Genomic DNA, 72,089 nt, shown 5'->3' on the forward strand with positions numbered 1-72,089 from the left:
AGGGGGTCCCAAATATATAATTTCTCTCTCAGTCAACATTTTACATTTGATATTCACATGGATGGGTTGGTGGAGAAGACACGGGTAGAACGCTTTGTGCTAAACATCCCTGGTGGCATAAGTTGTATACTTACCAGGAAACTAAGAATGGAAATCTCACCTCAACTTACCTCACCTCGACACAGTTATTAAAATTATCTTTATATTTTTTTAAGTAATCAGATGGGAAGCATTTTAGTGTTTCAGAATAATTATGAGTTCACTTAAATTCGACTTGTCAGTATCACCTGCAAACCCTTCCTCTCACATCAGGGACTGATCAACTATTATAGGGGAGTGGAGTGCTCATATTGGGGACTCAACGATCACACGGGAGTGGAGTTCTCACATTGGGGACGGGGTAGATGGGGGTCGGCAGAATTGATCACAATGATATCGGGGATGGGGGGTGGGGGATGTGAGGGTGTGTGCGTCAGCAAAATAGGTCACAGTCCACCACCACCACCCTTACTCACACATTTTACCCGTACCCACGACTTGAACATAATTTTTAAAAAGATTGACCGGTCAAGTTTCCCCGAGTATACGACACATTATTGTACTTGTACGTGCGCCTCATACAGTCTTCTTACGAGATGAGGTATTTTAGTGACGCTTCGTCATTCTGATCGTTTTGTCTTGTTTTACGGGACTAACATGGTATTACTATATTTATTAATTAGGCTGGAAACTCGAGATTGGTCATCCCTAATGGGTCTTATGAGAAAGTATGTATTATTCGTGAACATTTTATTATATAAAATTAATCATGCTTAAGGCTAAAGACCACTTTCGAGAAGTTCTGTTAATAACGATTAACTAGTGAGTGAGTGAGTGAGTGAGTGAGTTGGGTTTAACGCAGCATTTAACAGTATTCCAGTTATATCGTGGCGTGTCAGCTTAATGTACCCCTCCTGTTAAATGCGGCATTAAACCTCACTCGCTCACAATATTTTAAAGTACCAATTTGTCGAAATTATTAATTAGCGTATCCATAACTTTAGTTAACCGTTGGGGGGCACGCCAGAAACCTATGGTTGTGGGTTCGAATCCTGGTTCGCCCCGATTATGTTTCCAGGTTTGTAAGCACCATACACGTGTTCGTATGAGACCTAGGGGCACGGGTGGCCCAGTCGTCTAAGGCGCCGAGATTCGCTGTGCAGAGTTGCGTCCCTTGGGCACACCAGAAACCTATGGTCGTGGGTTCGAATCCCGGTTCGCCCCGATTATGTTTCTAGGTTTGTCAGCACCATACCCGTGCTCGTGGGATTCACCGAAGTTGTAATCGTCTAAGACCTGCATCACCTGGGGCTTTCCTCCCACATTAAGCTGTCACGCCGTGATATAACTAGAATAATGTTACACCTTTTTGCAATACCACAGGCATGAAGGTAAACTTGAAGAAAACTAAAGTTATGGTATTCAGAAATGGCGGACCCCTTTGACATTATGAAAAATGGAAATTTAATAGTGTATATATTGAAACCTTGTCGTTTTATAGATATTTGGGTATTGTGTTCACGCCCAAACTTGTTTGGACTAAGGCACTAAATACTCTTGCTGCACAGAGTAACAAGGCCATTATGACATTATATAGTGAGTGAGTGAGTGAGTGAGTGAGTGAGGTTTTACGCCGCTTTTAGCAATATTCCAGCAATATCAAGGCGGGGGACACCAGAAATGAGCTTCACACATTGTACCCATGTCGGGAATCGAACCCGGGTCTTCGGCGTGACGAGAGAACGCTTTAACCACTAGGCTCCCCGACCGCCCCTGACATTATATAGATATCCAAAGAAAGTTGGTAATATACCCTGTCAAGATTTATTTAAGATATTTGATGCTATGATTGTGCCTAATGTCTGTCACGGCGCAGAAATATGGGGCATCTCATATTGTAAAATTATTGAAGATGTACAGAATAAAATGTGTAAATGTTTTCTAAATACAGGTAAAACAACAAACAATGCAATGGTTTTAGGAGAGTGCGGAAGAGCCCCTCTCCAACTTGTGTATACCACAAGGGCCATCAAGTATTGGTGCAGGCTACTGCGTTTGGACGAGCGCAGACTGCCTCGCCAATGTTGTTTAATGCTCAAATCACTGGCCCATTCTGGTCGCACCACATGGGCTACTCCTATTAAGAATATTTTGTTTAAATTAGGTTTTGGATATGTATGGTTAACACAAGATGTCGGCAATGTAAAGGTATTTATTCATATTTTTAAGCAAAGATTATTTGATAACCTTCAACAATCATGGTGCAGTTCTATCAATAGTATATCTGATACCTTTTATTATAAACATTTTAAATCCCTGTTAAATGTAGAAAAATATCTTACACTCCCCATACCAGTACATCTGAGAATATGTATGACTCGTTTCAGATGTAGCAAGTTTAAACTTGCAACTGACTTGGGGAGATACACAAATGTCCCATACACTGAACGATTATGTAAATATTGTATAGAAAATGGTATATCTTTTATTGAAGATGAATTTCATGTTTATTCAGCCCTAAGAAATATGTATCTTAAACAGTATATCAAGTTTCAAACTGTAACATCTTTTACTGAAATTATTTCATCAGAAAACTTTGATGTTGTATATAACACATGTTTATATCTATATAAAGTCCAACGGCTAAGAGAAACTTAAATCGACTACTTCCTTGGCATGCGTAGTTCATGCAATCAACCATTGTCTGTATTATGGGCCTATGGCCTTCTTACTGAATAAACTGTCTGTCTGTCTGTCTGTCTGTTGAAAGCGGCGTTAACACAACTCACTCCCTCAATCTTTTGCTGAAGCAGTGTATATACAAATGTATAGTCGTCTGTGTCCCAAAGACGGTCGCATAAGTTTCACAATTTTTACCTTTTGTATCCTAAGTGCGTCTATCTATTTTTCCCGGAATATGCTTAATAAGTCCGAAGTATGACATAAAAGTCGCTTTCAATGCAAATTGTCTATGTAACTCTTTAAATGCTTTGAGGACCCTGTTTGGTTTAAAAAAGGTGCCTCATTGTTTGAATGCCTTGTTCATAGTAGCTTACAAAGTACTTCGTATCTTTCAACGGTACGTTGTTTGTGAAATAAAGTTTTACAAATTTATTAGTATCCTCAATGTTTTATCTTCGCTATCATAACCAAGCAAAAATTTAGATCGGTCTTCCCAAAATTTATTATCAATGTGTTTAGCGATTTTATGAAGGTAACGTACTCTAATCTCGATTACATTGTTAGGTACACATTATGAAATTGATCTTTAAAATGTCATCACCGTGGAAAAGACAACATACCTATCAGTCTCTTTTCAAGTATTTAAATACAACAAAAGACATATTTTCTATTTTTCTGTTTACTAGAATAAAAACATACAATTCCACAACAAAATGACATTCACGGGCCAAAGAAGGAGAACACACCTACCAGTCATTTTATGTGTTAAATTAGAACTTCAAACATGTTTTTAGTTTGTAAGAAACAAAGTGACTGAGTGAATTGGTTTTAAGACCGCTTTGAACAGTATTCCAGTTATAGCTTACTGTAGGAGAAAAGCCCGAAGTGATGCAGGTCTCATACGAGTGAGTGAGACGGGTTTAACGCCGCTTATTACATTATTCCAGTTATATCACGGCATGTCAGCTTAATGTGGGAGGAAAGCCCCAAGTGATGCAGGTCTCAGACGTTTACCACTTCGGTGAAACCCAGGAGCACGGGTAAGGTGCTGACAAACCTAGAAACATAATCGGGGCGAACCGGGATTCGAACCCACAATCATATGTTGTTCGCGTGCCCAAGGGACGCAACTCTGCACAGCGAATCGCGGCGCCTTAGACGACTGGGCCACCCGTGCCCTCAGGTCTCATACGAACACGTGTATGGTGCTTACAAACCTGGAAACATAATCGGGTCGAACCGGGATTCGAACCAACAATCATAGAATTCTGGCGTGCCCAAGAAACGCGAACTGCGAACCCCCCCCCCCCCCCCCCCCCCCCCCCCCACCCCAATCGTGACGGCATTGTTCCTTGTGCACAGACAGCTCCCCCGGAACGAATAGGCCCTGAAATTAATGAAACATAGTTCCTATAAAGCTGGTCATCTTGTGGACTCTGTTCCGTTTAATCTATATTTAGCCGCTAGTCATGTTGAGATTCCCTTTCATTTATGTCAGTTATCTTCACAAAGTGAAGGTTAAAACAGGCAATACTTTTACTTTCGCTTTTCTATTTCAAATGGAATAACAATAAAGATTAATCTGATTTTACACCTTACAAAGTAAACATTCCGTCATAAAACTGGGACACTTACAATTGCAATCGCGGATACTGGAATGGTAACATTGAGATATTTTTATAACTCACATATCGGATATTAACACACTTCCGTGACCTGCCCGGCACGTGGGAGTCGTGCCTGCTGTCTAGTCTAGACTTGCTCGCAGATTTCATTTCAGAAACTAACGATAATTTTCAGAATTTCTGCTATTACCAGTTATAAGGTGACATCAGAGACCATATAATAATCTATTATATGGTCTCTGGTGACATGGGTTGAGGTGAAGAGAGGTAAAATGCATTTGTGTATATGTGCGTGCGTGCGTGCGTGCGTGCGTGCGTGCGTGCGTGCGTGTGCTCATCCGGACAAATAGCGGTTGTCATTGTCCTGGCCCACTGAGATACCATGCTGCAGTATGAACATAAATACCTCACTGGGACACAGTCTTCGGACTATTTTAATGATTCATCCTAAACGTTTCATATACTAGACCCGTAAAGATCCGGGGTAGAATAGGTCTTCAGCAACCCATGCTTGCCGTAAGAGGCGACTAACGGGATCGGGATCGGAGCCTCGCTGACTTGGTTGATGCATGTCATCGATCCCAATTGCGTGGATCGATGCTCATGATGTCAATCACTGGATTGTCTGGTCAAGATTCAATTATTTACAGACCGCCGTCATATAGCTGGAATATTGCCGAATGCGGCGTTAAACAACAAACAAACAAACAACCTCGAATTCCGTTTCCCAATTTCTTACACATAATTGTTGGGTTTTCTGCGTTCGAGAAATGAAGCAAACAATATTTTTGTATTTTCAGAGGCCAAATAACATTTTCGAAAACTTCCAAGGCTTCTTGGCTCGGAAATTGTCTGTCATTCAGCATAATCTGTGTTATCTAAAAACCAAGCAAACGGGCCACGAAACATATTCATGCAGTCATATGTAGATAAAATGAGTCACGTTATGTCTCTGTATAACATATCCCGACGAAGTCCTCACACAGTCATTCTCTCCGTGTCGTTCCTACACAATGCTCCTCCTCCTTCTCGTCTTCGTGCCCCTGGTGGTGGGGGACTACCCCTTTAGAAATACCTCTCTCCCCTGGGAGGACAGAGTCAACGATCTCGTTGGGCGCTTCACCCTGGACGAGATCCAGCTGCAGATGGCCCGTGGGGGTTCAGGACCAAACGCTGGCCCCGCCCCTGCTATACCCCGTCTGGGTATCAAGCCCTACTCCTGGGACACCGAGTGTCTCCGTGGGGATGTGGCGGCCGGTGCCGCTACCTCCTTCCCCCAGGCACTAGGACTTGCAGCCTCATTCAGGTGAGATATCTACACAAATTCAAATTCAAATTCAAACCTTTGCTATGATAATACGTGGACTACCTATTCATGGTTTCCAGTTTTCCAACCACTGGGGAACCTTTTCGCGAATTTCTGATATGATCATTATTTGAAAGTGATTCATAAAATATGCTTATGATATACTAGTATTGTTTGATAGGCATTGCTTAGAAGTTGACGGATGACAAAGTTGACACAATTTATAGATAACAACTTCTCTTTAATATTGTAAAGGCGACGTTTCAGTATAGATCCTTATAACGTTGTCGCTTGAAGCAGCGATTTCTTATGATAATGGAAATGGGTTTTGTCGCGTTCATTCGATAAACTGCAGTAGACTACGGTTATAACGAACTCGAGGGGACCACTAATTTTAATTCGAAATAACCGCAATTCGTTATAAGCATACATTCAGCATATGTACAACATATGGTCGGGACTAAAATAAGTTCGTTGTATCCGTCAGTTCGTTATAAGCATGTTCGTTATAAACGTAGTTTACTGTATGCAGTATTTAAATATGTATGTATTTTAACGTTTTTAAAGTGTTGATTCTGAGCTTTACAGTCTATTATGACTACCAACATGTTCTCCAACTTTCATGTAAAGCAGCACAATAACACACAACATGGATAAATACAAACTTGGACTCGTGTGCAGAAGCTACTAATTGTTATTCATTTACATGATATTTATAATAATAACTTAATATAGACAAAATAAACATCATAATTTATTATTGAAAACCTGGAATTTTTGGAACGTTATACACACTAAAGTCTTCTAAATCAATTCATACACCAAGTTAGAATTGGTCCCCAATTGGTCGTCAGAAGCGACTTAATGGATCAGATGGACTTGCTTGATTTCGTTTTATCGTACTCGATTACGGGGATCAAAATATCAATCACTGGATTGTCTGGTCAAACTCGATTATGATCATTCTGCCGTCATATAGCTGTAATAGTGCTGAACAAACTTAAGTAAGAAATGCTGAATTATTGCAACATCGTCTCGCCCATATGCAAATCATTCACCAACTGGTGTTTTCATTTCCAATAGTTAAATGCAAAACACTTTATTAGCTAAACATTTAAGTGAATTTATTGACATCCAAGCAAAATGTTAAATGATTCGCCCTTCCTGCAGCACAGATCTGATATTCCGGGTAGCCCAGGCCACGGGTGAGGAGGTGAGGGCCAAGTATAACAATTTCACAGCGCATGGGATATACGGCACTCACAAGGGTATCAGCTGTTTCAGCCCAGTCATCAACATCGTGAGAGACCCCAGGTGGGGCAGGAATCAGGTGAGAGACCCCAGAGGCGACGGGAATTAGGTCTGCCTTCGACTGGATCATGTGCGATTATGCTGCCTTGCCCTCTTCAGCCTTGTCGTTATCTTATAGATCTATTTCGATATCGTCTTTACGATACTCGTTCAGTTACAGTTCCTTTACAAACGTTCTTTGAAACACATTACCTACACAATGACAGCAAAGGCTAATAGCGCCATTCATATATGCTTTCATAATTGAATAGAATCCAATCTTTGGAACATAATGGCCATCTGCCATCTGTCAAGCATATCTGGGACGTCTACAGAATCTAGGCAGGTGATCAACACGGTGTCTGCTTCTCATGTCTTGTATAAAGTATTAAGATGCTGTGTTACTTTTTACTCGAGGAGCTTGTCCCCGAAACGTGATAGCTGCTACAGTTAATTTCATCTTGACACGGGTGGAACACATGTCTTGCATTGAACAAGACGCATCATACACATCACTTGATTTCACGATTGAGCACAAGATTGTTCATGGAGTATTGATTTGAAACGAAGTCTCAGTAAAATTATTTCCATTTGACGTAACACAACATAAAATTTGCAGAAACAATATTATTAATATAAGGATAAATATCACTTTCTAATGAAATTGGTTCCTTTTGGTACAATATAAAGTTTTGTTAATGGTTTCTGATTTATGATCCAGAAATGAAATCAAGTCTTTGAAAGGCACATAAGGAAGAGGATTTATGGATGTCAACTTCTTTTTTATGAGGAACACAATGTTTTGGAGTATATACCTACTCCTTTATCAGGTGGTAAAGGAGTAAGTATATACTCCGAAACGTTGTGTCCCTCATAATAAAGAAGATGACATCCATAAATTATCTTCCTCAGAAATGAAATGTCTGTCAATTATGCGAAATGATCATGATCAGGAAGGGTCTGTTGCTTTGGTCGGAATATTTTATTCAATAGATGACAGATTTACAAACTCCTTGATCACACATATGGGTGAATTTTAAGCTAAAAAAGAAACGAAAAAGTAGACCACAGTGACCTACAAGTTTAATTACAACTTTTTAGTTTGATACACATTTGTAGTTTATCTTATTAAACCACTGCATACATTAACATATTAAAATAACTGCAGAAAATAGCAAGGTTAAAAAACGGTACGTTTACATTGACCTTATCCTTATACAGAGGTCATCCTTATATGTTATCACGTTATCTGTATAATCTATAACCCTAATCTAAGGCGAACAGTACAGTGTCCTGAGTTACGATGTCACCAAACCGTCTCCAAGGGTATGGACATGACTTTGACCTACTACCACACAAATAAGAAGGAACAACCCACGTTATGTACGTTAAACAGTTGAGATAATGTCCTGTCACTAAAAACAACAAAACCATTATTTGTCGCTTCGGTTCATACAGTCCCTATTGCTGATTTTGTACAGGAAACATATGGAGAGGATCCACACCTGTCAGGTGTCTTTGCTGCCAATTTCGTGAAGGGTCTCCAGGGAAGCGATCCCCGCTACATCAGAGCCAACGCCGGCTGCAAGCACTTCAATGTCCATGGCGGCCCCGATAATATACCGTCTTCACGCTTCTCGTTTGATGCAGAGGTCAGAAATATAAGGTCACATCACGTCACATAACAACACGTCACTTCACAGTGACAACAAAATCCATACATTCTAAAAGTTCATCTTCTTTATTGTGATGTAACGAGAGATGACGAAAACGTATAACTACCAACAGTTGCACAGCTAGTGTAATGTCCCTGAATGAAATCAAGGATTCTATTTGTGGCCATTCCTTTCTTGGTAAATCATAACGACATTTCCATAATCATACGAAACCTATGTCAAAAGCAGAGTCCGTTGTTCAGTACAGAGATCGACATCAACAACGTCAATCTAATTCAGTTTATCATTTGTCAACTTATTTTTAATGTGTAGGAAGTAAAACCTGAAATTTACATGTACATGTATATGGCACCACTAAAATTGACTAATTCATTGTACATCGGGGGCGGTGGGGTAACCTCTCCGTAGATCTAGTTTGTTCGATTCCCTACCATTTGTGAATCCCATGTCTGGCTAAAACCTCATTCACTCACCCATCCGCCCGCCCGCACGCCACTCACTCACTCTGACTTGTTCCTACAGGTGTCTGAAAGAGACTGGCGCACTACATTTCTCCCAGCATTCCGCACCTGTGTTAAGGCCGGCACCTACAATCTCATGTGCAGTTACAATAGGTGGGTAGTCAAAATGAAAGCTTCTTCTAAAAAACGAAACATTACTCCTTAATCATCCATTATACCAGAATTGCTGAGTTCTACATTCTACAACGACAATCTATTTCTATTTCCATAAATTCAAGCTGGAAGACAAACTGTGTGTTGCTGTCGGTAAAAGTGATATGATTTCGTAAGAATCGAATCTAATGTGTATCCCTTATTTTCAAGAATCAACGGAGTTCCAGCATGCGCCAACAAGAAGCTTCTGACGGATATTCTGAGAACCGAATGGGGTTTCAAAGGTTACATAGTCAGTGACGAAGCTGCCATTGAGAACATCATCACTCAACACCACTACCTCAACAACAGCGTCGACACCGTCGCAGCGTGTGTGAAGGCTGGATGCAACCTCGAGTTGTCACAAAACTTAGCTCAGCCCGTTTTCATGTCACTTGGTACGTTTATAATGTCCATGGTTTAGAGTTTACCATCGAGAAACGCGTTCATTGTTCATCTGATTGCCGCACGATGGCTTGTGCACCTCACATCCATACTAAAGTTCATAGTTAATAGAGTAGAAAATTGGTTAATACCCTGTATATCTGCAAAATGCACATGAATGCTTGTTTGTTTCTGTATGGGTGAGGTGAAATGGGGTTTAACGTCGCGTCCAAGGTTATTGCACTTATAATGCGACGTGCATGTACGTGTGTGTGTGTTTGTGTGGCTGCTTGTACAAATGCCGGACTGATGTCGATTTATAGTGCTAACTCACTGAGATACCATGCCGCAGTTTAACATGAATACCCCACTCAGACACAGTATACTGACTCCGAGCCGACCAGTCCTTGTTTTAGCCCCTTAATGCCGAGCGCCAGACAAGGTAACAACAGGTACCATCTTTGAACGTCTTTTGGTATGACGCGTCCGGGGATCGAACCCCGGACCTTCCGCTCTCCGGGCGGACGCTCTACCACTAGACCACCGATGCTTGAGTATTATATACGGCATTAAAGCAAACGGCGTGTGACCAAGGTATATGTCTGTATCTGAATTTGGTTGAATGTTTCATATTTTCACCTCATGGTGTGGAGCATGAGGGCATTGGTCGTAAGTCTGGTAACTTCGACTTCTACGTTTCGGGAGCTTGATCAACACCGGTCAGGCGCTTTGTTTTTGTAGGAGCGTTAGCTGACTTGTTGAAATGCAGTTACCTGATTTACAGTAAAACGTGTCATTGTCTGATTTAGTACATTTCCAAAGATTTTTATCGATGCGTTCATAAAGGGTATTGTAAACCTGGCATATAATATTTATACTAAGAACTGAAGTTCATCTGTGCCCAAAATGACATTGCTTCCACATTGTTAGGTCTCAATATCCTTATGATTCTGTTGAACTGAGACCGCCTGAGTGTCGTGTACAAAGCCTCTGTATGGAGAGATTAAGTTCGGTGGTTCGTCAAAAGAAAAGACGTTATGTGATGGGAATATTTATTCCTCTACCTGCAGCTTGGCGTAATGGGGAATTAACAAGGATTGTTCGGGTAGGCGTCGCGTCTAAGATGTTTGCACTTGTATAGCGACGTGCATGCGCATGTATGTTTAGCTGCTTGTTCTAGTCAGGACAAATGCCGATTTTCATGCGCTAGCCCATCGAGATACCATGTCGCACTATAGAAATACCACGACTGGTCCTTGTTTTAGCCCCTTAAGGCCAAACGGATAGGGTAACATCAAGAACCATCTTTTAACGTCTTTTCTTATGACGCGACCAGGAATCGAAACTATCAGAATCAATGTAGGGCTCTGAAATGCACCATGTAAGCTACAGTACTGAGCAGTGTTGTCTGCTTTCTTGCAGTTGATGCTGTGAAACAAGGCAAGCTGACTGAAGACGTGGTCAGGACCAGAGTTAAGGAGCTTTTCAATGTCAGAATGAGGCTTGGAGAGTTCGACCCACCGGAAATGAATCAATACACAAAACTGAACGTTTCAATAGTTCAGGGTGAGGCTCACAGGAACCTGTCTGTTGAGGCAGCATTGAAGACATTTGTGTTGCTGAAAAACCAAGAAAATGTGCTTCCCTTGAAGCCATCGATCTACAAGAATGTGGCGGTAGGTGTGTGCTATTGAACAAAATAACATAGATTTGTTTTGACAGGGTTGGGTGTAATATGTGTCATTTACCTGTAATAGTTGAATGCGGCGTCAAGTAAAAAATAACCAAAACACAATGAAAGTGGATGCTTGTCCAACAGGTTGTCGGACCAATGGCCAACAATTCTAATGCACTGTTTGGAGACTACTCCCCTAACATCGACCTCAGATACACAACCAACCCTCTACAAGGCGTACAGTCTATCTGGTCTACAGTGAGGTATGGAGCAGGCTGCACAGACACCAAATGCACTCAGTATAACTCCCAGGAAGTCCAGACAGCAGCAAAAGGCAGTGATCTACTTTTTGTGTGTCTTGGGACAGGTGAGGCCCTTAATCTTAATTGAGCATCATTTTTCTCTTTATGATTTATTAAGTGAAGACATACTGTGTTTAGTTGCAAATAATAAATCAATATCTCATTAGATATAAAAAACCCAGACTCCCTAAAGTTCTTTATGATTTCCAGAGTATGATCATGTCGGTCACTAAGATCATACGTAATGCACAAAAAATTAGATATTAATTTATGCTTGTTTGCCGGTTGAGTGGGCACCTTGGTTTTTCAGTCACCCATTCATGTGATTTTCACCGCAGTTATGCGCCCGATTGTGTCTGTATCGGCGGATTGTTGACGTTTTACATTTTGTCAAAGTACAATTCCGATGTAGACTTCTTCAGATAAAAAACAAAAACCAGTTTATGTAGGGTAGAAATGAAATTTTATGACTTTTTAGAACCAAACGTTTTCTTTCAGGTACGGAGATAGAGGCTGAAGGCAACGACAAAGCCAATCTGGACCTCCCTGGACAACAGCTGCAGCTGCTGCAGGAAGCTGTCACTGCCGGCCAAGGTAGGTGGGATGTTGACAACACATTTAATAACATGGAACCACTGCAGGTATGTTCGGAATTTCGTAATACAAATGGCCATTTCTCTGTCATCTCTTTAGACAGTGTTGCTACCTACTACAACCAAAACAATTAAAACAACGGCAACACCAACCGAATTCACACTATTGATAGTATGGATAGTATTGTCGCCTCGACAAGTGATCAGTTCGTCTTTCCTTCCAGTATCGGGTGCGAAGGTCATCCTTCTTCTCTTCAATGCTGGACCACTCAACATCACATGGGCTGTTGACAGTCCAAAGGTTCACGCCATCATGGAACTATTTTTGCCAGCTCAAGCGACAGGCGAGGCATTGCGACGGGTGCTTTTAGCTGAAGGACCCAACTCAGTTCCAGCTGCCAGACTTCCGGTCACGTGGCCAAGGTATATGGACACAGTAAGTATAAATATTGTAGTTATTACATCACAGCCTCTAGTAAAGCTTTGCAAGGTCATACGATTCTTTCTCAATAGTTGTTTGACTAAGGTTACATCACGGTGGACATGTGAAAGGTCAAAGTCACTGTGAATGTCATTCGTATGTTTCTTCTTTTGATGACTTTCGTATTTTGTTCACATTATCAAGATTTAAGTGTTCCTTAGTCCTCGGTATTTCTTCAGAAACATTTGAATGTCAGTGCCGACACAAACATTATCAGGACGAATCTGCCTTTAGATGACACGATCTGGCATATCCTGGTAATAAAATCACAAACAATATCAGGACGAATCTGCCTTTAGATAACACGATCTGGCATATCCTGGTAATAATCACAAACACTATCAGGACGAATCTGCCTTTAGATAACTCGATCTGGCATAACCTTGTAATAATCATAAACATTCTCAGGACTAATCTGCCTTTAGATAACACGATCTGGCATATCCTGGTAATACTCACAAACACTATAAGGACGAATCGGCCTTTAGATAACACAATTTGGCATATCCTGGTAATAATCACAAACAATATCAGGACGAATCTGCCTTTAGATAACACGTTCTGGCATATCCTGGTAATAATCACAAACATTATCAGGACGAACCTGCCACTAACACGATCTAGCATATCCTGGTAATACTCACAAACGTTCTCAGAACGAATCTGCCTTTAGATAACTCGATCTGGCATTACCTTGTAATAATCATAAACATTCTCAGGACGAATCTGCCTTTAGATAACACAATTTGGCATATCCTGGTAATAATCACAAACAATATCAGGACGAATCTGCCTTTAGATAACACGTTCTGGCATATCCTGGTAATAATCACAAACATTATCAGGACGAACCTGCCACTAACACGATCTGGCATATCCTGGTAATACTCACAAACACTATCAGGACGAATCTGCCTTTAGATAACACGTTCTGGCATATCCTGGTAATAATCACAAACATTATCAGGACGAACCTGCCACTAACACGATCTGGCATATCCTGGTAATACTCACAAACACTATCAGGACGAATCTGCCTTTAGATAACACGATCTGGCATATCCTGGTAATAATCATAAACATTCTCAGGACGAATCTGCCTTTAGATAACACGATCTGGCATGTCCTGGTGATGAACATGTTCATCCGTGGATTCTTATATAAATAGTACCCGGACCACATCAAATGTAACAGATTGATGTGAAAGTACGATTAATTACCTATATTATTTCACAAGGTGCCTGACATGACAAATTACTCAATGGTCGGACGCACATACCGGTACGCCACGTATCCAGTTCTCTTCCCCTTCGGCTATGGTCTCTCCTACACCAGCTTCTTCTACGACATTTTGGGGTATCCCACTCATGTGACCGCCGGGGACGATCTGACTGGTTCTGTCTCACTTATAAATCGAGGATCTTTTGATGCTGATGAGGTATGTATCGCCGAAAGTGCTATGTAATTGTTTCAGAATACAAAGAATTACCGACTTTCCACCTTCCTGAAATATCAAGACCAGTATCTTGAAGGAAAACATTCATCATCTTCATATGGATATACCAGCACGGCAATGCCACTACCAGATTTTCTCACTTTTTTTGCCCACCATTTAATGTGCTTTAAACATCTTTGAAACAGCTCGAGAGTATCATTTGTTGTTTAAGGGCGCACTAAAAATATATGACGGCGGTCTGTAAACAATCGCGTTTGGACCAGACAATCCAGTGAGTGATATGATGAGCATCGATCTACGCATTTGCGATACGATGACATGCATCAACCAAGCCTGAAAGCCTGACCACTCGTTAGTATGTCGCGAGTATCAGAACAATACTTCTATTATTTAAAACGCACAACGTTGCTCTATTTCAGGTCATCCAGGTGTATATATCCTGGTCGAACGCCACGGTGACGGTTCCACAGCTTCAGCTGGTGTCCTTCAACAGGATGTTTGCACCACGGGGCGCCCAGACGTTATGGGAATTCACCATCTCGGCTGAGTCCATGGCAGTGTGGACTGAACAAAATGGATGGGTTGTTGAACCAGGTAAGCCGATCGTCCTAGTGCCAAACCACACGATGATTGATTGTGACTTTGCGCCAGTGTACGACCGATGCACTGTGAGTGGCATGTGATCAAGACCAGAAAACCCAATGGTTGATGTCATATACAGGTATTGAAGAGAGAACTCAGCCGGTATTATATATTATATCAATCTATTATTAACTCAGCTATGTCATAGCGCCCAGTAGATAATAGATCAGGGCCTGACAAAGCAATCGTGGATAGCACAACCTAGGTGTTGAGGTATAATGGGGTTTAACGCCGCGTCCAAGATTATTGCACTTATAAAGCGACGTGCATGCACGTGTGCGTGTGTGTGATTTTGGCTGCTTGTACTAGTCCGGACGGATGCCAATTTATATAGCTAGCCCACTGAGATACCATGGCACAGTTTAACATGAATACCCAAATCAGACACAGTATACTGACTCCGAGCTGACCAGTCCTTGTTTTAGCCGCTTAATGCCGAGCGCCAGACAGGGTAACAACAAGTACAATCTTTTAACGTCCTTTCGTATGACGCGGCCGGGGATCGAACCCCGGACCTTCCGCTCTCCGTGCGGACGTTCTATCTGGCTCCAAAGAGGAACTTTTATATATCGACGGCAATCATTAGATTGTTTGTTTCAGATGTATTATGTACTGTTGACTTCTGTTGATATTAAGGGGGAAAGGGGCAAAAACGGAATAAGCAGCGTAAGCTTGTTTGAACAATAATGACAATAAGAAGGAAAATTGTATTTCGAATACTTCTTTTGGGATAATCGTAGATCTCAAACCATTACTAAAACAATTTCCTCGACAGTAGTTTGTGCGTTTCCGATTGACACATTAAATGATCAATAAGTATAACCAATTTCAATATTCAAATTTAAAACTGACGTAATAGTATAGACTAAATCAATTTCATGTTTCCTTTCAGGCGTCATTTCAATATGGGTAGGGGGTCAGCAGCCTAACGCCAAGCCCGCTGTAGAGTCCGATATCATTGCTGGCAAGTTCATGGTTACAGGGAAAAAAATACTTGGTCGATATTAATGAAAAGCCATGCTAACTTTTGTTTACTTACTTCAAGTACAGTTGGACACTGGATTTTGTCTGGCTATGTTCTAAATATGGATAAATGTAAAACAGCTTATGAGTGACCAATAAAACTAATATTGACCTGTGAGCGATGAAACACCTTGTGGAACTGCGGTGTATGTAACCAAATGGTAAAATGTGTTAAATCGGTAATCAGTATTGTTAAGTCTTTTTTTGGAAACATTTTGCTTACATGGTTTACGTCAGAGGCGACTGTAGAGATCTGGGTTAGAATTGATCTTCAGCAACCCATGCTTGTTGTACGAGGCGACTAACGGGATCGAGTGGTCAGGCTCGCTGACTTGGTTGATGCATGCCATCGTATCCCAATTACGTAGATCAATGCTCATGATGCAAATCACTGGATTGTCTGGTCCAGACGTGATTTTTTACAACCCGACGTCTTATTGCTGGATTATTGCTGAGTGCGGCGTTAAAAAGCAAACAAACAAACAAACAAACAAAATGATGTCAGGGCTGCATGTTGGCTTGGTACAATTACAACAGCAGCATCCTTACAGTGTTCTTTTGCTGTTTGTTTCCTTTCTTTCATTTTATGTTACTCAGAAAGTAAAGATTTAAAGAGCCCCTGTTGGTAACGTAAATTGCCCAAAATGTCATTTTAACATGTTAATCGGCTAGTGCAAAGCCTCGTCATCGTACTGAGCTCACTACTTCAATCAAAACTGTATGTAGTAATAACAGTAAATAGCACGAATGATCATTTATGTAATTTATTTATGAATTAAAGTCATCCAACTTCGTTTTTGGTACGATGTTAGTGACACTGAAACAGTATCTTCGTGATAAGGCATAAGGTCTTCTTGTGTCCTTTGAACAGTCGTGTAACAATAAAATATCTGCTAAAAGCGTGTGTCTAGTCAATCTCGATTTATATATTTTGCTTGTCAAATACGCTGGAGACATGATGATCATTGAATGTACGAAAAAACAATAACACTATGCGCATCTTAGACCTTGAACATCGAATGCACATCTTCGACCTTTATCACGTTGGTGAAATCCACGTGGACAGATATGGTTCTGGCAAACCAAGAATCTTAATCACAGTGTAATCAACAAAGGATTCTGGCACGCCTAAGGGACGCAACTCTGAGCATCATCTTGCGATGCTTTAGACGATCTACACACAGGCTAGCCCTCAGCTTACATTATATAATCAAAGAATTGCGAATACATAAAGACTAATGTAATTCAGTTCTACCTGGTCTACTGCCATGAACGTCGCGATCGGGTGAGACCACATTACATACACAATTCACCGTGCATGAACCATTATTTCTCGTCGTTAGATCTTTGTATATATTTAGCAACATACGTCCATGTCGATACATCTAAAAGCTTGTCAAAATCGCCAGATGTTCCCGTGGTTTAGTCAGGGGAACATTGACTTGATAAATAGCAGTGAAAACTATACGCATGGATCACTGAAAATCGGTGCTGACACTAGGTTGAGTGGTACATCAGTGAAACCAAGTCCTTCAACTCGAAGTCTGTCACGATAGAATTGAAAGACTGAGAAAATTAATTTGTAGAAAGAATTTCCACTTTGAGGTTTTCCGTGTGAAATGAATTCCATCAAGTCGTTCACCAGTTAGGAAACTAATGACACACTGGGGGCAGTTGATTGTGCTGTTGGCGACGGTAGGCGCCTGGACCCGGATGTCACCAGGGGCCAAGTCGGACATCTGAAATACTGAAAGCGACAACATATACCCCTGTATATCAGCGAGGCAGACCTTTCTGTATCAACAACAGAGATGTATCTATATAGATACGGATAGACAACGGGTTTCCTACTTTATATGCAATGGGAATCTCTGTTTTTATCTTCGTTACGTATCCCTTTACTTCAACAGGTGTATGTGCATTTCAACATCCAATGCCACCATATTACAGCAACACATACCTTTGTATAAAACTCCTTCACTCAAATGTGCTTGCTGACAAGTTACAAAAAGAACCTGAAGGTGACAACAAAACGTACAACTTTGTGAATAACAACTTCTGGTTTACAACAAAATGATGCACACTCACATGCACACGGTGGAGATTTCTTATGAATATCGAAATGGTTTTGTTGCTTTTATTTATTGAAGGCAATGCGGTACTCGATGCAGTTATGGCGTTACAAGAAACACACACTGTTCAAACGCGCCTACATATCTTTTCACACAGAACTAGGTGAGGTGAGGTAAAATGGGGTTTAACGTCGCGTTAAAGATTACTGGAGTTATATAGCGACGTGCATGCACGTGTGTGTAGGTGGCTTCTTGTATTTGTCCGAACTAATGCTGAGTATTTGTATGCTAGTCCTCAGGCACAGAATACTCACTCCGACCCGATCAGTCCTTGTTTTATCCCCTTAATGCTGAGCGCCAGGCAGGGTAACAACATTTCCTTTTGGTGTGACGCAACCGGGGATTGATCCCACGATCTTCCGTCCTCCGGGCAGACGCTCTACCACTCGACCACGGAGGCGGTCCACGCAACACTGAATGCGCTGGGGACACGTATTGACCAGTTACTAGTATCTAAGAATATCAAGAATATTATCAGTTAAGAAGCGAATATGATACTTACAAATATATTTTTACTGATGGATCCAAGGATAATGATGCTGTTGCCAGTGCCACTATCATTGGATCGAGAACTTTATCAACTAGATTAGCAGATAACTCATCTATTTTCACAGCTGAATAAAACGCCACTTTAACTGCTCTAGGAAATATATCAATAAACATTCTGAAACATGAGGAATTCATTATTTTTTCAGACTCGCAGTCCAGTCTTCAGGCAATAGGAGATACTTCGTGTGAACATCCAGTTTCACGTGATATAATTGAATTACAAAATAATCTTGCGATTGGCCAATACAACATCGTCTTCTGTTGGTTGCCCAGCCATGTTGGGATCGTTGGCAACACTTTGGCTGCTGCTGCTAAGGCAAAATCTGTGACACCACTTCTTATACCCTACAGTGACTATAAAACCTTAGATGTTAGATGTTATATCGGAGATCTATTGCAGAAATAGTGAGACACCCAAGTAGGTAAATAAATCACATGCAGTAAAGCCAAATACAGGTTACACCTACCTGGGTTGCCAGTCCAGATTTGAAGCGGTCATATTAAGACGATGTCGTATTGGCCATTCTCGATATACTCATGAATATTTATTAAAGGTGATGATCCTCCATTCTGCATCCCTTGTGATGAAAGAATCACGGTCAAGCATGTCCTGCTTGACTGTGTTGATTTTTCCATTTTTCGGCCTTTCAAATCATCTTCTATTATCTTTTTAATGATATTAATTCTCGTTTAATTATTGTTTTTTAAAGGAAATTGAATTATTGCACAAATGTTGATTAATATGTTTTGTACAAAATAAAGGTTTTTTTTATATAAATGGTGGAATATATTTCGTAACTGAGATTGTTAGTGGCTGTATCATCGAAGTAGTGTAAAATGATTGTCCCCCAGAGAGGGTATGTAAGACCACGTCATTCAAAGTATATTTATTTCTGCCATGTTTTTAATCGTTGAGTATGTGCCAACAACTGAATGGGTCATGAACATCCTGCTGAGGTCCATGCAGATAAAGTACTATAAGTCAACTTTATGGATAACAACTTCTGGTTTACTCCTTATAACGACGTTTCGATGTAGATTTCTACACCGTTAACAAGCTGGAGTGACAACAACCAAACCAAACTCACTCACTCACTCACTCATGAATACCCCTCTCAGACACAGTGTACTGACTCGGAGTAAAACAGTCCTTGCTTTAGCCCTTAAAAGCCGAGTGTCAGGCAGGGCAAAAACAAGTACATCTTTGAACGTATTTTGGTATGACGCCGCCGGGGATCGGATCACAGAGGTTTTCCTCTCCGAGCAGACGTTCTATCCACTACGACAAGGGGGGCGTGAATGTCAATTACCGCGGCAGTCAGGACCTCCCTTCGTTATCACGACAAATACATAATCCAGTCTGGTCCAGGAAAACCAGTGACTGAAAGCATGAACATCTATCAACACAACTGGAACATAATCAGAATTATCCGAGGCAATTTCTGAGGATTTGAGGATACACATTCCTTCCTGAATTTGGGCCAATCAACCTTTGCATAGTCCCATGTGGGCTGAGGATTGGGCTCTTCCTCTAATTGTAGTGGGCTAACTATGTAGGTGAGTATTAGAAGATGATCGTTTCCCCAAATGCCATCATGGACCTGCCATTGGTGATGTGAAGTGAGGTTGTTTGTGGCCATTGTGAGGTCAGTTGAACTCCATGTGTTGTGGATTTGGTCATAACGTGTGGGACTGCCATTGTTAAGAGTTACGGGATGTTGTCTTCGATTTCTCCACGATTTTGCCGTATTTGTACGAATCGTTCCTGTTTTCCCTTAAAGGACCGTGGGCATCAAAGTCACCAAGGATTATCCCATTTATGCTTACATAGTGAGCTGGTCTCTTTAGCTTTTTTATGTTTATTTCATGGGTAACCCTGTGGTATACGTTGGCTATGCACACACACACACACACACACACACACACACACACACACACACACACACATGCACGTCCCTATAGAAGCGCAATGTTCATGAACGCGACCCTTCACATTCAAGATAGTTTTAGTGTTGTCATTTCAGTTGACTGACACCCAGATTACCAGAATAAGCAAACAATGAAGGCTGATCTTTACCTCCTGTTGTTGGTCGTCACCGTGATGCTGCCAGACAATACGCTGGGACGTCGTCGCTGGTTCAGGAAGACTTTCAGGAGGGTTATTGATAGTATCATCAGAAGACGTGAGAATACCACACTCATAGCTGTATCACTAATATTTCCCACCAACATCCATGTGACCTATACATGCTTTCGATAGTCCTAAGCACACGAAATCATTCTTCAGAATACATGTACAACTCACAGCTGAGTCCGGTGAAACATACACGTACATGGAAGACATTGTCCAATTGAATTGCGTGAATTGCTATATGAAAAACGATGTTCAGTTGTATTCGTCTTGAAGTGTTCGTGATTCTTCTAAATACTTCCTTCGGTTGTTTTTGCTGTGCATTCTGATCAATTAAATATAAGGAAGAATGACGTCATGACATTCCAGGTTTTCGTCATGTTTGTCTCACCTGATTGACTACATGAAGAAAAGTGCTACGGAAAACTGCCAATAAAGTGTGACATCGATATGTCCCCAGGCAATCTAATTTCAAACCCCTGTTATATGACGAAATAATACACAACCCAGTGAGTAACATCCTATCTATTTAGCTTGCGCAGGCACCATCGCTGTATGGGTACTCACGGTAAACATGACTTTAATCAAGAGCAGATTAACAACGGCTAGACTGAAATATATCAAATTTTCCAAATTTCCAAATTAATATTCAAAATTGTCAATCCACATGGATAAAGACCCTCTTCAATAAACCAGTCATAAAATGCCGCAACTATACCAAGTCTATCCTTTCAGATAAAATAATGAATAGAATCCACAGCGGCCAATTTAACCTAAATGCAAAACTCCATAATCAAAACAGACACCCACACCCAAACTTCACACATTGCAACACAACAGAAGACCTAAATCAAGTATTCAACCTCTGCCCCCCAATACAAACAAACAACTAAAACTCTACCAATCCCTCCCAAAAAACAATCCCAAAACAATATCACACTACTCTTACAACCGTATAATACTACAGCCATTTACACACAAATCACGATTAAAAACATGGCAGAAATAAATATACTTTGAATGACGTGGTCTTACATACCCTCTCTGGAGGACAATGATTTTACACTATTTCGAGGATACAGCCACTAACAATCTCAGTTACGAAATATATTCCACCATTTATATAAAAAGCCTTTATTTTGTACAAAACATATTAATCCAAATTTGTGCAATAATTCAATTTCCTTTAAAAAACAATAATTAAACGATAATTAATATCATTAAAAAGATAATAGAAGATGATTTGGAAGGCCGAAAAATGGAAAAATCAACACAGTCAAGCAGGACATGCTTGACCGTGATTCTTTCATCACAAGGGATGCAGAATGGAGGATCATCACCTTTAATAAATATTCAGAATGGCCAATACGACATCGTCTTAATATGACCGCTTCAAATCTGCATAAATGGGATAATCCTTGGTGACTTTGATGCCCACAGTCCTTTAAGGGAAAACAGGAACGATTCGTACAAATACGGCAAAATCGTGGAGAAATCGAAGACAACAATCTCGTAACTCTTAACAATGGCAGCCCCACACTTTATGACCAAATCCACAACACATGGAGTTCAACTGACCTCACAATGGCTACAAACAACCTCACATCACATCACCAATGGCAAGTCCATGATGGCATTTGGAGAAACGATCATCTTCTAATACTCACCTACTTAGTTAGCCCACTACAATTAGAGGAAGAGCCCAATCCTCAGCCCACATGGGACTATGCAAAGGATGATTGGCCCAAATTCAGGGAGGAATGTGTATCCTCAAATCCTCAGAAATTGCCTCGGATAATTCTGATTATGTTCCAGTTGTGTTGATAGATGTTCATGCTTGCAGTCACTGGTTTTCCTGGACCAGGACGAAATATATTCCACCATTTATATAAAAAGCCTTTATTTTGTACAAAACATATTAATCCAAATTTGTCCAATAATTCAATTTCCTTTAATTTTTTTTAATAAAACGAGAATTAATATCATTAAAAAGATAATAGAAGATGATTTGAAAGGCCGAAAAATGGAAAAATAAACACAGTCAAGCAGGACATGCTTGACCTTGATTCTTTCATCACAAGGGATGCAGAATGGAGGATCATCACCTTTAATAAATATTCAGAATGGCCAATACGACATCGTCTTAATATGACCGCTTCAAATCTGGACTGGCAACCCAGGTAGGTGTAACCTGTATTTGGCTTTACTGCATGTGATTTATTTACCTACTTGGGTGTCTCACTTTTTCTGCAATAGATCTTCGATATAACATCTAATTACAGGTTTTATAGTCACTGTAGGGTATAAGAAGTGGTGTCACAGATTTTGCCTAAGCAGCAGCAGCCAAAGTGTTGCCAACGATCCCAACATGGCTGGGCAACCAACAGAAGACGATGTCGTATTGGCCAATCGCAAGATTTTTTTGTAATTCAATTATGTCACGTAAAACTAGATGTTGACACGAAGTATCTTTTACTGCCTGAAGACTGGACTGCGAGTCTGAAAAAATAATGAATTCCTTATGTTCAGACTGTTTATTGATATATTTCCTAGAGCAGTTAAAGTGGCGTTTGATTCAGCTGTGAAAATAGATGAGTTACCTGGTAATCTAATTGATAAAGTTCTCGATCCAATGATAGTGGCACTGGCAACAGCATCACCATACTTGGATCAATGAGTAAAAATATATTTGTAAGTATCATATTCGCTTCTTAACTGATAATATTCTTGATATTCTTAGATACAATCTGGCGTTCTTTCGCTCCTCCGTCATCATATCCAACACATTTACAGCAAAATGGCGACTTTCATTTCTGGAAAGCTTCCCCGCTATGAAGGCAAAGAGTGGACGACTTGGTGAAGCGGGACTTATAACGTATAATTCCTCGTAGCTCGTGGATAGTTTTCTAATTATAAAATTAAAATGTTACTTCTATCCGAGAAATAAAAAAAAATCAAGTTTCCGGGTGGGATCTTTGATGGGGACTAGATATTTTTTACAGCAACAGCTGCAAAAGCAGATATTTAAAAAACAAATTAAAACTATGAGCCAAAACATTTATTTTACCAAAACAACTTGCAAGAATGAATGTTTAGTGGCTTACAATTTCTTTTTTTGTTAACAGTCTGAAGCACAATTAATTTTTCTAGCATGTGTTCGGAGATTTTTTTTAATAAAAGCATGCACATTTGGCAATATGTGTTCTTTTCGAGAACACCTGGTATCATCACTGTTTGATAGTGAAGTATAAACATATGCTTAAGATATAGTCGGAATCGTACAGTGGACACTGCACTACCAAAGATTTCTTAAGACGATGGAAATTATTTTTTGCTTTCATTTTCAATAGAGTAGGATTTTTAAAACAAAATTAACTAATGTATGCTCTTACCTATCTGCGACACTTTTTATCAGCTTATTTTTAATGAAGTCATCCCATCCACAACAATATTATTATTTGTGATAATTTAAGTACCAGAAGAAGAGGTGAGATGAGGTGAAAAGGGATTTAACGTCGCGTCCAAGATTATTGCACTTATGTAGCGACGTGCATGTACGTGTGCTTGTTTGTGTGGCTGCTTGTATTAGTCCGGACTGATGCCGATTTATAGTGCTAGCTCACTGAGATACCATGTCGCAGTTTAACATGAATACCCCACTCAGACACAGTATACTGACTCGGAGACAACCAGTCCTTGTTTTAGCCCCTTAATGCCGAGCGCCAGACAGGGTAACAACAAGTACCATCTTTTAACGTCTTTTGGTATGATGCGTCCGGGGATCGAACCCCGGACCTTCCGCTGTCAGGGCGGACGTTCTACCACTAGACCACGGAGGGGGGTCACCAGAAATAGAATATTGTTCAGAAATTTTTTTTATTTCGAACTAACTTATGTATACCCATCTTATACTTCATTGCAGGTTGCCCCCCGAGGCAGGAGGACGACCTGAATGCCCGCCTCCAAGAAATGGCGCATGCATGAACAGCCTCAAGTGTACAGCAGCCTCAAGTTCAACATGGCAGTCCTGGGGTCTTTCGTCTTGGCCAATACCTGTTGTTATCGACTCCAAGATGTTACAGTTTTTTATTTAGTAATACATCGATATGTTCATCGTGTGGTTTCTGTTCCAAGAAAATATAGAGCCACCAGCCCAGTTGGATTGCGGTTTTGATTAATGCCCGCTTTATTCCCAAAATGCAGGCTAAAAAATGCTCCACTTTTATGTTCGTTTTCCTATCACAAATGGAAGAAATTTAAAATACATGACATGAAAAACCTTCCAAATCTGACCTTTAGAAGTAACCTATTCTTTTATATAACTATAGGACACTGAGTTCTGGAAACGAGGTTACCGGAATTAACTGGAAATTACTGGAACACATATAACGGATACTGGCTTACATTTGTACTGTCCGGCACGTTGGAATAGTGCCCACTGTCTAGTGTAGAATCGCTTACAGGTGAGGTGAGGTGAAATTGAGTTTAACGTCGCGTCCAAGATTATTGCACTTATATAGCGACGTGCATGCACGTGTATGTGTGTGTGTGGCTGCTTGTACTAGTCCGGACTGATGCCGATTTATAGTGCTAGCTCACTGAGATACCATGCCGCAGTTTAACATGAATACCCCACTCAGACACAGTATACTGACTCCGAGCCGACCAGTCCTTGTTTTAGCCCCTTAATGCCGAGCGCCAGACAGGGTAACAACAAGTACAATCTTTTAACGTCTTTTTGTATGACGCGGCCCGGGATCGAACCCTGGACCTTCCGCTCTCCGGGCGGACGCTCTACCACAAGACCACGGAGGCGGTCAGAATCGCTTACAGACCTCATTTAAGTGACTAACGATCATTTTCTTAAGTTCTGCAATTACCAGTTTTAAGGTGACGTGGGGTAAGGTGAAGAGAGGTGATATGCATTTGTTGGGTTTAACGTCGCCTACAAGAATATTAAACATATATATCGAGGTTTTCAGAATTTATGTCTTTACCAGTTGTGAGAACATGCATTGGTATCCAAAACAAATTGCAGAACCAAGCATCACAAATGCTTGTTTATGATTTATTGATGATCTGATCCAGCAGTCTGAACTTTCAAAACAATCTCTCTCAAAACAATAAAATGCTACGCCAAGGTGTAAAGCCGTTGGTTACAATAGGGGTTTTCCTTCCAGAAAGCCGTGGGTTACAATAGGAGTTGTCCTGCCATAAAGCCGTGGGTTTCAATAGGAGTTGTCCTTCCATAAAGCCGTGGCTTACAATAGGAGTTGTCCTTCCAGAAAGCCGTGGGTTACAATAGGAGTTGTCTTTCCAGAAAGCCGTGAGTTCCAATAGGAGTTGTCTTTCCAGAAAGCCGTGGGTTACAATAGGTGTTGTCCTGCCATAAAGCCGTGGGTTACAATAGGAGTTGTCCTTCCACAAAGCCGTGGGTTACAGTAGGAGTTGTCTTTCCAGAAAGTCGTGGGTTACAATAAGTGATGTCCTTCCAGAAGGCATATGCTCAGGTCCCCCCTTCTTTTCCCCAAACACTAACTCAACACAGTATTCTACTTCTGTTCTATTTCGGTAATACAGTTCTGAAACTTTCAGATGTTCATGGTACCTCCTTGAAATGCACGAAACTATCTGTATAAATATTACTTTTGAATTAACATGTGACATCAATCTCCCGTTACAATTCTGAAAGGATGCATAATTTTACCCGCAAAAAGGGTCAGATCTCTAATCACAGGATATTATTATTTAACGCTATATGTTGTTATGTGTCGACTTCCATATCAATAGGTAAATGAATTCAGTATGACACCAATAAGCAAAACAAAGAAATGGTATACATTTAACTAGGTTTACAAATCAATACAAATCACTGCACAACAATTACAATGACAGTACACAATAGAGTGGTAGTGCAAAATCCAATGGCAGTATACAATTACAATGACATTATCAAATATAATAGCAGTGGTTATTGTAAAAACATTTAAGTGATAATACTATTCACCTAGCAGCAACAACCGACAAGCATCCAAAATAGGAAGGTCTGGCGGCGGTCTGGACCAGACAATCCAGTGATTAATATCATGAGCATCGATCCATGCAATTGGGATCCATAACATGCTTCAACCGAGTCAGCGAGCCTGACTACCCGATCCCGTTAGTCGCCTCCTACGACAAGCATAGTCGCCTTTTACGACAAGCATGGGTTATTGAAGACCTATTATACCCCGGATCTTCATCGATAAATGTTCATACAAATACTGCCTAATCCAACACTACCTTTGCACATCCATTCAAAATACCGAAAATCTCTAGAAAAAATGGAGGTCAAACGAAGTCAAAAGAAGATGAAAATTCAATTTTGGAGACCTTCTACTAATTGTCAAGTATGTCAACGTGAACGAATTGTTGTCAACATTTTGCGGTAAACATGTTCTACAAGATAGAACAAGTGCTGGATTCATTACCATAAGCATATAACCTAATTCTATGTCATTTTACATCTGGGCACAATCATTAGAGATCCAAAGAGGGCGATTATGAAGCCGACTTATCCTAAACAAACCTCTGTGACTGTGCCAAGTTGTCAGGAAAAAACTTGTATAAAGACAATCCAAGGGCATTAAGTTTCCTGTAAATCACTGTATATACATACAGAAATCTAGAGCTAAAAGAGGTCAAAGGTAAAACTATTTATTTCACTGTTTGGATAAAACTTTAACACGAATACAAAGTTGATTATATAAATTATAACATATATTTTGTAACATGCACTTTTATACATGTCAATTCTAAAGTTCCATAATAGTATTCAACTAATATACAACATACAGTTATCACGAATTCGCCCCGTGAAGTTCCGGGGTAGAATAGGTCTTCAGCAACCCATGCTTGCCGTAAAAGGCGACTATGTTTGTCGAAAGAGGTTACTAACGGGATCGGGTGGTCAGGCTCGCTGACTTGGTTGATGCATGTCATCGATCCCAACTGCGTAGATCGACGCTCATGATGTCAATCACTGGATTGTCTGGTCAAGATTCGATTATTTACAGACCGCCGTCATATAGCTGGAATATTGCTGAGTGCGGCGTTAAACACAAAAAAAACAACCTCGAATTCCGTTTCCCAATTTCTTACAGATAATTGTTGGGTTTTCTGCGCTCGAGAAATGAAGCAAACAATTTTTTTGTATTTTCAGAGGCCAATTAACATTTTCGAAAACGTCCAAGGCTTCATAGCTCTGAAATTGTCTGTCATTCAGCATAATCTGTGTTATCTAAAAACCAAGCACGATACATATTCATGCAGCCATATGTAGATCAAATGAGTCACGTTATGCCTCTGTAACATATCCCGACGAAGTCCTCACACAGTCATTCTCTCCGTGTCGTCCCAACACAATGCTCCTCCTCCTTCTCGTCTTCGTGCCCCTGGTGGTGGGGGACTACCCCTTTAGAAATACCTCTCTCCCCTGGGAGGACAGAGTCAACGATCTCGTTGGGCGCCTTACCCTGGACGAGATCCAGCTGCAGATGGCCCGTGGGGGTTCAGGACCAAACGCTGGCCCCGCCCCTGCTATACCCCGTCTGGGTATCAAGCCCTACTCTTGGGACACCGAGTGTCTCCGTGGGGACGCGGGGGCAGGGGACGCTACCGCCTTCCCCCAGGCCATAGGACTTGGAGCCTCATTCAGGTGAGATATCTTCACAAATTCAAATTCAAATTCAAACCTTTGCTATGATAATACGTGGACTACCTATTCATGGTTTCCAGTTTTGCAACCAGTGGGGAACCTTTTCGCGAATTTCTGATATGATCATTATTTGAAAGTGATTCATAAAATATGCTTATGATATACTAGTATTGTTTGATAGGCATTGCTTAGAAGTTGACGGATGACAAAGTTGACACAATTTATAGATAACAACTTCTCTTTAATATTGTAAAGGCGACGTTTCAGTATAGATCCTTATACCGTTGTCGCTTGAAGCAGCGATTGCTTATGCTAATGGAAATGTGTTTGTCGCTTTTATTCGATAAACTGCAGTAGACTACGGTTATAACGAACTCGAGGGGACCACTAATTTTAATTCGTAACAACCGCAGTTCGTTATAAGCATACATTCAGCATATGTACAACATATGTTCGGGACTGAAAAAAGTTCGTTGTATCCGTCAGTTCGTTATAAGCGTGTTCGTTATAAACGTACTGTAGGTTACTGTACGCAGTATATAAATATGTACGTATTTTAACGTTTTTAAAGTGTTGATTCTGAGCTTTTCAGTCTGTTAAGACTGCCAACATGGATAAATACAAACTTGGACTCGTGTGCAGAAGCTACTATTTGTTATTCATGTTTATTATATTTATTATAATAACTTAATAAAGACATAATAAACATTACAATTTATTATTGAAAACCTGAAATGTTTGGAACGTTATACACACTTAAGTCTTCTTAATGAACTCATACACCGAGTTAGAATTGGTCCCCAATTGGTCGTCAGAAGCGACTTAATGGATCAGATGGACTTGCTTGATTTCGTTTTATCGTTATCCGATTGCGGGGATCATAACATCAATCACTGGATTGTCTGGTCAAACTCGATTATGATCATTCTGCCGTCATATAGCTGTAATAGTGCTGAACAAACTTAAGTGAGAAATGCTGAATTATTGCAACATCGTCTCGCCCATATGCAAATCATTCACCAACTGGTGTTTTCATTTCCAATAGTTAAATGCAAAACACTACATTAGCTAAACATGTAAGTGAATTATTGACATCCAAGCAAAATGTTAAATGATTCGCCCTTCCTGCAGCACAGATCTGATATTCCGGGTAGCCCAGGCCACGGGTGAGGAGGTGAGGGCCAAGTATAACAATTTCACAGCGCATGGGATATACGGCACTCACAAGGGTATCAGCTGTTTCAGCCCAGTCATCAACATCGTGAGAGACCCCAGGTGGGGCAGGAATCAGGTGAGAGACCCCAGAGGCGACCGGAATTAGGTCGGCCTTCGGCTTGATCATGTGCGATTATAAACTTGGCAGAAACAATATAAGGATAAGTATAATTTACTAATGAAATTGGTTATTGTGGTACAATATAAGGTTTTGTTAATGTTTTCTGATTTATGATCCAGAAATGAAATCAAGTCTTTGAAAGGAACATAAGGAAGAGGATTTATGGAGGTCAACTTCTTTTTTATGAGGAACACAACGTTTCGGAGTATATACTTACTCTTTTATCAGGTGGTAAAGGGGTAAGTATATACTCCGAAACGTTGTGTCCCTCATAATAAAGAAGATGACATCCATAAATTATCTTCCTCAGAGACGAAATGTCTGTCAATTATGCGAAATGATCATGATCAGGGAGGGTCTGTTGCTTTGGTTGGACTATCTTATTCAATAGATGACCTCTATGACAGATTTACATACTCCTTGATCAAGAACATGTGTGATATCACACATATCGGTGAACTTTAAGCTAAAATAAAGAAACGAAAAAGTAGACCACAGTGACTTGCTAGTTTAATGACAACTTTTTAACTTGATACACATTTGTAGTTTATCTTGTTAAACCACTGCATACACTGACATATTAAATTAAATGCAGACAATAGCAAGGTTTAAAAACGGTACGTTTACATTGACCTTATCCTTATACAGAGGTCATCCTTATATGTTATCACGTTATCTGTATAATCTATAACCCTAATCTAAGGCGAACAGTACAGTGCCCTGAGTTACGATGTCACCAAACCGTCTTCAAGGGTATGAATATGACTTTGACCTACTACCACACAAATAAGAAGGAACAACCCACGTTATGTACGTTAAACAGTTGAGAGAATGTCCTGTCACTAAAAACAACAAAACCATTATTTGTGCGCTTCGGTTCATACAGTCCCTATTGCTCATTTTGTACAGGAAACATATGGAGAGGATCCACACCTGTCAGGTGTCTTTGCTGCCAATTTTGTGAAGGGTCTCCAGGGAAGCGATCCCCGCTACATCAGAGCCAACGCCGGCTGCAAGCACTTCAACGTCCATGGCGGCCCCGATAATATACCGTCGTCACGCTTCTCGTTTGATGCAGAGGTCAGAAATATAAGGTCACGTCACGTCACATAACAACACGTCACTTCACAGTGACAACAAAATCCATGCATTCTAAAAGTGCCTCTTCTTCATTCTTTTTCATTAATTGTCATTGACATTTCGTGTTCCGTAACATGAAGGGAATCTGCCACATTCATGAATGGAATGTTTACTGACAGATATGATTCGGATATCTCAACTTTTGTTGTGATGCAACTGAGAGATGACGAAAACGTATTACTACCAACAGTTGCACAGCTAGTATAATGTCCCTGAATGCAATCCCTCCCTCCTTCCCTCCCTCCCTCCCTCCCTCCCTCACTCACTCACTCTGACTTCTTCCTACAGGTGTCTGAAAGAGACTGGCGCACTACATTTCTCCCAGCATTCCGCACCTGTGTTACGGCCGGGACCTACAGTCTCATGTGCAGTTACAATAGGTGGGTAGTCAAAATGAAAGCTTCTTCTAAAAACGAAACATTACTCCTTCATCATCCGTTATACCAGAACTGCCGAGTTCTACAATCTATTTCTATTTCCATAAATTCGCGTCCTGCGGTCCGTTCCACAAGCTGGAAGACAAACTGTGTGTTGCTATCGGTAAAAGTAATATGATTTCGTAAGAATCCAATCTTATGTGTATCGGTTTTTAAAAGAATCAACGGAGTTCCAGCATGCGCCAACAAGAGGCTTTTGACGGATATTCTGAGAACCGAATGGGGTTTCAAAGGTTACATAGTCAGTGACGAAGCTGCCATTGAGAACATCATCACTCATCACCACTACCTCAACAACAGCGTCGACACCGTCGCAGCGTGTGTGAAGGCTGGATGCAACCTCGAGTTGTCAGGAAACTCAGCTCAGCCCGTTTACATGTCACTTGGTACGTTTATAGTGTCCACGGTTTAGAGTTTACCATATAGAAACGCGTTCATTGTTCATCTGATTGCCGCACGATGGCTTGTGCACCTCACATCCATACTAAAGTTCATAGTTAATAGAGTAGAAAATTGGTTAATACCCTATATATCTGCAAAATGCACATGAATGCTTGTTTGTTTCTGTATGGGTGAGGTGAAATGGGGTTTAACGTCGCGTCCAAGATTATTGCACTTATAGTGCGACGTGCATGTACGTGTGTGTGTTTGTGTGGCTGCCTGTACAAATGCCGGACCGATGTCGATTTATAGTGCTAACTCACTGAGATACCATGCTGCAGTTTAACATGAATACCCCACTCAGACACAGTATACTGACTCCGAGACGACCGGTCCTTGTTTTAGCCCCTTAAGGCCAAACGGGTAGGGTAACATTAAGTACCATCTTTTAACGTCTTTTCTTATGACGCGACCAGGAATCGAAACTATCAGAATGAATGTAGGGCTCTGAAATGCATTATGTAAGCTACAGTACTGAGCAGTGTTGTCTGCTTTCTTGCAGTTGATGCTGTGAAACAAGGCAAGCTGACTGAAGACGTGGTCAGGACCAGAGTTAAGGAGCTTTTCAATGTCAGAATGAGGCTTGGAGAGTTCGACCCACCGGAAATGAATCAATACACAAAACTGAACGTTTCAATAGTTCAGGGTGAAGCTCACAGGAACCTGTCTGTTGAGGCAGCATTGAAGACATTTGTGTTGCTGAAAAACCAAGAAAATGTGCTTCCCTTGAAGCCATCGAGCTACAAGAATGTGGCGGTAGGGTGTGCTATTGAACAAAATAACATAGATTTGTTTTGACAAGGTTGGGTGTAATACGTGTCATTTACCTGTAATAGTTGAATGCGGCGTCAATTAAAAAATAACCAAAACACAATGAAAGTGGATTCTTGTCCAACAGGTTGTCGGACCAATGGCCAACAATTCTAATGCACTGTTTGGAGACTACTCCCCTGACATCAACCTCAGATACACCACCAACCCTCTAAAAGGCGTACAGTCTATCTGGTCTACTGTGAGGTATGGAGCAGGCTGCACAGACACCAAATGCACTCAGTATAACTCCCAGGAAGTCCAGACAGCAGCAAAAGGCAGTGATCTACTTTTTGTGTGTCTTGGCACAGGTGAGGCTCTTAATCTTAATTGAGCAGCATTTTTCTCTTAATGATTTATTTGGTGAAGACATACTGTGTTTATTTGCAAATAATAAATCAATATCTCATTAGATATAAAAAAAAGCAGACTCCCTAAAGCTCTTTATGATTTTCAGAGTATGATCATGTAAGATCATAAGTAATGCATAGAAAATTAGATATTAATTTATGCTTGCTTGCCGGTTGGGTGGGCACCTTGATTTTTTAGTCACCCATTCATGTGATTTTCACGGCAGTTTTGCGCCCGATGATGTCTGTATCGGCTGATTGTTGACGTTTTACATTTTGTCAAAGTACAGTTCGGAAGTAGACTTCAGATCAAAAACAAAAACCAGTTTATGAAGGGTAGATATGGAATCCTATGACGATTTATAATTTGTGCAGAGCCTTGTTGTTGATGCGAACCAAACGTTTTCTTTCAGGTACGGAGATAGAGTCTGAAGGCAACGACAAGGCCAATCTGGACCTCCCTGGACAACAGCTGCAGCTGCTGCAGGAAGCTGTCACCGCCGGCCAAGGTAGGTGGGAGCTTGACAACACATTTAATAACACTGAACCACTGCGGGTATGTTCGGAAATTCATAATACAAATGGCCATTTTCTGTCATCTGTTAAGACATTGTTGCTACCTACTAGAAACAGAACAATTAAAACAACGGCAACACCAACCGAATTCACACTATTGTGACAAGTGATCAGTTCGTCTTTCCTTCCAGTATCGGGTGCGAAGGTCATCCTTCTTCTCTTCAATGCTGGACCACTCAACATCACATGGGCTGTTGAGAGTCCAAAGGTTCACGCCATCATGGAACTATTTTTGCCAGCTCAAGCGACAGGCGAGGCATTGCGACGGGTGCTTTTAGCTGAAGGACCCAACTCAGTTCCAGCTGCCAGACTTCCGGTCACGTGGCCAAGGTATATGGACACAGTAAGTATAAATATTGTAGTTATTACATCGTAGCCTTTAGTAAAGCTTTGCAAGGTCATACGAATCTTTCTCAATAGTTGTTTGATCAAGGTTACATCACGGTGGACATGTGAAAGGTCAAGGTCACTGTGAATGTCACTCGATACGTATGTTTCTCCTTTTGAAGACTTTTGTATTTTGTTCACATTATCAGGATTTAAGTGTTCGTCAGACCTCAGTATTTCTTCAGAAAACATTTGAATGTCAGTGCCGACAGAATATTTTCGTAAGTGACAGTACCGTGACACTATTGTTTCATACCTAGTTTGCCGCTTGTGCCGTGAATAATGTCGATGTTCTTCCTTAATATATATATTTATTAGGTGAAGATAGTTCCTGAAAAGGCATTGAGGGTAATGAAAGTGAGTCAGTTGTCAGTTTATGTCAGTGTCAACGTGGTATAAATGATATATAAAAACATGGCACATATAAGGCCAGTATGTTAACTGAGGAAGAGATCTGCCCAAGCCGTGTATCAGTACTGTCAACTTTTGACTTGACTCTAAGACCTGAAGACATGTCCATTGCCCTTTTGTGCTGGATTTCAAAGCTCCAACGTGGTGACACATAGTAACATATCTATCTTCTGGGGTTCAGGTCAATTTTTTCAAAAATGGAAGCAAATGCCATCTGAAATTTTGGGGCTAAGATATATGGGCAAGAAGTAGGCATCCCCATGGGCACCAACTGCGTTCCCCTTCTTGTGGATCTGTTTCTTTATACATATGAATCAGAATTTCTGCTCGGATTGGCAAAGTCAAAACAAGGTAATCAGGACAAGACCGCTTCGTCACTTTCCCTCCATATCGTGTCATATTCCAGCAGCTCCAGCCCTTTTGAGATACAATCGAGCATGCTCTTTCTACCATGTTTTCAAAGAGCGTAATGCAACTCTTGCTCAGAAATGGTTTGATTAAGGTAACAACATGCAAGGCCTAAGTAAAGCTTTAAAAAGTGTCATGGTAGACAGGTGTAGGAATTTTCCACATTCGACACATCAGTGACAAAAATGATATCCCCTGCAGTTCCCTATCTTTACTTTCATGTATTTGTGATGGGTACCATCGGTGACGCAGGATATGCTCACCTTTTCGTGAAGCCCTGGTATCATCACTATCTGATACACACCTGCGCATGACAGTCGGAATCGTACAATGTTTTCGGCAGACATTTCATTTGGGTGTTTTCGCTTTTATTTGTTTAAAGTAATACCCGCAAATTGTATCGTGTACATTCTTTGATTATCTCACTACTCAGGGCATGGTTAATCATGAATCTGGGCTAACCATCATCGAAACTGTCTGCGAGGCATGAGTGAGTGAGTTTGGTGTAACGCCGCTTTAAACACTTGTTCAGGTACTTCACGGCGTGTCAGCTTTTCTGAGAGGAAAGCCAAGAATGATGCGGGTATTAGATGTTAACTTCATTGGTGACGACCATGAGCACGGTAATGGTGCTGACATAATCACAAACACTATCAGGACGAATCTGCCTTTAGATAACACGATCTGGCATATCCTGGTAATAATCATAAAGAATATCAGGACGAATCTGCCTTTAGATAACACGATCTGACATATCCTGGTCATAATCATTAACATTATCAGGACGAATCTGCCTTTAGATAACACGATCTGACATATCCTGGTAATAATCATAAACAATATCAGGTCGAATCTGCCTTTAGATAACACGATCTGACATATCCTGGTAATAATCATAAAGAATATCAGGACGAATCTGCCTTTAGATAACACGATCTGGCATATCCTGGTAATAATCATTAACATTATCAGGACGAATCTGCCTTTAGATAACACGATCTGACATATCCTGGTAATAATCATTAACATTATCAGGACGAATCTGCCTTTAGATAACACGATCTGACATATCCTGGTAATAATCATAAACAATATCAGGTGGAATCTGCCTTTAGATAACACGATCTGACATATCCTGGTAATAATCATAAACAATATCAGGACGAATCTGCCTTTAGATAACACGATCTGACATATCCTGGTCATAATCATAAAGAATATCAGGACGAATCTGCCTTTAGATAACACGATCTGACATATCCTGGTCATAATCATAAAGAATATCAGGACGAATCTGCCTTTAGATAACACGATCTGGCATATCCTGGTAATAATCATTAACATTATCAGGACGAATCTGCCTTTAGATAACACGATCTGACATATCCTGGTAATAATCATAAACAATATCAGGACGAATCTGCCTTTAGATAACACGATCTGACATATCCTGGTAATAATCATAAACAATATCAGGACGAATCTGCCTTTAGATAACACGATCTGACATATCCTGGTGATGAACATGTTCATCCGTGGATTCTTATGTAAATAGTACCCGGACTACATCAAATGGAACAGATTGATGTGAAAGTACGATTAATTACCTATATTATTTCACAAGGTGCCTGACATGACAAATTACTCAATGGTCGGACGCACATACCGGTACGCCACGTATCCAGTTCTCTTCCCCTTCGGCTATGGTCTTTCCTACACCAGCTTCTTCTACAACATTTTGGAGTATCCCACTCAGGTGACAGCCGGGGACGACCTGACTGGTTCTGTCTCACTTATCAATCGAGGATCTTTTGATGCTGATGAGGTATGTATCGCCGAAAGTGAAATTGTTTTAGAATACAAAGAATTACCGACTTTCCTCCTTCCTGAAATATCAACACCAGTATGTTGGAGGAAAACATCATCTGATTAAATGTCTTCTTCATATGGATATACCAGCACGGCAATGCCACTACCAGATTTTCTCACTTCTTTGCCCACCATTTAATGTGCGTTAACTATCTTTGAAACAGCTCGAGAGTATCATGTTTTGTTTAAGGGCACACTCAAAATATTCTAACTATATGATGGCGGTCTGTAAACAATATCCAGTGAGTGATATCATGAGCATCGATCTACGCATTTGCGATAGGATTACATGCATAAACCAAGCCTGAAAGCCTGACCACTCGATCCCGTTAGTCGTCTCTTACAACCAGCATCGGTTGCTGAAGAACAATTCTAACCAAGATCTCTACAGGTCTTTGAGAGTAAAAGGAAAGAGATATGTCAGTGGGATACCTATATTTTGACCGTTGTTTATTAATAATGATATAGAGGTCAGGGTCTGTCGGAAAGGAATTGTTAAATATTTATATTAAATAGATGTGAACCATGCCTGTCGCGAGTATCAGAACAATACCTCTATTATTTAAAACGCACAACGTTGCTCTATTTCAGGTCATCCAGGTGTATATATCCTGGTCGAACGCCACGGTGACGGTTCCACAGCTTCAGCTTGTGTCCTTCAACAGGATGTTTGCACCACGGGGCGCCCAGACGTCATGGGAATTCACCATCTCGGCTGAGTCCATGGCAGTGTGGACTGAACAAAATGGATGGATTGTTGAACCAGGTAAGCCGATCGCCCTAGTTCCAAACCACACGATGATTGATTGTGACTTTGTGCGAGTGTACGACCGATGCACTGTGAGTGGCATGTGATCAAGACCAGAAAACCCAATGGTTGATGTCATAAACAGGTATCGAAGATATATATTATTTCCGTCTATTATTAACTCAGCTATGTCATAGTGCCCAGTAGATCTTAGATCTGGGCCTGACAAAGCAAACGTGGATAGCACAACCTAGGAGTAGAATCAGTTCACACATTGTAAACATCCTATCCTCTTTTATATCCGTTTTTATATCTGGCTCCAAAGAGGAACTTTAAGATATAACGACGACAATCATCAGGTGGTTTGGTTCAGATGTATTATGTACTGTTGACTTCTGATGATATTAAGAGGGGAAGGGGCAAAAACGGAATAGGCTGCGTCAGCTTGTTTGAACAATATTGACAATAAGAAGGAAAATTGTATTTCGTATACTTCTTTAGGGATAGTCGTAGATCTAAAACCATTACTAAAACAATTTCCTGAACGGTAGTTTGTGCGTTTCTGATTGACACATTAAATGATCAATAAGTGAAAATATTCAGTATTCAAAAATAAACCGGGCATAATAGTATATACTAAATCTATTTCATGTTTCCTTTCAGGCGTCATTTCAATATGGGTAGGAGGTCAGCAGCCTAACGCCAGACCCGCTGTTGAGTCCAATGTCATTGCTGGCCAGTTCACGGTTACAGGGAAAAAAGTACTTGGTCGATATTAATGAAAAGCCATGTTATTTTTGTTTGCTTACTTCAAGTACAGTTGGACACTGGATTTTTCTGGCTATCTTCTAAATATGGATAGATGTAAAACAGCTTATAAGTGACCAATAAAACTAATATTGACCTGTGAGCGATGGAACACCATGGTAAAATGTGTTAAATCGGTAATCAGTTTATTTTTGGAAACATTTTGCTTACATGGTTTACGTCAGAGGTGACTGTAGAGATCTGGGTTAGAATTGATCTTCAGCAACCCATGCTTGTTGTAAAAGGCGACTAACGGGATTGAGTGGTCAGGCTTGCTCACTTGGTTGATGCATGCCATCGTATCCCAATTACGTAGATCAATGCTCATGATGCAAATCACTGGATTGTCTGGTTCAGACGCGATTATTTACAACCCGACGTCATATAGCTTGATTATTGCTGAGTGCGGCGTTAAACAGCAAACAATCAAACAAACAAAATGTTGTTAGGGCTGCATGTTGTCTTTGTACAATAACAACAGCAGCATCCTTACTGTGTTCTTTTGCAGTTTGTTTCCTTTATTTCATTTTATGTTTCTCAGACATTTAAGATTTACAAGAGCCCCGGTTGGTAACGCAAATTGCCCAAAATGTCATTTTGTTAATCGGCTAGCGTAAAGCCTCGTCCTCGTACTGAGCTCACTACTTCAATCAAAATTGTATGTAGTAAAACATTAAATAGCACGAATGATCATTCATGTAATTTATTTCTGAATTTAAGTCATCCAACTTCGTTTTTGGTACGATTTAAGTGGCACTGAAACAGAATCTTCATGATAAGGTATAAGGTCTTCCTGTGTCCTTTGAACAGTCGTGTAACAATAAAATATCTACTAAAAGCGTGTGTCTCGTCAATCTCGATTTATATATTTTGCTTGCAAATACGTTTGAGACATGGTGATCATTGAATGTACAAAAAAACAACAACACTATGCGCTTAGAATTTCGATCCCAATAAGAACCCTTTCCAATTAATCAATGTGCTCAAGACTTATTTATTCGTATATAATACGCACTCGTCTGTTATATGCACCCTTAATTATGGTCAATTAAATATTCTAAAATAAAATATATCTATCGTGTATAATACACACAGATTCTTCTTTTATATCATTTCAGGCCGTCAGCATAAACCACAAACTTTACAATCTTTCAACTCTGTTTTTTTTCTCACCAAAATTATATTCTAATAAGCACCCCTATTTCTAATTTTGAGAGTGCCCTGGGCGCTTATTACGTCGAATACGGTAACACTATGCGCATCTTAGACCTTGCACGTCGAATGCACATCTTCGACCTTTATCACGTTGGTGAAATCCACGTGGACAGATATGGTTTTGGCAAACCAAGAATCTTAATCACAGTGTATTCAACAAAGGATCCTGGCACGCCTAAGGGACGCAACTCGGAGGAGCATCTTGCGCTGCTTTAAACGATCTACACACAGTCTAGCCCTCAGCTTACATTATATAATCAAAGAAGTGCGAATACATAAAGATTAATCTAATTCAGGTTTAGCGGCCATTATAGGGGTTAATCTACCTGGTATACTGCCATTAACGTTGCGATCGGGTGAGCCAGATTACATACACAATTCACCGTGCATGAACCATTATTTCTCGTCGTTAGATCTTTGTATATATTTACCAACATACGTCCATTTCGATACATCTGTAAGCTTGTCAAAATCGCCAGATGTTCCCGTGGTTTAGTCAGGGGAACATTGACTTGCTAAAATAGCAGTACATGAGTGAAACAAAGTCCTTCAACTCGAAGTCTGTCACGATAGAATTGAAAGATGGAGAAAATGCACCGATTTGTAGAAAGAATTTCCACTTTGAGGTTTTCCATGTGAAAAGAATTCCATCAAGTCGTTCACCAGTTAGGAAACTAATGACACACTGGAGGGTGGTGTATGTGCTGTTGGCGACGGTAGGCGCCTGGACCCGGATGTCACCAGGGGCCAAGTCAGACATCTGAAATACTGAAAACAACAACATATACCCCTGTATATCAACGAGGCAGACCTTTCTGTATCAACAACATAGATATATCTATATAGATACGGATAGACAACAGGTATCCTACTTTATATGCAATTGGAATCACTGTTTTATCTTCGATTCGTATCCATTAACTTCAACAGATTTATGTGCATTTCAACATCCAATACTACCATATTACAGCAAAACATACCCCTGTATATCAACAACGCATACCTTTATATAAAACTCCTTCACTCAAATGTGCTGTCTTGTTGACAAGTTACAAAAATAACCTGAAGGTGAAAACAAAACGTACAACTTTATGAATAACAACTTCTGGTTTACTGCTTATAACGACGTTTCGATGTAGATTCTTACACCGGTAACAAGCTGGAGACAACCAAATGAAGTATCTTTTATTGCCTGAAGACTGGACTCTAGTCTGAAAAAATAATGAATTCCTTATGTTCAGACTGTTAATTTATATATTTCCTAGAGCAGTTAAAGGGGCGTTTGATTCAGCTGTGAAAATAGATGAGTTACCTGGTAATCTAATTGTTAAAGTTCTCGATCCAATGATAGTGGCACTGGCAACAGCATCACCATCCTTGTAAATAGATTTGTAAGTATCATATTAGCTTCTCAACTGATAATATTCTTTATATTCTTAGATACAATCTGGCGTTCTTTCGCTCCTCCGTCATCATATCCAACACATTTACAGCAAAATGGCGACTTTCATTTCTGGAAAGCTTCCCCGCTATGAAGGCAAAGAGTGGACGACTTGGTGAAGCGGGACTGATAACGTATAATTCCTCGTAGCTCGTTGATAGTTTTCTGATGGTAAAATTAAAAAGTTACTTCTACCCGAGAAATAAAAAAATGTCAAGTTCCCGGGTGGGATCTTTGATGGGGACTAGATATTTTTTTCAGCTACAGCTGCAAAAGCAGATATTTAAAACAAATTAAAACTATGAGCCTAAACATTTATTTTACAAAAACAACTTGCAAGAATGAATGTTTAGTGGCTTACTACTTCGTTTTGTGTCAACAGTCTGAAGCACAATTAATTTTTTCTAGCATGTGTTTGGAGATTGTTTTCAATCAAATCATGCACATTTGGCAATATGTGTTCTTTCCGAGAACACCTGGTATCATCACTGTTTGATAGTGAAGTATAAACATATCCTTAAGATATAGTCGGAATCGTACAGTGGACACTGCACTACCAACGATTTCTTAAGACGATGGAAATGATTATTTTGCTTTCATTTTCATAGAGTAGGATTTTAAAAACAAAATTAACTAATGTATGCTCTAACCTATCTGCGACAGTTTTTATCAGCTTATTTTTTATGAATTCATCCCATAATAATATAAGTACCAGAAGTAGAATATTGAAAGAAAAAAAAAATTATTTCGAACTACCTACATGTATGTATACCCACCTGATATTTCATTGCAGGTTACCACCCGATGCAGGAGGACGACCTGAATGCCCGCCTCCAAGAAATGGCGTATACATGAACAACCTCAAATGTACAGCAGCCTCAAGTTCAACATGGCCGTCCTGGGGTCTTTCGTCTTGTTCTTATCGACTCCAAGCTGTCACTGTTTATTATTTAGTAATAAATCGATATTTTCATTGTGTGGTTTCTGTTCCAAGAAAATATATAGCCACAAGCCCAGTTGGATTGCGGTTTTGATTAATGCCCGCTTTGTTCCCAAAATGCAGGCTAAAATATGCTCCACTTTTATGTTCGTTTTCCTATTACAAATGGAAGAAATTTAAAATACATGACATGAAAAACCTTCTAAATCTGACCTTTAGAAGTAACCTATTCTTTTATATAACTATAGGACACTGAGTACTGGAAACGAGGTTACCGGAATTAACTGGAAATTACTGGAACACATATATATAGGATACTGACATACTTTTGTACCTGTCCGGCAACTGGGACTCGTGCCTACTGTCTAGTCTGACTTGCTTACAGACCTCATTTAAGTGACTAACGACCATTTTCGAGAGAGAGAGAGAGAGAGAGAGAGAGAGAGAGAGAGAGAGAGAGAGAGAGGGAGAGAGAGAGAGAGAATGTATCTCTTTACCAGTTATGAGACCATGCATTGGTATCACATATGAATTGCAGAACCAGGCATCACAAATGATTGTTTATGATTTATTGATGATCCGATCCAGCAGTCTGAACTTTCAAAACAATCCCTCCAATAAATGCTATGCCTGTATTGATTGAATTTGCATGCCAATGATTTTGGTCGGTCAAGTTAAGATAACGTTCTTCAGCTCCCGGTTCCTTATGTCATCACATATATTCCTTACATTTACAGATAAGTGCGACTTCCGTTCCGGAAGGTCTCCGCGCCACGAAAAGGCAGATTGGGTGACTTGGTCAACTGACTGGTCGTCGAGGAGTTTTCCTTCCATAAAGCCGTAGGTTACAATAGGAGTTGTCCTTCTGTAAAATCGTTGGTTACAATAGGAGTTGTCCTGACATAAAGACGTGGCTTACAATATGAGTTGTCCTTCCATGAAGCTGTGGGTTACAATAGGAGTTGTCCTTCCGTAAAGCTGTGGGTTACAATAGAAGTTTTCCTTCCGTAAAGCTGTGGGTTACAATAGGAGTTGTCCTTCTGTAAAATCGTTGGTTACAATAGGAGTTGTCCTGACATAAAGACGTGGCTTACAATATGAGTTGTCCTTCCATGAAGCTGTGGGTTACAATAGGAGTTGTCCTTCCGTAAAGCTGTGGGTTACAATAGAAGTTTTCCTTCCGTAAAGCTGTGGGTTACATTAGGAGTTGTCCTTCCGTAAAGCTGTGGGTTACAATAGGAGTTGTCCTTCCAGAAAGCCGTGGGTAACAAAAGGGTGTGTGTGTGTGTGTGTGTGTGTGTGTGTGTGTGTGTGTGTGTGTGTGTGTGTGTGTGTGTAAATATAAATATTCAATATATTCAATCATATAAATTATATGAACACAGTGACTCATGTCCCTCATTCAGGCAAGACCATCAATTCACTCTATCACATGCAGCATTATAATGGATGTTCAGTACACAATTGAGCACAAACTTAATCAAGGTTTATGTTCTGAAGTAGATGGTTAGAAATATGAAAAAATCTAATATAATGTCGCACTTCAGGACAACAGCTCAATTGACCGAAACAATGCAATATACGGTTCTTGTAGGAAGAGCAATTCGCTTTTCAGTATTAAGTCCCTCAGCTTTGCCGACTAACCAGAGGGTTCGCTGATCCGCTTGATGACGGTTGTGGCCACGGTCTACGATTTGCGTGACATTGGGCTTTCCTGACACATTATTATGATACGTTATTATATAACTGAATTACTGCTCAAAGTCACCATCATTCACTCCTGTATATATATACAGTGCCTTTGCTTGTGCTTCAAAGTAGATTAATTTCGAAGCAAATACAGCATTTAAACAGTCACAGACACTCTTACTGAATCTCACTAATGCACGCCTTTAACTGTTGTTGTGTCTTTCGGAGCCATGTTAGCGGCAAGCTATTTAGTGAACCGTGTTCCATACAAACACTGGAATAGTCACTCATCAGAGTGAGTGAGTGAGTCGGGTTTAACCCCGCTTTTAACAGTATTCCAGTTATATCGCGGCGTGCCAGCTTAATGTGGGAGGAAAGCCCGAAGTGATGCAGGTCTCAGACGTTTACCACTTCGGTGAAACCCACGAGCACGGGCATGGTGCTGACAAACCTAGAAACATAATCGGGACGAACCGGGATTCGAACACACAATCATAGCTTTCTGGCGTGCCCAAGGGACGCAACTCTGCACAGCGAATCGCGGCGCCTTAGACGACTGGGCCACCCGTGTCCCCCGTCCCTCATCAGAACATAAAACAGAATTAAAACACAGACACCAAGACTACTGGTGCAATTATGATGAACAACAAGTGTGATCAAATATGTATGTGTTCATCACATTATTTCTCACAATACAGAAACCTATTTTGAACATTAATGTATTTTTCAGTTGGTGTTCCTGTGATTTTGTTTTGATGTGGACGCACAGTAACACGTATTCATGCAGTTCGTATTAAACTTTATTCGAACATATTTGATTAATATATACATGTGGAAATATGTTTTTAATTTGAAGTTTACACGATATACGGCTTTTCCATTGGACGGGAGGTCGGTCACATAATCGCGAAATTGACGTTCATAAGTGTATGAACGACACGATTTGACGTTCAAACGTTTTTCACGAGACCGTGTTCTTGAAATGACGTAAACACTGACGGACTACTTCCACATTCCTGGGGAAACCCCTGGAAATTCCCTAGCACGAAAACATACATAAGCGTTCTTTCTGATCATTATTCTTGGTCTCTGAGTTTCAGTAAACATTGCGAAATGTCAGAGAGCGTGACTGGATGATTGTTCACAAATATCCTCGCTGCGGCCTATCCTAATGAACAAACGATAAAATGCACATGGTTCATTAACAACTTCGGAAATCTCTCCCGTCACGTTTATCGTGTCGGCCATTTTGACGTCTTGTACTTGATGTACATGTACTACGACGCGCTGTCATTCTGACTGACTTACTGACGTAGTTCTTTACAGACCTTTCTCATCTAATGAGGATATGATTTGAACACATGTGCTGCGTAAGATGTTTCTGAAGAGCAAGTTGTGCATCCATACGCCCATGTCACCTCTCTTTTTGAGGAACTATTTTAGCTGGTTGTTGTGTGGCTGTCAGTGTAAACATGAAGTCACTCGTACTAAATAAAATTGTGTTTAGATCTTGGCCTACATCATTTGAGGTAAGCAATTGTGATAAAAAATGAAAAAAAAATGACTTTCACTTTGTGCAAGCTCCGACGTTCATACAGTTTGGCCCTCACTCTATGAAGGTTCATACTCCAATGAACTCACACAAAGTGAAGGTCAATTCTTAAATAGATAAGAGCTCACTTAGTTTGAGACCCAGTAAAACGATAAGCTATCTTTGGTTCCCAGCCTTGTCTCCCCAAATACGCGCCGGAAATAATGCACACAAACACATCTCAACATTTGATTCTGTTATGTATTGAATTTATGTATTGAACAGTATAGCTTATTTCCTTATATTTTTCATTGTTTCCATTTTCGCTTCCATCAGTATATAAGGGGCGGTCGGGTAGCCTAGTGGTTAAAGCGTTTGCTAGTCACGCCGAAGACCGGGGTTCGATTCCTGACATGTGTGAAGCCCATTTCTGGTGTCACCCACCGTGATATTGCTGGAATATTGCTAAAAGCGGCGTAAAACCATACTCACTCACTCCATTAGTATATAATCTAATAATGAATCATATACAAACTATGTTATTATTGATTATCCTTTTAAAAGCAACGTATGTCATTTCTTTGTTTGTGTACAAAAATCACTATTAATACGAACACCGCATGTTCCACCGTGGCCGGTGTTATTATACTAAATAATAAACAGTTGCATTGTATAGTAATTAACTGAGAATCTTGGTCCATTATTAATATTATCTTGATCATGTTTGTAGAAATAAATTGCACAATACCGAATACTCATTTCGCTTCAAGTCTCTTCATGTATCTGCAATATCATACTTCATTTATAAAATCCCTGCAAAGAATATAATTGTTTCGTCCCTTCCTGCAGCCCTGATCTGATATTCCGGGTAGCCCAGGACACTGGTGAGGAGGTGAGGGCCAAGTTTAATGACTACAAGAGGACAGGACAATTTGGCGACTACAAGGGTATCAGCTGTGTCAGTCAAGTCATCAACATCGCGAGAGACACCAGGTGGGGCAGGAATCACGTGAGAGATTCCAGGTGGACAGGAATCAGGTAACCTCAGATGGGTCAGCCTTGGCCTTTTTCTTGTGAAATGTTATGTCGTTCGAGGGCGTGATTAAAAGTTTATTTATTTTATTCGTTTAAAGCTAGATGACGTTTATAGCACATGTGAACAATTTCAGTCCATGCCGACAATCAATACCTTTTCACGTGTGGATAAACATGCAGTTTGTGATAGCACATAAAGGCAAAGAACTTCAGAAATCATTTACCGTTAATAAGGTTTCGTACACAAAGCATTTTGATTTAATATTTAAAGTGGGTATCGTGCAGGAAGCCGAGGTACCGTAAGTCCCCATGATCCCCACCAAGGTGGCCTAGCTTTGGTTACTGGTGGCCAATAGCCCCTGTTTTAAACTGTATCAATGATATTGTTAAGTCCAAATATGTTTCATAAAATTTGTTCTTAATATAACTTTGCCTTCATGACTCACTCGTGTATGTAAGAACTCGTTTTCGGCGCTTTATGTCTGGAATAATGCCGATGTGACGTTAACTTTTAACTCACTGACTCGCTAATTCTTAAAGGAGACAAGGAAGATATTGTTTATTTTGACAGAACATTAAAACACCACGTGCCCAGCGTTCTTCTTCACAATAATGTTTGCAGCAAATGTGATGGTACATTGCCCTTAACATGAACTGGTTCCGTGCTCAGTGATCTCAAATCCCTGGTTGACAGATATTCTACGGCATACCACACTATCCCAGCACAATGTTCATATCTGCCTTCCGGTTTGCATTTGGGGAATGTATATTCTTTGAAAGTTAAAACCGATTTGAGCAGTATATAGTGACAAAAGTAATTGTACCGGACACTCATGACGAGGAGCCTTTCTTGGCGGCGCGCTAGCCTCTCATGTTGTCATGAGTCTCCAAGGCAACCGTCCACGTTATATCCGTGCAAATTCAGGCTGCAAACACTTCTATGTATATGGCGGTCCCATACCAAAAACATGCCAATGTTCCTACAGATCTGATTGGTATTTTGCTACAGGAAACATACGGAGAGAATCCATTCCTGACAGGAGCCTTTGCTGCAAATATCGTGAAGGGTCTCCAGGGAAGCGATCCCCGCTACGTCGGAGCCAACGCCGGTTGCAAACATTTCAATGTTCATGTTGGTCCAGAGACTATATCTGTGTCACGTTTCTCATTTGATGCAAAGGTACGCTTAGGTTAAGGATGGATGCGAGGTCATGCCAAGAGATGAACCATGCAATAGACGTCCCTGGCATCATGCAAGATTTTTGTTTGTGGCGGGTGCCACAGGTAGGGGAGGGTACGCTCATCTTTTCGCGAACACCTGGTGTCATCACTATTTGATGGTGATTCATAAATACACGCTCATGATCATGATAGAGTCAGGATCGTAGAATCGACACTGCTTTTGGTTGCGTCTTGTGAATATGGACAGCGTCTTGCTCCTTTTATCTACATGCACCCAGGTGTCACTAACTGTGTAATTTCCAACTCATGACATCCTTACCCGTCAGCTGGAGGGGTTAACCTCTTTGGCCATGTGAACATAGGGTCCGAACCTGGTTCGAATCCCATCACGGGACTCGGAAATGTTATGGCCGGCACACCTACATTGTCTGTCCGAATCGTCTAAACAGAGATTCACCCTGGTCCTAGTTATAGGTGCGTGAGCATCACCCTTTTGCGTCTAGGTTCCCAAAGCCTTCACCTTGTCAGCCATACTTTGTACATCACCTGCTTGTTAACAGTGTTAGAATCTACACCCATATGTAGCTCCTATTGTAACAAAGAAGCTGTTCATCCATATCTATATTTTCCTCATTTAGTACTCCAATTTCTAAATGCCTGTTAAAAAGGTCGGTACTGACTGTCAACTTGCCTCAGAAACTCCTCGTGTGACAAGACTCATTTACATGTGGTCGGAGCGAAAACATTATTCTCCCCTTGTGATATGATTCCATTCACGGCAGTAAATTGTAAACAGATTGTCTTTGTAAATTTTTTGTTGTTGAGTATATACACATATTAGGAACAAATATTATACTCACATACATCTCCACGTACATACCAACTTACCTATCCACCAACCAACCTCCTTGACATACATATTTCTTGCAAAATGCACATTTCTGTCTCATATAATGATAATATAGTCTCATTGAAGCTACTTCCAACATTACCTTTGCACAACCATTCAAAATATTGAAAATCTCTAGAAATTATGGAGATCGCACGAAATCACAATATGAAAATTCAATTTTAGAGAACGTCTACTCATTATCAAAGTATGTCAACGTTAACGAATCGTTGTAAACATTGTATTTTGCGGTAAACGTGTTCTACAAGATGGAACAAATGTTGGATTCATTCTTATCAGCATATGACCTCATTCTATGTCATTCTACATATGGACACAATCATTAGGGAAGCAAAGAAGGCTATTATGATGCCGACTGATCCTCAACAAACCTCTATAACTGTACCAAGTTGTCAGGACAATACTTGTATAAAGACAATCCAAGGGTATTTAGGTCTCCTGTCAATCAATGTATATACATACAGAAATCTAGAGCTAATGGAGGTCAAAGGTAAAGTCATGTATTGCACAGTTTAGACATGAATACAAAGTTATTTATATAAATAATGACAGATATTTTGAACCATTCACTTTTATACATGTCAATTCTAAAGTTCCTTAATAATATTCAACTAAAATACAACATAAGGTTACTTCGAATTCCGTTTCCCAATTTCTAATTGACAATTGTTGTTTTGCGCAAGAGAAATGAAGAAAACATTTTTTGTGCATTTTCAGAGGCCAAGAAACATTTTCGAAAACATCCAAGGCTACCTGGTTCCGAAATGGTTTGTTATTCAGCATAATCTATGTTCTCTAAAAACCAAGAAAAAGGGCCACGATACATATTCATGCAGCCAAATGTAGATAAAATGAGTCACGTTATGCCTCTGTATCATATCCCGACGACGTCATTCTCTCCGTGTCGTTCCTACACAATGTGTCTCCTCCTACTCGTCTTCGTGCCCCTGGTGGTGGGGGACTACCCCTTTAGAAATACCTCTCTCCCCTGGGAGGACAGAGTCAACGATCTCGTTGGGCGCCTCACCCTGGACGAGATCCAGCTACAGATGGCCCGTGGGGGCTCAGGACTAAACGGCGGCCCCGCCCCTGCTATACCCCGTCTTGGTATCAAGCCCTACTCCTGGAACACCGAGTGTCTCCGTGGGGATGTGTGGGCGGGTGCCGCTACCTCCTTCCCCCAGGCACTAGGACTTGGAGCCTCATTCAGGTAAGATAACTTTACAAATTCAAATTCAAGTTCAAACTTTTGCTATGATAATACGTGGACTACCTATTTATGGTTTCCAGTTTTGCAACCAGTGGGGAATCTTTTCACGAATTTTTGATATGATCACTAATTGGTGGTGATTCATAAAATATACTTATGATATACTAGTATTGTTTGATAGGCATTGCTAAGAAGTTGACGGATGTCAAAGTTATTTAATAATGTAAAGGCGACGTCTTAGTGTAGATCCTTATACAGTTGTCGCTTGAAGCAGAGATTTCTTATGATAATGGAAATGGGTTTGTCGCTTTTATTCGATAAACTACAGTAGACTACGGTTATAACGAACTCGAGGGGACCACTAATTTTAATTCGTAATAACCGTAGTTCGTTTTAAGCGTTCATTCAGCATATGTACAACAAATGGTCGGGACTAAAAATGTGTTCGTTGTATCCGTCAGTTCGTTATAAGCGTGTTCGTTATAAACGTAGTTTACTGTACGCAGTATATTAATATGTATGTATTTTAACGTTATTAAAGTGTTGATTCTGAGCTTTACAGTCTGTTATGACTGACAACATGTTCTCCAACTCTCCAACTTTCATGTGAAGCCGCACAATAACACACAACATGGATAAATACAAACTTGGACTCGTGTGTAGAAACTACAAATTGTTATTCATGTATATAACATTGACTATAATAACTTAATAAACACAAAATAAACATCATAATTTATTATTGAAAATCTGAAATTTTTGGAACGTTATACACACTTAAGTCTTCTTAATGAACTCATACACCGAGTTAGAATTGGTCCCCAATTGGTCGTCAGAAGCGACTTAATGGATCAGATGGACTTGCTTGATTTCGTTTTATCATTCTCCGATTGCAGGGATCATAACATCAATCGTGAACATGGATTGTCTGGTCAAACTCGAATATGATCATTCTGCCGTCATATAGCTGTAATAGTGCTGAACAAACTTAAGTAAGAAATGCTGAACTATTGCAACATCGTCTCGCCGATATGCGAATCATTCACCAACGGATGTTTTCATTTCCAATAGTTTAATGCAAAACACTTTATTAGCTAAACATGTAAGTGAATTTATTGACATCCAAGCAAAATGTTAAATGATTCGCCCTTCCTGCAGCACAGATCTGATATTCCGGGTAGCCCAGGCCACAGGTGAGGAGGTGAGGGCCAAGTATAACGATTTCACAGCGCATGGGATATACGGCACTCACAAGGGTATCAGCTGTTTCAGCCCAGTCATCAACATCGTGAGAGACCCCAGGTGGGGCAGGAATCAGGTGAGAGACCCCAGAGGCGACCGGAATTAGGTCGGCCTTCGGCTGGATCATGTGCGATTATGCTGCCTTGACTTACACGATTCAGCACAACATTGTTCATGGAGTATTGATTTGAAACCAAGTCCCAGTAAAATTATTTCCATTTGACGTAACACAACATAAACTTTGCAGAAACAATATAAGGATAAGTATAATTTACTAATGAAATTAGTTATTTTGGTACAATATAAGGTTTTGTTAATGTTTTCTGATTTATGATCCAGAAATGAAATCAAGTCTTTGAAAGGCACATAAGGAAGAGGATTTATGGATGTCAACTTCTTTTTTATGAGGAACACAATGTTTCGGAGTATATACTTACTCCTTTATCAGGTGGTGAAGGAGTAAGTATATACTCCGAAACGTTGTGTCCCTCATAATAAAGAAGATGACATCCATTAATTATCTTACTGAGAGACGAAATGTCTGTCAATTATGCGAAATGATAATGATCAGGAAGTGTCTGTTCAATAGATGACCTCTATGACAGATTTACATACTCCTTGATCAAGAACATGTGTTATATCACACATATCGGTGAATTTTAAACTAAAATAAAGAAACGAAACAGTAGACCACAGTGACCTACTAGTTTAATGACAACTGTTTAGTTTGATACACATTTGTAGTTTATCTTGTTAAACCACTGCATACATTGACATATCAAAATAACTGTAGAAAATAGCAAGGTTTAAAAACGGTACGTTTACATTGACCTTATCCTTATCACGTTATCTGTATAATCTATAACCCTAATCTAAGGCGAACAGTACAGTGCCCTGGGTTACGATGTCACAAAACCGTCTTCAAGGGTATGAACATGACTTTGACCTACTACCACACAAATAAGAAGGAACAACCCACGTCATGTACGTTAAGCAGCTGAGAGAATGTCCTGACACTAAAAGCAACAAAACCATTATTTGTGCGCTTCGGTTCATACAGTCCCTATTGCTCATTTTGTACAGGAAACATATGGAGAGGATCCACACCTGTCAGGTGTCTTTGCTGCCAATTTCGTGAAGGGTCTCCAGGGAAGCGATCCCCGCTACATCAGAGCCAACGCCGGCTGCAAGCACTTCAATGTCCATGGCGGCCCCGATAATATACCGGTGTCACGTTTCTCGTTTAATGCAGAGGTCAGAAATATAAGGTCACGTCACGTCACATAACAACACGTCACTTCACAGTGAGAACAAAATCCATGCATCTAAAAGTGCCTCTTCTTCATTCCTTTTCATTAATTGTCATTGACAATTCGTGTTCCGTAACATGAAGGGAATCTGCCATATTCCCAAATTGATTGTTTTCGGACAAATATGATTCGGATATCTCAACTTTTGTACTACCAACAGTTGCACAGCTAGTATAATGTCCCTGAATGCAATATAGGATTCTATTTGTGGCCATTCCTTTCTTGGTAAATCATAACGACATTTCCATAATCATATGAAACCTATGTCAAAAGCAAAGTCCCTTGTTCAGTATAGAGATCGACAACAACTTCAAATCTAATTCAGTTTATCATTTGTCAACTTATTTTTAATGTGTAGGAAGTAAAACCTGAAATTTACATGTACATGTATATGGCACCACGAAAAATTACTAATTGCATTCTTTCATTGAACATCGTGGGCGGTGGGGTAAACCTTTCCGTAGACCTTGTTTGTTCGACTCCCTACCATGTGTGAAGCCCATTTCTGATGTCCACCGCGGCCATATGGCTAAAAGTGACTTTTAAAGTGACTTTTAAAGTGACTCACTCACTCACTCACTCACTCACTCACTCACTCACTCACTCACTCACTCACTCACTCACTCACTCACTCACTCACTCACTCACTCACTCACTTTTTCTTACAGGTGTCTGAAAGAGACTGGCGCACTACATTTCTCCCAGCATTCCGCACCTGTGTTAAGGCCGGGACCTACAGTCTCATGTGCAGTTACAATAAGTGAGTAGTCAAAATGAAAGCTACTTCTAAAAACGAAACATTACTCCTTAATCATCCGTTCTACCAGAATTGCCGAGTTCTACATTCTACAACGACAGTCTATTTCTATTTCCATAAATTCGCGTCCTGCAGTCCGTTCCACAAAGCTGGAAGACAAACTGTGTGTTGCTATCGGTAAAAGTGATATGATTTCGTAAGAATCCAATCTAATGTGTATTCCGTATTTTTCAAGAATCAACGGAGTTCCAGCATGCGCCAACAAGAAGCTTCTGACGGATATTCTAAGAACCGAATGGGGTTTCAAAGGTTACGTGGTCAGTGACCAATCTGCCATTGAGAACATCATCACTCTACACCACTACCTCAACAACAGCGTCGACACCGTCGCAGCGTGTGTGAAGGCTGGATGCAACCTCGAGTTGTCACTAAACTTAACTCAGCCCGTTTTCATGTCAGTTGGTACGTATATAGTGTTCACGGTTTAGAGTTTACCATCGAGAAACGCGTTCATTGTTCATCCGATTGCCGCACGATCCCATCTGGACGTCATTTGGCGTGAGCACCTGACCAACATCTATACTAAAATTCATAGTTAACAGAGTAAAAAAATAATAATAACAATACATATCTGCAAAATGCACACGAATGCTTGTTTGCTTGAGTATAGGTGAGGTGCAATGGGGATTAACATTAAGATTTTTGCACTTATAATGCGACGTGTGTGTGTTTGTGTGGCTGCTTGTACTAGTCCGGACGGATGCCAATTTCAGTGCTCGCTCACTGAGATACAATGCCTCGGTTTAACATGAATACCCCACTCAAACACAGTATACTGACTCCGAGCCGACCAGTCCTTGTTTTAGTCCCTTAATGCCGAGCGCCAGACAGGGTAACAACAAGCACCATCTTTTAACGTCTGTATGTATGACGCGGCCGGGGATCGAACCCCGGACCTTCCGACCTCCGGACGGATCTCTACCACTAGACCACGGAGGCGGTCTTGCTTGAGTATAATATACGGCATTAAAGCAAACGGTGTGTGAGCAAGGTATATGTCTGTATCTGAATTTGGTTGAATGTTTCATATTTTCGCCTCATGGTGTAGAGCATTAGGGCATTGGTCGTAAGTCTGGTAACTTCGACTTCTACGTTTCGGGAGCTTGATCAACACCGGTCAGGCGCTTTGTTTTTGTAGGAGCGTTAGCTGACTTGTTGAAATATAGGTACTTGATTTACAGTAAAACGTATCATTGTCTGATTTAGTACATTGCCAAAGATTGTTATTGATGCGTTCATAAAGGGTATTGTAAACCTGGCATACAATATTTATACTAAGAACTGAAGTTCATCTGTGCCCCAAATGACATTGCTTCCACATTGTTAGGTCTCAATATCCTTATGATTCTGTTGAACTGAGACCGCCCGAGTGTCGTGTACAGAGCCTCTGCATGGAGAGATTAAGTTCGGTGGTTCGTCAAAAGAAAAGACGTTATGTGATGGGAATATTTATTCCTCTACCTGGAGCTTGGCGTAATGGGGAACTAACAAGGATTGTTCGGGTAGGCGTCTGTATACTGTGTCTCTGAGTGGAGTATCCATGTTAACTGCGGCTTTAGTCTTGAATACCCAGCATTAGTCCAGACTCGTACAAGGTGTGGTCAAATGGGGTTTAACGTCGCGTCTAAGATGATTGCACTTGTATAGCGACATGCATGCACATGTATGTTTGGATTCTTGTTCTAGTCAGGACAAATGCCGACTTTAATGCGCTTGCCCACTGAGATACCATGTCGCACTTCAGGAATTCCACACTCGGACACAGTATACTGACTCCGAGCCGACCGGTCCTTGTTTTTGCCCCTAAGGCTAAACTGGTAGGGTAACATCAAGTACCATCTTTTAACGTCTTTTCTTATGACGCGACCAGGAATCGAAACTATCAGAATCAATGTAGGGCTCTGAATTGCACCATGTAAGCTACAGTACTGAGCAGTGTTGTCTGCTTTCTTGCAGTTGATGCTGTGAAACAAGGCAAGCTGACTGAAGACGAGGTCAGGACCAGAGTTAAGGAGCTTTTTAATGTCAGGATGAGGCTTGGAGAGTTCGACCCACCGGAAATGAATCAATACACAAAACTGAACGTTTCAATAGTTCAGGGTGAGGCTCACAGGAACCTGTCTGTTGAGGCAGCAATGAAGACATTTGTGTTGCTGAAAAACCAAGAAAATGTGCTTCCCTTAAAGCCATCGAGCTACAAGAATGTGGCGGTAGGTGTGTGCTATTGAAGATTTGTTTTGACAGGGTCGGGTGTAATAAGTGTCATTTACCTGTAATAGTTGAATGCGGTGTTAAGTAAAAAATAACCAAAACACAATGAAAGTGGATTCTTGTCCAACAGGTTGTCGGACCAATGGCCAACAATTCGAATGCACTGTTTGGAGACTACTCCCCTGATATGAACCTCAGATACACCACCAACCCTCTACAAGGCCTACAGTCTATCTGGTCTACAGTGAGGTATGGGGCAGGCTGCACAGACACCAAATGCACTCAGTATAACTCCCAGGAAGTCCAGACAGCAGCAAAAGGCAGTGATCTACTTTTTGTGTGTCTTGGGACAGGTGAGGCTCTTAATCTTAATTGAGCAACATTTTTCTGTTTAGGATTTATTTAGTGTGTACTGTGACATACTGTGTTTATTTGCAAATAATAAATCAATATATCACCAGAAATGAAAAAAGCAGACTCCCTAAAGCTCTTTATGATTTTCAGAGTATGATCATGTCAGTCACTTAGATCATAAGTAATGCATAGAAAATTAGATATTAATTTATGCTTGCTTGCCGGTTGGGTGGGCACCTTTATTTTTTAGTCACCCATTCATGTGATTTTCACCGCAGTCTTGCACCCGATGGTGTCTGTATCGGCGGATTGTTGACGTTTAACATTTTGTCAAAGTACAATGTCCGATGTAGACAACAAACACACACAAAAATTATGTAAGGTAGATGTGGAAACCTGTGACTTTTTATAATTTGTGCAGAGCCTTGTTGTTGATGCGAACCAAACGTTTTCTTTCAGGTACGGAGATAGAGGCTGAAGGCAACGACAGGGCCAATCTGGACCTCCCTGGACAACAGCTGCAGCTGCTGCAGGAAGCTGTCACCGCCGGCCAGGGTAGGTGGGAGTTTGACAACACATTTAATAACATTGAGCCACTGCGGGTATTTTCGGAAATTCATAATACAAATGGCCATTTCTCTGTCATCTGTTAAGACAGTGTTGCTACCTTCTACAACCAGATCAATTAAAACAACGGCAACACCAACCAAATTCACACTATTGGATAGTATTGTCGACTCGACAAGTGATCAGTTCGTCTTTCCTTAAAGTATCGGGTGTGAAGGTCATTCTTCTTCTCTTCAATGCTGGACCACTCAACATCACATGGGCTGTTGACAGTCCAAAGGTTCACGCCATCATGGAACTATTTTTGCCGGCACAAGCGACAGGCGAGGCATTGCGACGGGTGCTTTTAGCTGAAGGACCCAACTCAGTTCCAGCTGCCAGACTTCCGGTCACGTGGCCAAGGTATATGGACACAGTAAGTCTAAATATTGTAGTTTTTACATCTCAACCTTTAGTAAAACTTTGAACGTCATACGATTCTTTCTCAATAGTTGTTTGATCAAGGTTTACATGTAAAAGGTCAAGGTCCCTGTGAATGTCATTCGTATGTTTCTTCTTTTGATGACTTTCGTATTTTGTTCACATTATCAGGATTTAAGTGTTCGCCAGACCTCGGTATTTCTTCAGAAAACATTTGAATGTCAGTGCCGACAGAACATTTTCGTAAGTGACAGTACCGTGACCCTGTTGTTTCATATCTAGTTTGCCGCATGTGCCGTGAATAATGTTGATGTTCTTCCTTAATATATATATTTATTAGGTGAAGATAATTTCTCAAAAGGCACTGAGGGTAATGAAAGTGAGTCAGTTGTCAGTTCATGTCAGTTGTCAACTTGGTATAAATGATATATAAAAACATGGCACATATAAGGCCAGTATGTTAACTGAGGAAGAGATCTGCCCAAGCCATGTATCAGTACTGTCAACTTTTGACTTGACTCTAAGACCTGAAGACATGTCCATTCCCCTTTTGCGCTGGATTTCAAAGCTCCAACGTGGTGGCACATAGTAACGTATCTATCTTCTGGGGTTCAGGTCAATTTGTCAATAATGGAAACAAATGCCATCTAAAATTTTGGGGCTAAGATATATGGGCAAGATGTAGGCATCCCCATGGGCACCAACTGCCCTCCCCTTCTTGCGGATCTGTTTCTTTATACATATGAATCAGAATCTCTGCTCGGATTGGCAAAGTCAAAACAAGGTAATCAGGACGAGACCGCTTCATCACTTTACCTTCAGGTCGTGCAATATTCCAGCAGTTCCAGCCTTGGTGTCTACATTTCACAACTTTTGAGATACAATCGAGCATGCTCTTTCTAAGATGTTTTCAAAGAGCGTAATACAACTCTTGCTCAGAAATGGTTTGATTATTGTAACATTCAAGGCCTGAGAAAAGCTTTGAAAAAGTGTCATGGTAGACAGGTGTAGGAATTTTCCAGATTCGACACATCAGTGACAAAAATGATGTCCGATGCAGTTCCCTATCATTACTTGTACCATGTGTATTTTCATGTGTTTGTGATTGGTACCATCGGTGACGCAGGATATGCTCACCTTCTCGCGAAGCCCTGGTATCATCACTATCTGATAGCGATTCATAAACGCCTGCGCATGATATAGTCGGAATCGTACAATGTTTTGGGCAGACATTTCATTTGGGTGTTGTCGCTTTTATTTGTTTAAAGAAATACCCGCAAATTGTATCGTGTACATTCCTTGTTTAGCTCACTGCTCAGGGCATGGTAAATCATGAATCTGGGCTAACCATCATCGAAACTGTCAGGTAGGCATGAGTGAGTGAGTTTGGTGTAACGCCGCTTCAAACAGTAGTTCAGGTACTTCGCGGCGTGTCAGCTTTTCTGAGAGGAAAGCCAAGAATGATGCGGTTATTAATTGTTAACTTCATTGGTGACGACCATGAGCACGGTAATGGTGCTGACATAATCACAAACACTATCAGGACGAATCTGCCTTTAGATAACACGATCTGGCATATCCTGGTAATAATCACAAACACTATCAGGACGAATCTGCCTTTAGATAACACGATCTTGCATATCCTGGTAATAATCAAAAACATTATCAGGACGAATCTGCCTTCAGATGACACGATCTGGCATATCCTGGTAATAATCACAAACATTATCAGGACGAATCTGCCTTCAGATGACACGATCTGGCATATCCTGGTAATAATCACCAACATTCTCAGGATGAATCTGCCTTTAGATAACACGATCTGGTATATCCTGGTAATAATCATAAACACTATCAGGACGAATCTGCCTTTAGATAACACGATCTGGCATATCCTTGTAATAATCATAAACATTCCAGGACGAATCTGCCTTCAGATAACACGATCTGGTATATCCTGGTAATAATCATAAACAATATCAGGACGAATCTGCCTTTAGATAACACGAACTGACATATCCTGGTCATGAACATGTTCATCTGTGGATTCTTATATAAATAGTACCCGGACTACATCAAATGTAACAGATTGATGTGAAATTACGATTAATTACCTATATTATTTCACAAGGTGCCTGACATGACAAATTACTCAATGGTCGGACGCACATACCGGTACGCCACGTATCCAGTTCTCTTCCCCTTCGGCTATGGTCTTTCCTACACCAGCTTCTTCTACAACATTTTGGAGTATACCACTCAGGTGACAGCCGGAGACGACCTGACTGGTTCTGTCTCACTTATCAATCGAGGATCTTTTGATGCTGATGAGGTATGTATCGCCGAAAGTGCTATGAAATTGTTTTAGAATACAAAGAATTACCGACTTTCCTCCTTCCTGAAATATCAACACCAGTATCTTGAAGGAAAACATTCATCATCTTCATATGGATATTCCAGCACGGCAATGCCACTACCAGATTTTCTCACTTCTTTGCCCACCATTTAATGTGCGTTAAATATCTTTGAAACAGCTCGAGAGTATCATTTGTTGTTAAAGGGTGCACTAAAAATATGCCAACTATATGACGGCGGTCTGTAAACAATCGCGTTTGGACCAGACAATCCAGTGAGTGATATGATGAGCATCGATCTACGCATCTACGATGACATGCATCAACCAAGCCTGAAACCGTGACCACTCGATCCCGTTAGTCACCTCTTTCAACGAGCTAAAGATCAATTCTAACCCAGATCTCTACAGGTCTTTTAGAGTAAAAGAAAAGAGATATGTCATTTGGATACCTATATTTTGACCGTTGTTTATTAACAATAATAAAGAGGTCAGGGTCTGTCGGAAAGGAACTGTCAAATATTAATATTAAATAGATGTGAACCATGCCTGTCGCGAGTATCAGAACAATACTTCTATTATTTAAAACGCACAACGTTGCTCTATTTCAGGTCATCCAGGTGTATATATCCTGGTCGAACGCCACGGTGACGGTTCCACAGCTTCAGCTTGTGTCCTTCAACAGGATGTTTGCACCACGGGGCGCCCAGACGTCATGGGAATTCACCATCTCGGCTGAGTCCATGGCAGTGTGGACTGAACAAAATGGATGGGTTGTTGAACCAGGTAAGCCGATCGTCCTAGTTCCAAACCACACGATGATTGATTGTGACTTTGTGCGAGTGTACGACCGATGCACTGTGAGTGGCATGTGATCAAGACCAGAAACCCAATTGTTGATGTCATAAACAGGTATCGAAGAGAGAACACAGCCTATGTACAAATACATTATTTCCACCTATTATTAAATCAGCTATGTCATAGCACCCAGTAGATCTTAGATCTGGGCCTGACAAAGCAATCGTGGATAGCACAACCTAGATGTTGAGGTAAAAGGGGTTTAACGTCGCGTCCAAGATTATTGCACTTATATAGCGACGTGCATGCACGTGTGTGTATTTGTGGCTGCGTGTACTAGTCCGGACGGATGCCAATTGATAGTGCTAGCCCACTGAGATACCATGGCACAGTTTAACATGACACAGTATACTGACTCCGAGCCGCCCAGTCCTTGTTTTAGCCCCTTAATGCCGAGCGCCAAACAGGGCAACAACAAGTACTATCTTTTAACGTCTTTTGGTATGACGCGGCCGGGGATCGAACCCCGGACCTCCCGCTCTCCGGGCGGACGCTCCTTCACCAGACCACGTAGGCGGTCTAGCATAACCTAGGAGTACAATCAGTTCACACATTGTACACATCCTATCCTCTTTAATGTAACATTTATATCCGTTGTTATAACTGACGTAATGGTTTATACTAAATCAATTTTATGTTTCCTTTCAGGTGTCATTTCAATATGGGTAGGAGGTCAGCAGCCTAACGCCAGCCCCGCTGTTGAATCCAATGTCATTGCTGGCCAGTTCACGGTTACAGGTGAAAAAGTACTTGGTCGATATTAATGAAAAGCCATGCCAACTTTTGTTTGCTTACTTCAAGTACAGTTGGACACTGGATTTTTCTGGCTATGTCCTAAATATGGATAAATGTAAAACAGCTTATAAGTGACCAATAAAACTAATATTGACCTGTGAGCGATGGAACACCATGAGGAACTGCGGTGTCTGTAACCAAATGGTAAAATGTGTTAAATCGGTAATCAGTATTGTTAAGTCTATTTTGGGAAACATTTTGCTTACATGGTTTACGTCAGAGGTGACTGTAGAGATCTGGGTTAGAATTGATCTTCAGCAACCCATGCTTGTTGTACGAGGCGACTAACGGGATCGAGTGGTCAGGCTCGCTGACTTGGTTGATTCATGCCATCGTATTCCAATTGCGTAGATCAATGCTCATGATGCAAATCACTGGATTGTCTGGTCCAGACGTGATTTTTTACAACTCGACGTTTTATAGCTGGATTATTGCTGAGTGCGGCGTTAAAAAGCAAACAAACAAACAAATTGATGTCAGGGCTGCATGTTGTCTTTGTACAATAACAACAGCAGCATCCTTACTGTGTTCTTTTGCAGTTTGTTTCCTTTATTTCATTTTATGTTTCTCAGACATTAAAGATTTACAAGAGCCCCTGTTGGTAACGCAAATTGCCCAAAATGTCATTTTGTTAATCGGCTAGCGAAAAGCCTCGTCCTCGTACTGAGCTCACTACTTCACTCAAAATTGTATGTAGTAAAAACATTAAATAGCACGAATGATCATTTATGTAATTTATTTATGAATTAAAGTCATTCAACTTCGTTTTTGGTACGATTTTAGTGGCACTGAAACAGTATCTTCTTGATAAGGTATAAGGTCTTCCTGTGTCCTTTGAACAGTCGTATAACAATAAAAATATCTGTTAAAAGCGTGTGTCTTGTCAATCTCGATTAATATATTTTGCTTGTCAAATATGTGTAGAGACATGATGATCATTGAATGTACAAAAAACAACAACACTATGCGCATCTTAGACCTTGCACATCGAGGTGCCAAACCAAGAATCTGAATCACGCCTAAGGGACGCAACTCTGAGGAGCATCTTGCGCTGCTTTAGACGATCTACACCCAATCTAGACCTCAGCTTACATTACATAATAAATAAATTGCGAATACATAAAGATTAATGTTATTCCGTTTAGGCGGCCATTATAGGGGTTAATCTACCTGGTCTCCTGCCATTAACGTTGCGATCGGGTGAGACCACATTACATACACAATTCACCGTGCATGAAACATTATTTCTCGTCGTTAGATCTTTGTACAAACACCAAACACACACACACACACACACACACACACACACACACACACACACACACACACACACACACACACACACACACACACACACACACACACACACACACACACACACACACACACAAACGCACGCACGCACGCACGCACGCACACACACACACACGCACACAAATTATGTATTGTGATAACAAGCAGATTAGTGGGTGAGTGATTATGGTTTTACGCCGCTTTTAGCAATCTTCCAGCAGTATCACGGCTGGCGACCCCAGAAAATGAGTTTCACACATTGCATCCATATGCATGTGGCGAATCGAACCCGGCTTTTCGGCATGACGAGCGAACGCTTTAACCACTAGGCTATCCTGTCGCCCCTACATGGGAACGAACACTGCACAGTAATGAATATATGTTTACAGGTTTAAGTCCGAGCATCCGGTCCCACATTCAACGTATAATGATACACAACCACCACTCGCACCCAAAGTGTTGTTGCACAAGGTGGTCACTCCTAAACTACCCATAACCGGCAGGATGTCGGACCGCCCAGTACCGTGGTGTGTTCGTCTGTATTATATTAAATCACTTCATCCGTTCTGAACAACAACAGCAGCAGTAACAACAGGGATTTTACGACCGCTACAGCCGTAGGCTATGTCGCAGTCGGGGAAAGACGGGTTTAGATAAGTAATAATTGGGAATAACTGATTAAAGGTCAGAACCAATAAACTATAAATGAGGGTGAGTATAAATAGGAATGAAAATAGTAAAGGGGGTTGAATGGGATGAGGGAACTTAAAGAGGCAGTGGAGTGCTGTAGAGATGCCTAGTCTGTGACATAAGACTATATAGGTAATAAATATAAAGTGCTATAATAAAGTACTCACGGAAATGAAAAAAAACCCTGTTTTTTCGATCTCAGATTTTAAATAAATGCAGTTAATATACCAAATATATAAATATTCAAACAACTCAATTAGTACTAATTGGGCCTTGGCACAAATACAGCGTATGAAAGGTTTTTATGTCTTTTTGCACGTAAAATTGTGTAAAAATATGATCAAAACAGACTATTGTGAAACTGAGCATAACCAGGTGTTAGTAGATCAAGGTGAATGTCCATGACCTATGACACCTTGAAGACAGGTGAAAACAGGTGCTTGAAACCCACGTGCATGTGATTTGTCAGTGGTTAGTGATTTGTGAGTTGCATTGTGGGATAGTGAATCATCGTCAAAATATCAGAACGTAAAAGTAACATATTCCCTTCTCAAACAACAACTTACATGTCATTATTATTATGTACGTAAACATAGCCTTGTATTTTTGTGGTTGTCTTGATAACTTTTTTCCAGGCTAATTTGCATAATGCCTATAGCCTGTTTGTGCCATGTCAATTTGTATTGAGCACTGAGATAAAACTAGCAAATCCAGACTAGTACTTTTCCAGTTGTTTTGTTATTTCGTATTTACATCTACGTAATGCTTTGTGTCGATTATTAAATCCAGCAAAACAGTTTTTTTCCTTTCCATGAGTACTTTAGTATATTTAAGTCTAGCAGTTGTTAATCTGTTCTTGATTAAAGTAATGTTTCCCGTTAGTACCCATACAGCGATGGTGCCTGCGCAGGATATTACTCACTTGGTTGTGTATTATTTCGTCATATAACAGGGGTTTGAAATTAGATTATCTGGGGACATATCGATGTCACTCTTTATTGACAGTTTTCCGTAGCACTTTTCTTCATGTAGTCAATCAGGTGAGACAAACATAACGAAAACCTGGAATGTCATGACGTCATTCTTCCTTATATTTAGTTGATCAGAATGCACAGCAAAAACAACCGAAGGAAGTATTTAGAAGAATCACTAACACTTCAAGACGAATACAACTGAACATCGTTTTTCAGAGACCAATTCACGCTGGTTCGAACAATATATACTGACCGCCAAAAGAAACGCGAACCAAGGAAACATTAAGAGAAGTATGATCGTTAAGAAGATATGTTTCCAATGTGTACCACTTAATGACTAAACTGACAATAAGCCAATTATTACCACAGAGTTACTATATTCATATGCTGCTCGTGATTTATAACTTGACACGCTAATCCTGCACAAGACAAATTGTGCATCTCGAGTGTTAGATTTATGACATCACATGTGATGCGTGAATGAGCATCGGTTCACACAACATACCAGTATGTTCGTTTGGGAATCGAACACATGAATATCTCTTGAATATGAGTCAGTCTTCATATATTCACCAAAATTTCGCGTTTCCTTTGGCGGTGAGTATATATTTCAATTGGATAATGTCTTCCATGTACATGTATGTTACACCTGACACAGCTGTGAGTTGTACATGTATTCTGAAGAATGATTTCGTGTGCTTAGGACTATCGAGAGCATGTGTAGGTCATATGGATGTTTGTGTGAAATATTAGTGATACCGCTATGAGTATGGTATTCTCACGTCTTCTGATGATACTATCAATGACCCTCCTGAAAGTCTTTCTGAACCAGCGACGAAGTCCCAGCGTATTGTCTGGCAGCATCACGGTGACGACCAACAACAGGAGGTAAAGATCAGCCTTCATTGTTTGCTTAATCTGGTAATCTGGGTGTCAGTCAACTGAAATGACGACAACACTAAAACTATCTTTTCGTAGAGTGAGTGAATGTGAAGGGTCGTGTTCATGAACATTGCGCTTCTATAGCGACGTGCATGTGTGTGTATGCTCCGGCTTTATAGTTCTAGCCCAGGAAGATACCATGTCGCAGTTTTACACTCCACTCAGACACATTATACTATGAAACTCTGAACCGACAAGTTCTTGTCTTATCCCCGAAACAGGGGCGGTCGGGTAGCTCGTCACGCCGAAGACCCGGGTTCGATTCCCGACATGGGTACAATGTGTGAAGCCCATTTCTGGTGTTCCCCGCCGTGACATTGCTGGAATATTGCTAAAAGCGGCGTAAAACCATACTCATTCACTCACTCACTCACTCACTTTTCCCCGAAACGCCCAGCGCCAGGCCTAGTAACAACAAGTGCCATCTCTTTACATCTTTTGGCGTCTGCGTGTATGGCTGTTTGTACTTGCGCTCAGCATTAAGGGAATAAAACAAGGACTGATCGGCTCGGAGTGAGTATTCTGTGTCTGAGGACTAGCATAAAAATACTCAGCATTAGTTTGGACAAATACAAGCAGCCACATACACACACGTGCATGCACGTCGCTATATAACTCCAGTAATCTTTAACGCGACGTTAAACCCCATATTACCTCACCTCACCTAGTTCTGTGTGAAAACATATGTAGGCGCGTTTGAACAGTATATGTTTCTTGTAACGCCATAACTGCATCGAGTACCGTATTGCCTTCATTAAATAAGAGCAACAAAACCATTTCCATATTCATAAGAAATCTCCACCGAAAGCACAGTCGGTTATACAATTCCAACTATATCATGACCATGTGTTTATGAAGCACTGTGAAATAGTGATGATACCAGATGTTCGCGAAAGGCTGTGCGTATTTGCATCACTGGTGGCACCAGTCACAAACACATGCAAAGGCAAGTCAGTGGTTCACCTGAAATAAACACGGGAACATGTTGCATCCTCTCGACCAAACGTCTTGACTTTACTAAAAGAAAACTGTCAGAAGCAATTATTATATAGAAATCCGCCGTCACAAAACTGTGATCAAGGATATTACATCTCGTGTGCCTACGAAGAACCTATCAAGCAATAGGCATTTGTAACTTTGTATGTGTGTGTGTGTGTGTGTGTGTGTGTGTGTGTGTGTGTGTGTGTGTGTGCGTGTGCATCATTTGGTTGTCTCCAGCTTGTTACCGGTGTAAGGATCTACATCGAAACGTCGTTATAAGCAATAAACCAGAAGTTGTTACTTATAAAGTTGTACCTTATATTGTCGCCTTCAGGTTCTTTTTGTAACTTGTCAGCAAGCACATTTGAGTGAGGGAGTTTTATACAAAGGTATGTGTTGATATACAGAGGTATGTGTTACTGTAATATGGTAGTATTGGATGTTGAAATGCACATAAATCTGTTGAAGTAAAGGGATACGAATCGAAGATAAAAACAGAGATTCCCATTGCATATAAAGTAGGATACCTGTTGTCTATCCGTATCTATATAGATACATCTCTGTTGTTGATACAGAGAGGTCTGCCTCGTTGATATACAGGGGTATATGTTGTTGCTTTCAGTATTTCAGATGTCTGACTTGGCCCCTGGTGACATCCGGGTCCAGGCGCCTACCGTCGCCAACAGCACAATCAACACCCCCCAGTCTGTCATTAGTTTCTTAACTGGTGAACGACTTGATGGAATTCTTTTCACACGAAAAACCTTCAAGTGGAAATTCTTTCTACAAATCGGAGCATTTTCTCCATCTTTCAATTCTACCGTGACAGACTTCGAGTTGAAGGACTTGGTTTCACTGATGTACCATATAACCTGGTGTCAGCACTGATTTTCAGTGATCCATGCGTATAGTTTTCACTGCTATTTTAGCAAGTCAATGTTCCCCTGACTAAACCACGGGAACATCTGGCGATTTTGACAAGCTTACAGATGTATCGAAATGGACGTATGTTGCTAAATATATACAAAGATCTAACGACGAGAAATAATGTTTTATGCACGGTGAATTGTGTATGTAATGTGGTCTCACCCGATCGCGACGTTCATGGCAGTAGACCAGGTAGATACACCCCTATAATGACCGCTTAAACTGAATTACATTAATCTTCATGTATTCGCACTTCTTTGATTATATAATGTAAGCTGAGGGCTAGATTGTGTGTAGATCGTCTAATGCAGCGCAAGATGCTGCTCAGAGTTGCGTCCCTTAGGCGTGCCAGAATCCTTTGTTGATTACACTGTGATTCAGATTCTTGGTTTGGCACCTCGACGTGCAAGGTATAAGATGCGCATAGTCTTATTCTCTTTTGTACATTCAATGATCATCATGTCTCCAACGTATTTGACAAGCAGAATATATAAATCGAGATTGACGAGACACACGCTTTTAGCAGATATTTTTAATTGTTATACGACTGTTCAAAGGACTCAAGAAGACCTTATGCGTCACAAAGATACTGTTTCAGTGCCACTAAAATCGTACCAAAAGCGAAATTGGATGACTTTAATTCATAAATAAATTACATAAATGATCATTCGTGCTATTTAATGTTTTTACTACATACAATTTTGATTGAAGTAGTGAGCTCAGTACGAGGACGAGGCTTTACGCTAGCCGATTAACAAAATGACATTTTGGGCAATTTGCGTTACCAACAGGGGCTCTTGTAAATCTTTAATATCTGAGTAACATAAAATGAAATAAAGGAAACAAACTGCAAAAGAACACAGTAAGGATGCTGCTGTTGCTGTTTAACGCCGCACTCAGCAATAATCCAGCTATATGACGTCGGGTTGTAAATAATCGCGTCCGGACCAGACAATCCAGTGATTTGCATCATGAGCATTGATCTACGCAATTGGGATACTATGGCATGCATCAACCAAGTCAGCGAGCCTGACCACTCGATCCCGTTAGTCGCCTTTTACAACAAGCATGGGTTGCTGAAGATCAATTCTAACCCAGATCTCTACAGTCACCTCTGACGTAAATCATGTAAGCAAAATGTTTCCAAAAATAGACTTAACAGTACTGATTACCGATTTAACACATTTTACCATTTGGTTACATACACCGCAGTTCCACATGGTGTTCCATCGCTCACAGGTCAATATTAGTTTTATTGGTCACATTTATCCATATTTAGAAGATAGCCAGAAAAATCGAGTGTCCAACTGTACTTGAAGGCTTTTCATCAATATCGACCAAGTACTTTTTTCCCTGTAACCGTGAACTGGCCAGCAATGACATTGGACTCAACAGCGGGGCTGGCGTTAGGCTGCTGACCCCCTACCCATATTGAAATGACGCCTGAAAGGAAACATGGAATTGATTTAGTCTATACTATTACGCCCGGTTTATTTTTGAATACTGAATATTTTCACTTATTGATCATTTAATGTGTCAATCAGAAACGCACAAACTACTGTTGAGGAAATTGTTTTAGTAATGCTTTTAGATCTACGATTATCCAAAAAGAAGTATACGAAATACAATTTTCCTTCTTATTGTCAATATTGGTCAAACAAGCTGACGCTGCTTATTCCGTTCTTGCCCCTTTCCCCCTTAATATCATTAGAAGTCAACAGTAAATGATACATCAGTTCCTCTTTGGAGCCAGCTATAACAACGGATATAAAAGAGGATAGGATGTTTACAATTTGTGAACTGATTGTACTCCTAGGTTGTGCTATCCACGATTGCTTCGTCAGGCCCAGATCTATTATCTACTGGGCGCTATTATATAGCGGAGTTAATGATAGATGGAAATAATATATTTGCACACAGGCTGTGTTCTCTCTTCGAAACCTGTTTATGACGCCAACCATTGGGTTTTCTGGTCTTGATCACATGCCACTCACAGTGCATCGGTCGTACACTCGCACAAAGTCACAATAAATCATCGTGTGGTTTGGAACTAGGACGATCGGCTTACCTGGTTCAACAACCCATCCATTTTGTTCAGTCCACACTGCCATGGACTCAGCCGAGATGGTGAATTCCCATGACGTCTGGGCGCCCCGTGGTGCAAACATCCTGTTGAAGGACACCAACTGAAGCTGTGGAACCGTCACCGTGGCGTTCGACCAGGATATATACACCTGGATGACCTGAAATAGAGCAACGTTGTGCGTTTTAAATAATAGAAGTATTGTTCTGATACTCGCGACAGGCATTGTTCACATCTATTTAATATTTATATTTAACAATTCCTTTCCGACAGACCCTGACCTCTATATCATTGTTAATAAACAACGGTCAAAATATAGGTATCCCACTGACATATCTCTTTTCGTTTACTCTCAAAGACCTGTAGAGATCTGGGTTAGAATTGATCTTCAGTTGTGAGAGGCGACTAACGGAATCGAGTGGTCAGGCTTTCAGGCTTGGTTGATGCATGTCATCGTATCGCAAATGCGTAGATCGATGCTCATGATATCACTCACTGGATTGTCTGGTCCAAACGCGATTGTTTACAGACCGCCGTCATATAGTTGGCATATTTTTAGTGCACCCTTTAACAACAAATGATACTCTCGAGCTGTTTCAAAGATATTTAACGCACATTAAATGGTGGGCAAAGAAGTGAGAAAATCTGGAAGTGGCATTGCCGTGCTGGTATATCCATATGAAGATGATGAATGTTTTCCTTCAAGATACTTGTGTTGGTATTTCAGAAAGGTGGAAAGTCGGTAATTCTTTGTATTCTAAAACAATTTCATAGCACTTTCGGCGATACATACCTCATCAGCATCAAAAGATCCCCGATTGATAAGTGAGACAGAACCAGTCAGATCGTCCCCGGCTGTCACCTGAGTGGGATACTCCAAAATGTGGTAGAAGAAGCTGGTGTAGGAGAGACCGTAGCCGAAGGGGAAGAGAACTGGATACTTGGCGTACCGGTATGTGCGTCCGACCATTGAGTAATTTGTCATGTCAGGCACCTTGTGAAATAATATAGGTAATTAATCGTACTTTCACATCAATCTGTTACATTTGATGTAGTCCGGGTACTATTTATATAAGAATCCACAGATGAACATGTTCATCACCAGGATATATCAGATCGTGTTATCTAAAGGCAGATTCGTCCTGACAATGTTTATGATTATTACCAGGATATGCCAGATCGTGTTATCTAAAGGCAGATTCGTCCTGATAGTGTTTGTGATTATTACCAGGATATGCCAGATCGTGTTATCTAAAGGCAGATTCGTCCTGATAATGTTTGTGATTATTACCAGGATATGCCAGATCGTGTCATCTAAAGGAAGATTCGTCCTGATAATGTTTGTGATTATTACCAGGATATGCCAGATCGTGTTATCTTAAGGCAGATTCGTCCTGACAATGTTTATGATTATTACCAGGATATGCCAGATAGTGTTATCTAAAGCTAGATTCGTCCTGATAGTGTTTATGCTTATTACCAGGATATGCCAGATCGTGTTATCTAAAGGCAGATTCGTCCTGATAGTTTTTATGATTATTACCAGGATATGTCAGATCGTGTTATCTAAAGGCAGATTCGTCCTGATAGTGTTTATGATTAATACCAGGATATGCCAGATCGTGTTATCTAAAGGCAGATTCGTCCTGATAGTGTATATGATTATGTCAGCACCATTACCGTGCTCATGGTCGTCACCAATGAAGTTAACATCTAATACCCGCATCATTTTTGGCTTTCCTCTCAGAAAAGCTAACACGCCGTGAAGTACCTGAACTACTGTTTAAAGCGGCGTTACACCAAATTCACTCACTCATGCCTACCTGACAGTTTCGATGATGGTTAGCCCAGATTCATGATTTACCATGCCCTGAGCAGTGAGATAAACAAGGAATGTACACGATACAATTTGCAGGTATTTCTTTAAACAAATAAAAGCGACAACACCCAAATGAAATGTCCAAAACATTGTACGATTCCGACTATGTCATGCGCAGGTGTGTATCAGATAGTGATGATACCAGGGCTTCACGAAAAGGTGAGCATATCCTGCGTCAACGATGGTACCCATCACGAACACATTAAAATACACATGGTACAAGTAAAGATAGGAAACTGCATCGGACATCATTTTTGTCACTGATGAGTCGAATTTTGAAAATTCCTACACCTGTCTACCATGACACTTTTCAAAGCTTTACTGTTGTTACCTTAATCAAACCATTTCTGAGCAAGAGTTGCATTACGCTCTTTGAAAACATGGTAGAAAGAGCATGCTCTATTGTATCTGAAAAGTGGTGAAATGTAGAAACCAAGGGCTGGAGCTGCTGGAATCTTGCTCGACCTGAAGGGAAAGTGACGAAGCGGTCTTGTCCTGATTACCTTGTTTTGACTTTGCCAATCCGAGCAAAGATTCTGATTCATATGTATAAAGAAACAGATCCGCAAGAAGGGGTTGGCAGTTGGTGCCCATGGGGATGCCTACTTCTTGCCAATATATCTTAACCCCCAAATTTCAGACGGCATTTGTTTCCATTATTGACAAATTGACCTGAACCCCAGAAGATAGATACGTTACTCATTGCCACCACGTTGGAGCTTTGAAATCCAACACAAAAGGGAAATGGACATGTCTTCAGGTCTTAGAGTCAAGTCAAAAGTTGACAGTACTGATACATGGCTTGGGCAGATCTCTTCCTCAGTTAACATACTGGCCTTATATGTGCCATGTTTTTATATATCATTTATACCAAGTTGACACTGACATAAACTGACAACTGACTCACTTTCATTACCCTCAGTGCCTTTTTGAGGAACTATCTCCACCTTATAAATATATATATTAAGGAAGAACATCAACATTATTCACGGCACATGCGGCAAACTAGATATGAAACAATAGTGTCACGGTACCGTCACTTACGAAAATGTTCTGTCGGCACTGACATTCAAATGTTTTCTGAAGAAATACCGAGGTCTGATGAACACTTAAATCCTAATAATGTGAACAAAATACGAAAGTCTTCAAAAGGAGAAACATACGTAACGAGTGACATTCACAGTGACCTTGACCTTTCACATGTCCACTGTGATGTAACCTTGATCAAACAACTATTGCGAAAGAACTGTATGACCTTGCAAAGCTTTACTATAGGCTGTGATGTAATAACTACAATACTTATACTTACTGTGTCCATATACCTTGGCCACGTGACCGGAAGTCTGGCAGCTGGAACTGATTTGGGTCCTTCAGCTAAAAGCACCCGTCGCAATGCCTCGCCTGTCGCTTGAGCTGGAAAAAATAGTTCCATGATGGCCTGAACCTTTGGACTGTCAACAGCCCATGTGATGTTGAGTGGTCCAGCATTGAAGAGAAGAAGAATGACCTTCGCACCCGATACTGGAAGGAAAGACGAACTGATCACTTGTCGAGTCGACAATAATATCCAATAGTGTGAATTTGGTTGGTGTTGCCGTTGTTTTAATTGTTTTGGTTGTAGTAGGTTGCAACACTGTCTTAAGAGATGACAGAGAAATGGCCATTTGTATTATGAATTTTCGAACATACCCGTAGTGGCTCAATGTTATTAAATGTGTTGTCAAACTCCCACCTACCCTGGCCGGCGGTGACAGCTTCCTGCAGCAGTTGCAGCTGTTGTCCAGGGAGGTCCAGATTGGCCCTGTCGTTGCCTTCAGACTCTATCTCCGTACCTGAAAGAAAATGTTTGGTTCTCATCAACAACTAGGCTCTGCACAAATTCTAAAAAGTCATAGGATTCCATATTTACCCTACATAAACTGGTTTTTGATTTTGATCTGAAGTCTACTTCCGAACTGTACTTTGACAAAATGTAAAACGTCAACAATCCGCCGATACAAACACCATCGGGCGCAAAACTGCGGTGAAAATCACATGAATGGGTGACTGAAAAATCAGGGTGCCCACCCAACCGGCAAGCAAGCATAAATTAATATCTAATTTTCTATGCATAACTTATGAAAATCATAGAGAGCTTTAGGGAGTCTGTTTTGTTTTATTTCTAATGTGAAATTGATTTATTATT

The 72,089-nt window shown here is 40.6% G+C and overlaps 3 protein-coding genes across 5 annotated transcripts in view; 2 read left to right on the forward strand and 1 right to left on the reverse strand.

Annotated features, from left to right (window-relative positions):
- The first annotated feature begins 5,289 nt into the window (after positions 1 to 5,289).
- Positions 5,290 to 38,359, forward strand: LOC124133629 (probable beta-D-xylosidase 2). Of its 3 annotated transcripts, none has more exons than XM_048384235.1 (12): positions 5,290 to 5,652; positions 6,823 to 6,982; positions 8,424 to 8,594; positions 9,141 to 9,232; positions 9,443 to 9,669; positions 11,078 to 11,331; positions 11,475 to 11,697; positions 12,131 to 12,226; positions 12,450 to 12,661; positions 13,944 to 14,144; positions 14,582 to 14,756; positions 37,912 to 38,354. In XM_048384235.1, exons 1-12 carry the CDS (start codon positions 5,360 to 5,362, stop codon positions 38,025 to 38,027), a joined length of 2,220 nt encoding a protein of 739 aa, XP_048240192.1. In that variant the 5' UTR covers positions 5,290 to 5,359; the 3' UTR covers positions 38,028 to 38,354. The 3 variants fall into 3 exon arrangements, with proteins under 3 accessions (XP_048240192.1, XP_046354041.2, XP_048240193.1); XM_046498085.2 differs by lacking the exon at positions 37,912 to 38,354 and adding an exon at positions 15,697 to 16,729; XM_048384236.1 differs by lacking the exons at positions 5,290 to 5,652; positions 6,823 to 6,982; positions 8,424 to 8,594; ... (6 more) ...; positions 13,944 to 14,144; positions 14,582 to 14,756 and adding exons at positions 27,981 to 28,335; positions 29,467 to 29,626; positions 30,581 to 30,751; ... (6 more) ...; positions 36,256 to 36,456; positions 37,092 to 37,266 and having other exon boundaries at positions 37,912 to 38,359.
- A 10,528-nt stretch (positions 38,360 to 48,887) lies between these two features.
- Positions 48,888 to 60,236, forward strand: LOC124133630 (probable beta-D-xylosidase 2). The gene is made up of 12 exons (XM_048384237.1): positions 48,888 to 49,208; positions 50,367 to 50,526; positions 51,534 to 51,704; positions 52,429 to 52,520; positions 52,753 to 52,979; positions 54,534 to 54,787; positions 54,919 to 55,141; positions 55,602 to 55,697; positions 55,913 to 56,124; positions 58,261 to 58,461; positions 59,094 to 59,268; positions 59,989 to 60,236. Exons 1-12 carry the CDS (start codon positions 48,916 to 48,918, stop codon positions 60,102 to 60,104), a joined length of 2,220 nt encoding a protein of 739 aa, XP_048240194.1. The 5' UTR covers positions 48,888 to 48,915; the 3' UTR covers positions 60,105 to 60,236.
- A 6,328-nt stretch (positions 60,237 to 66,564) lies between these two features.
- LOC124133631 (probable beta-D-xylosidase 2) overlaps positions 66,565 to 72,089 on the reverse strand; it is a 10,489-nt gene continuing 4,964 nt past the window's right edge. Inside the window, exons 8-12 of the mRNA XM_046498087.2 lie at positions 71,641 to 71,736; positions 71,214 to 71,425; positions 68,819 to 69,019; positions 68,011 to 68,185; positions 66,565 to 67,385 (exon numbers count right to left, since the gene is read on the reverse strand). Coding sequence (XP_046354043.2) covers positions 67,270 to 67,385; positions 68,011 to 68,185; positions 68,819 to 69,019; positions 71,214 to 71,425; positions 71,641 to 71,736 — 800 coding nt within the window. The 3' untranslated portion in view covers positions 66,565 to 67,269. The remainder of the gene's footprint in view (positions 67,386 to 68,010; positions 68,186 to 68,818; positions 69,020 to 71,213; positions 71,426 to 71,640; positions 71,737 to 72,089) is intronic.

Source organism: Haliotis rufescens, unplaced genomic scaffold (genome assembly GCF_023055435.1).
Source record: "Haliotis rufescens isolate VD_foot unplaced genomic scaffold, xgHalRufe1.0.p SCAF_5, whole genome shotgun sequence".
Lineage (NCBI taxonomy): Eukaryota > Metazoa > Mollusca > Gastropoda > Lepetellida > Haliotidae > Haliotis > Haliotis rufescens.

Bases quoted from the DNA above. Each gene is read 5' to 3' on its own strand.
- LOC124133629 (XM_048384235.1), top strand. From the start codon at position 5,360: ATGCTCCTCCTCCTTCTCGTCTTCGTGCCCCTGGTGGTGGGGGACTAC. The intron at 8,595-9,140 runs GTCAGAAATATA...TTGTTCCTACAG, and splicing joins GCTTCTCGTTTGATGCAGAG to GTGTCTGAAAGAGACTGGCG. The intron at 14,145-14,581 runs GTATGTATCGCC...GCTCTATTTCAG, and splicing joins GATCTTTTGATGCTGATGAG to GTCATCCAGGTGTATATATC.
- LOC124133630 (XM_048384237.1), top strand. From the start codon at position 48,916: ATGTGTCTCCTCCTACTCGTCTTCGTGCCCCTGGTGGTGGGGGACTAC. The intron at 55,698-55,912 runs GTAGGTGGGAGT...CTTTCCTTAAAG, and splicing joins AGCTGTCACCGCCGGCCAGG to TATCGGGTGTGAAGGTCATT. The intron at 56,125-58,260 runs GTAAGTCTAAAT...TTATTTCACAAG, and splicing joins GGCCAAGGTATATGGACACA to GTGCCTGACATGACAAATTA.